This window comes from Drosophila takahashii, chromosome 3R (assembly GCF_030179915.1).
Source record: "Drosophila takahashii strain IR98-3 E-12201 chromosome 3R, DtakHiC1v2, whole genome shotgun sequence".
Classification (NCBI taxonomy): Eukaryota; Metazoa; Arthropoda; class Insecta; order Diptera; family Drosophilidae; genus Drosophila; species Drosophila takahashii.
In genome coordinates, this window is record NC_091681.1 from 2385507 (window position 1) to 2457595 (window position 72089).

General features: G+C 37.3%; 2 protein-coding genes and 1 long non-coding RNA gene across 3 annotated transcripts; 2 read left to right on the forward strand and 1 right to left on the reverse strand.

The window, feature by feature from the left end:
* The first annotated feature begins 1570 nt into the window (after window positions 1-1570).
* LOC138913701 (uncharacterized) lies at window positions 1571-18435 on the forward strand. The gene is made up of 2 exons (XM_070217973.1): window positions 1571-2074; window positions 13078-18435. The coding sequence occupies exons 1-2, from the start codon at window positions 1571-1573 to the stop codon at window positions 18433-18435; spliced, it is 5862 nt and encodes a 1953-aa protein (XP_070074074.1).
* A 10477-nt stretch (window positions 18436-28912) lies between these two features.
* Window positions 28913-29968, forward strand: LOC138913637 (uncharacterized). The gene is made up of 3 exons (XR_011419444.1): window positions 28913-29431; window positions 29481-29593; window positions 29672-29968. It is a non-coding gene; the product is annotated as an uncharacterized lncRNA (long non-coding RNA).
* A 2138-nt stretch (window positions 29969-32106) lies between these two features.
* LOC138913380 (transcription elongation factor 1 homolog) lies at window positions 32107-32672 on the reverse strand. Its single transcript, XM_070216945.1, has 2 exons — window positions 32512-32672; window positions 32107-32370 (listed from the first exon to the last, which is right to left on the reverse strand). The coding sequence occupies exons 1-2, from the start codon at window positions 32625-32627 to the stop codon at window positions 32238-32240; spliced, it is 249 nt and encodes an 82-aa protein (XP_070073046.1). The 5' UTR covers window positions 32628-32672; the 3' UTR covers window positions 32107-32237.
* Between the last annotated feature and the right edge of the window lie 39417 nt (window positions 32673-72089).

Genomic DNA, 72089 nt, shown 5'->3' on the forward strand with positions numbered 1-72089 from the left:
GAATTCCCGCGAAGTACGCGAGCAGATGGTGTCAGGACGTGACCGATCGTGGCGTCACACATGTGTGCACAGGCCTGCCTGCATCAACCAAAATTTGTTTAGGTAGGTGGACATTTAGCAGCGACGACTTCCAATCTTATCAATAACTGGCGGTGGCCTCTGCGGGCTATTTTTTTTTTAGACGAAAACTGTACAATAGCATTTCAAGTTTTTCGGTATCAGATCAGCAGGACATTAACCATTGGTTAACCGAATTTGAGGATGTAGCTATAACCGTTGGTTGGGATAATCTACAAAAGTACATCTACGCAAAACAACTTTTAAGCGGAGCATCTAAGCTTTTTATTAGAAGTTTGACGGGTGTGTATGGTTGGAATATCCTAAAATCTGAGCTTCAAAAGGAATTTGGAAAGCAGTTGTGTTTAGCCCATGTTCGCAAAATGTTAAGGCATAGAGAGAAGAAAGCAACGGAGACATGCTTGGAGTATTTGTATAGTCTGATGGAACTGAGCATGCCTATTAAGTTAGAGGAAGAGAGTTTGGTATTTATCGAAGAAGTCCCTGACAGCAAATCAAACAATGCTGGCTTGTATAGAGCCAAAACAGTAAATGACTTAAAGGCTGAGATTGAAATCTATGAGAAAGTTATAGGCAAGTTATACATAAGAAAGAAAAGAAAGTATATCAGCACAATAACCAAAAGCAAGCAAAGAAGGTTCAGAACAGTTCGACAAAAAAGTGCTATAAGTGCGGAAAGGAGGGTCATTTTGCAAAAGAATGCATCTATTGAAGTTATTTGCTTCAAATGCCACAACACTGGGCACATTTCTAAACAGTGCGGTGAAACTCAGCAGTCCTCTTCAGCCAAAAAGGAAGCGACGAATGTCCCTGAGGATATATCCCCAAAAGCAGGTCTTATTTATAAAAGCTTCAGCGCTCAGAATATATCTTTTACAGCCATGGTAGATTCTGGCAGCGATCTGAGCCTCATGAGAGATGATGTGTTCAGAAAACTCGAAGGTCTTCAGCTTAAGAAAGAAATCAAACATCTCAAAGGCATTGGGAAAGGTGAAATGATTACCATAGGAAGTTTTGACTTAGATGTTTCCGTTGACAATATCAGCTTTACAATAACCATTCACGTAGTCAAACAGGATGAGTTAGAGTATACAGCTATCGTTGGAAACAATATCCTTCAGAAAGTCGACATTTTGTTTTGTTACAAAACAACCGAAGTTGAATTTGCTGAAACTTTCAAGGCGATGCGTTACAGAGATGATTGAGAAACAAGGCGTAGTTGACAGAATTGATTTGAGTCATTTGGATAATCTCAAAAAATCGGAGGTAGAAAAGCTTATCACAGGATACGAACCGAAACAAACAATAAGGTCTCCAGTCGAGATGAAAATAATATTGGAAGATGATTGGAAGATATTTCAACATCCGAGGCGAACATCCTACGAGAATAGGATTCCAATCGAAAAACAAGTTCAGGAATGGCCAGATGAACGGATCGTTATTCCAAGTTGCTCAGAGTACGCATCACCTGTGGTGTTAGTGTTGAAGAAAGATGGATAATCGTTGCGATTATAGAAGGCTCAATCTGAAGATAAAAAGGGACAACTTTCCGATGGCGTTAATCGATGACGTGCTAGATCGTTTGCAGGGTTCCAAAGTTTACACCACCCTAGATTTAGCCAACGGGTTTTTTCACGTGCCAACCGAAGTGGGGTCTAGACAGTATACTTCCTTTGTAACACATAACGGACAATATGAGTTCACGCACGTCCCATTCGGTATAAGCAACTCCCCCGCAGTATTTTGCCGCTATGTAGGTGCTGTGCTTAGAGACTTGATGCAGTCCAACAAAATCGTCGTCTACATGGACGACATCATCATACCAACAGCCGATGAGGAATCAGGACTATCAGTTTTGAAAGAAGTCTTAGAAGTCGCATTTAAAGCAGGGTTACGCATCAAGTGGGAGAAAGGTCAGTTTTTGAAGCGAAAAATCACATTTCTTGGATACCTAATCGAAAACGCAACGATTGCTTCAACAGAGGACAAGGTCAAGGTCACGTGGATAAAATCCAACAAATCATTAACGACACACCTCCCAGAACGACGAAATATTCCATCTTTAAAATCCTTACTGGATTAAATATGCGTAAAAAATATGACGACATCAGAAAGCTCTTCGACGACATGAATTAATGAATTAATGGTGAAAGAGATGAAATAAGAAGAAAAGCTCAAGAAAATATTAAAAAGGTAAAACAGGAGAATAGGAAAACGTTTAATGAAAAAAGAAAGATTGAAACAGATTACAACTTAGGTGATCTCGTAGGTATAAAACGCACTCAATATGGGGTAGGCATGAAGCTTAGACCAAAATTTTTCGGACCCTATAAAGTCACAAAGAAGATGAAACATGGGCGCTACGAAGTACAAAAAGTAGGAAACCAAGATGGCCGAATTTAACAATTACAGAAGCAGAGTTCATGAAAAATTGAGTTTATTCAGGGGCGAAGAAAATATAAGTGTATCACCCTTGCAGCGTAACATTAACAGCGACATCAACGGTTTAGGCCCTGTACCTAATTTTGAATTTGAATTGCTCTCCTATTATAATTTGTTATCCAATACCATAAAATATTAATCGAGTATATTGGAAAGAATATCAAGTCTTTATTCAAAAGCATCGAGGGTAAAAAGGCGACGCTAGAGAATAAGAGTTCAGCGAGTCGAGCAGTGAAAAGGTCGTCCAGTGCGTTTAGAAAAGAACTCAGTTTGTGAAGCTAAATAAGTTAAACCAAGAAACAATTCGTTCATTTAAGTTTTTGTAAAACATTCTGTTACTTTCCCAAATAAACTCAAATTTGTACTATCCCACATAAATGTTACCTCTGGTGTACCTCAAGGAAGTCATTTGGGAGCCTTATTATTTGGCTTGTTGATTAACGACTTACCCTAAGTTATTAAGTCCGCAACTGTTTTAATGTTTGCTGACGACGTTAAACTGTGTTTGTCCATGTCATTACCGGATTCTTGTTCTCGTCTTCAATTAGATCTTGACTATTTACAGACTTGGTGCAAACTCAATAATTTATATCTTAACTATTCTAAATGTAATTTTAGACATTTTATCGTCGTAATGCGTCTATGTATTCATACTCTATTGACAACAATGTCCTTCAACGTATTTTTACTGTACAAGACTTGGGAGTTTTATTTGAGCATAAGCGTTGTCTTAATGATCACATATCACTAAATAGTAATAAAGCTAGGAGCCTTTTAGCCTTTATGAAGCGCTGGTCTAAGGAGTTTTATGACCCTTATACAACCAAGCTTCCATATGTATCTCTTGTTCGGCCATCGTTAGAATATTATTCACCACAGACGGTAACTTGTCAAAATATGTTTCAGTCCGTTCCAAAGGAATTTTTGTTATTTGCTCTAAGAGGTTTTAACTGGGACGCTGGCCGTCGGTTGCCATCTTATAATGCCAGATTGCGTTTACTCGACTTTCCCACCCTGATCAACCGTAGGATTTGTCACGGTGTTATGTTTATACATAAATTAATAAATGGTGATGCCGACTCCTCCTTTCTCCTTAGTTCCCTAAACTGGAATGTACCATGCAGGACAATTCGCCGGTATCGCCCCCTGTCTCTGCCTTGTGCAGGTCAAATTTTGCCCTTAATGACCCTTTCCGTGTTCTTTGTGATAAATATTATAAGTTCAAAATATTGTGATAAATATTATAAGTTCAAAATATAAGTACCGTTAACATTAACATTTGTGAAAATACTTTTGACCACCCCTGTATGTAATTCAAAGTGCCTACCACTCGATGTGAGCAGGGGCATTATAAATGTTTTACAAGCAGTCCATTGCTTAATAAATACAATACAATACAATGGGGTGTGCAGAAATGCACATTATAGCACTGTGTATTACATAAAAACGAGGACGGAAGCTAACTTCGGCAAGCCGAAGCCCTTGCAGATTTTACGAATGAAAACTTGACTAGAATAGCAACATGAATTAAAAAACAACAAAATATTTTATAATTGAAAAAATTAAATTTTAAAATTTTTCACCCGATTGTTCCTATGGGAGCTATAAGATATGGACGTCCGATCGGCACGCGCTTTTACCCTGATCAAGGTATGCGTAAAATAATAAGATTTAGAAAGATTCTTGTCAATAGCTCTCACACTGAGCGAAATATCTTCATTTTGTGAAAGCTATATCCGATTGTTCCTATGGGAGCTATAGAATATAGACGTTCGATCGGGTCGGCTTTCAAACTTGATCTGCGTACACATGTTTTAGGACGACTGTGAAAGTTTGAAGGCGCTAGCTTTTAAACTGAGTTTGCAAACGGTATTGAAAAAGACATAGAGACTGACATACTGACATACTGACAGACGGACAGACGGACAGACGGTCAGACGGTCAGACGGACATGGCTATATCGACTCCCCTATTGATCCTGATCAAGAATATATATACTTTATGGCGTCGGAAACGTCTCCTTCACTGCGTTACAAACTTCTGACCAAAATTATAATGCCCTCTGCAAGGGTATAAAATCCTGTATCTTATCCCTTTTAAATTGTGGCATACAGAAAAAATTTCGTCGAGATCTAAATGTAGCTTTTGAACTATTAAAACGCATTTAATATTATAGCTTTATTATTTTGGCCTTCTGTGCAAAAAAAATGCATTTGTTGTGTCATGCCTTCTTGATGAACTAAAACAAAAAAATTATATATTTTTACGACTTATGAATTCCGAGATATTTGCCCCAGTGACGAAATTGCCCCACTCTCCCCTACTACATACACACACATGTGTACATCATTGCGGTACATAGGCTTAAAGGTGTGTATTGCTGAGCTTTTTGAAGAAGCGTGCGTGTGTGAGTAGTAGCGCGGCACGCGGCTGAACGGATTTCTGTAAGCTTGAGAATTTGTCGAAGTTTAACTAAGTGCGCAACAGACTTGTACAGTTACGTCGCACATAACCTTCATCAGCACAGAGATTAAACATGGCCCCTAGAAAAAACAAGGAAGATGAGTTCCTTTTATCACGTGACGGCTTATTATGTTCCTTCCATCGTAACGGCAATTTTGTGGAGAGCGAGGACGGAAGCTAACTTCGGCAAGCCGAAGGTGTAATACCCTTGCAGATTTCACGAATGAAAACTTGACTAGAATAGCAACATGAATTAATAAACAACAAAATATTCTATAATTGAAAAAAATAAAAATCTAAAATGTTTCACCCTATTGTTCCTATGGGAGCTATATGATATAGACGTCCGATCGGCACGCGCTTTTACCCTGACCAAGGTATGCATAAAATAATACGATTTGGAAAGTTTAATGGGAATAGCTTATATTCTGCGCGAAATATCCTCAAAAAACGTTCAATTTTGACCGATTTCACCCTATTGTTCCTATGGGAGCTATAAGATATAGACGTCCGATCGGCACGTGCTTTTACCCTGATCGAGGTATGCGTAAAAGAATAAGTTTCATGTCAAAAGCTCTTACACTGAGCGAAATATCTTCATTTTGTGAAAGCTATACTCGATTGTTCATATGGGAGCTATAGGATATAGACGTCCGATCGGGTCGGTTTTCAAACTTGATCTGCGTACACGTGTTTTAGGACGACTGTAAAAGTTTTAAGTCGCTAGCTTTTAAACTGAGCTCGCGAACGGTATTGAAACAGACATACAGACGGACAGACGGACATGGCTATATCGACTCCCCTATTGATCCTGATCAAAAATATTTATAGTTTATGGGGTCAGAAACGTCTCCTTCACTGCGTTACAAACTTCTGATTAAAATTATAATACCCTCTGCCGCAGAGTAAGAGGCTCGGCTTAGTCTAGCAGAGTAAGTGTTTGTACCTCACAAGGCCAAATAGAAACGAGTGCGGAAAACGCTCAAGAATATGAGTGTAGACAGGGTTTGAGGATAGCTATTGTCATATCAAGGCCGAGATATTAGGGCACTTGGCGGTAAGGGGGAGACAAACATCGCTGGCGTCTGGATCCGGAGGAAACGGTGCATCAATCATCGGGACATCTGTGGCAAAGTTGCCATCTGTAAAATTGCCAGAATTTTGTGGCAAACATACGGGTTGGACCAGTTGGTCCTTTACCACTTTAAATGTTTCTCATGCATCTTTGGTCGAACTTACTAAATTTGTTCATATAAAATCATGTTTAGGGACCATTCCCTTGCGAACAATTGACTCAGAGTAACAACCGGTAGGTGATACAGCTGCTGAAAGATCGCTTTGAAAACCGAGCTCTGATAGTGCAATCTCATACTGGGGAGATATTCCAAATTCGTCGAGAAAGAGTTGCTGATGCCGATTCCTTACGCAGCCTAGTGGACTCCGTGAACTCCCATCTCACCGCGCACAGGACTTTAGGAAAAGATTCCGAAATTCTCAATGCAGTTATATTTGATTTAGCGCTAGATGAGGAATCTCTAAATAGATCGGAACAAGAATATGACTGCACAAAGCTACCGTCGTGGCCATTGTTATGTAAATTTTTAGATAATCGAGGGGTCAAGCTTTGTTTATCGCTGCAACCTACTCCGCCTCCATAGTACTATGGGTAAAAATCCCAATTTTGGTGATTAAACCTATTTATTTTCATAATTTATTTTAATGAATGGACCATACTAATCAATTCTTGAGATCTTCATTTGAAGAAAACCGCCTTCCAACAATTTTTTGCATGATAGAGAGACCTAGCAATGTCGGAAAATTGAGAGAAAAACAAGAGAGAACGCTATAGTCGGGTTGGTGTCCCGACTATCTAATACCCGTCATTCAGATAAAGGGAGTGCGAGGGAGATAGATATATTAATTTTGATGGCGTATAACTTTTTAATGAATGGTCCGATTTGAAAAATGTCTTCTACATTTCGATAGGTATAAATATACACAACAACATTTATACTTCTCGAAAATCTTTAAAGATGTGGGCGCAGGACCCATTTTAAAATCGTTAGTGGCCGATTGTGGGCGTTAGAAGGGGCGTGGCGCTCGGCTAAAATAAACTTGCGCTGCGTAGGAAGCCAAAGAATATGTGTGGGAAATCTCAACCTTCTAGCTTTTGTAGTTTCTGAGATCTCAGCGTTCATACAGACGGACAGACGGACATGGCTAGATCGTCTCGGCTAGTGCCCCTGATCTAGAATATATATACTTTATGGGGTCGGGAACGCTTCCTTCTAGCTGTTACATACTTTTGCACGAATCTAATATACCCTTTTACTCTACGAGTAACGGGTATAATTAGCTTACTTTTCTAGTTAATTGTGTGGTGTGAAAAAAGACCTTCATAAATCTAAAAATAGAAATTCCTTGCAAAGGTATTTGTTAATGTACATTAGCTTAAATGTTTGCTTTTATGTGTCTTGTTGTCCAACTATGAACTGTCTAATATGTTTATCTTTATGGATTTGAGCTAGCGATTGAGTTTGTGGAGTATAACTTCTTAATGGCACAGAGTTGCAAAGAAGTAAAAACGAGGAATTAACCACAAAAGTGTCCTTTTTGCCATACAATTAACCATTTGTGCTCATTTTTGCTCCTTTTTGGTAAACTTGCGTTTATCTAGCGTTCACCTTGTATAGGACTAATTACTTTTGGTTCTCTATGAAGCCACATCATAATTGAAAAATACACTGTTCCTGTTGACTCCTTAGCAGAAAAGGCATCAGAACCTAGAAACAAACTTTGTTTGTAGCCAGGCGCAGTTTTCTGAATCGTCACTAATAAGGAAGTAAGAAAATTAATTTTAAAAAATCCAAAACAATTCACAAAAACTAGCTGAGTGGCTTATAAATTAAGGACATAAAGTATCTTTGGGTCAAAAAAGCATTGTAGAAGAAAATATTTTTATTTAATTTATAAACGCTATTCACAAATTAAGATTTTTAAATTTTGCTGTGTCTTTCAGACTTTGAATGCTTCCACTTTCTCTTGTGGTTACGTTAGATTACATTTTCAAAAAGGATCATACAGAAAAGACGTGTAACTATTTAATTGCGAAAAGAGTAACAAAATTGGTTGACCACTCTTGAAGATATATCCCAAAGGACGTAGAAAAATGAAGATTTTCTTAAATTAATGATACCGGGAATACCAGAGCTGATGTATCAAAATAAAATGGTGGCAACCCTGTTGGCATCTGTAACTTTTTAACAATTACTTAAGGGGTTATATACAGTTGTGATAGACGAAAAAATCGATTTTTTTATTGCATATTCTTTAAGTATATACTGTTAAGAATACTCTCACAAAAATTCAAAACGATCGGAGCTTTAGAACCGAAGTTGTAGCTATTTATAGCGCACTACCTGCACATCGGCCTTTACAAACTTGAAACTTTAAACGCGATTATCTCAAAATCTCGTTTTTTCGAAATTACCTTTGCGGTGGACACGATTACAAAAAACTATTAATCCGATCGACACAAAATTTTGACCACTTATTTATTATAACAATAGCTAGTCCTTGAACGAAGGATTTTCAATTTTTTTTAGAGCATAAAATCCAAAATTGTATACCTTGAAAAAGTACATTTTTTGTTAAAACCGTCGCCATTTTTTTTTAAATCCAAAATTTTTACAAATCCTTCGTTCAGAGACTAGGCAATACAATATACTAACGAAATTTTTTAAATTGGGGATTTGAGATGATCCGTTCTTGGGATATGATGTCCACCGCAAGTCACTATCGAAAAAGACGATCTTGGAATTTGGCCATAACATTTTTATTATTTTATATTTTATTATGAAAAAATTTTAATAAGTACCCAGAAACATGTACACACAAAAAAATTGCTTGGTAAAATTGGCCAACAAAGATAGTTACGTAACTATTAAAATAGTTACGTGTATTTTGTTTTTGCTTTTGGTTTTTGTCTTTGCTAATGACAATTTGACAATTATTACAGTTGATTTTACCAAGTTTTTTTTTTGTGTGTACTAAAAAACGCCGGCAAAACATTTTTAATAAGTATTTTTTTTTGGTGTCAAGGAAAAATCGGTAAAATTTCTTTTTTTTGGTGGGGTACAACTGTATATAACCCCTTAATACAAAAAAAAATTTTAACTACTACTAGGGGACAAACTTTAAAAAAAAACAAAATTCAAAATTTTGTTTAATTTCAAATAATGCACAAAGAAAATTTCAATATAATATCTTTTAAACTTGAGTTTTTGCACCAAAAACGGGTTTTTTACCCATAGTGCAGTGGCCAAAATCCATCTTTAGGGTACGTCCGAGACAATCAGGTCCATCATTTGTAGACCCAATAATAATTGTAAAACTAAAAACGTACGCGGCAAGGTGGAGCAATTGGGGTATAACGGCGAAACAAAAAAGTTCAACTTCGTTTACAGCTGATATGGTTTCAGTCGCCAGCAGTGACATCACTGCACGAACAGGTGACCAAGTATAATTATGAGATCTTCAAAGAAGCCATGCCACTTAAAAAGCACAAGCAGCTTACAGCTTTTTTTAATCGCTGTGGAGTGGTCCACGTGAAGCTGAGCGAAGGAGGGGAACCTCGATATATTCAAAGCTCGCTCGAGCTTTCTGAGCTGACCAATGATGTGGGTGGCGCGCATTGGAGCTCATTTCGAGAATAATCAGTTTCTCTCAATTTTTTATGGTAACCTTCAATCATAGTCTTTGTATTTGTTAGATTTAAAATCAAGGTAGGTCGCTTTGTTTACTTTATAATCTTTGCAGCTTCTTATCAATGTTTTATTTTATACATAATGCGTGTGCAACTGACAATTTCTCTTAAACATTTAAATATATGTTTGCTAACAATTAATGTGTATAGTAGCACAAAATGATACACTTGGTTTAATATTTAGCACTCTTTATTAATTCTCGACCGTTCTCTTGCCGTTTTTATTCGCAATTAGTCCGAATTTACGTGGCGTCAGGTTTAACATTAGATAATGCGAAGTTGGCTGCGATCAGCATATTTAACATTTGCAGAGTTGCCAGATGGGCAACTATATAACAGCTGATTATTCTAAGTACTAACGACTATTAACCATTTAACCGTTGCATTCAAATACTAGTTACATAATGAAGTTATACAAACTTTTATCCATAACCGTGTATACTCGTACATACTAATATATATATATATAGTCAGTGACTTATCCTACTACAAGTGCAAGTTTATATGTTTTTAGGAACAGATTCCGAAATTCTCAATACAGTTGTATTTCATTTAGCGCTAGATGAGGAATCGCTAGATAAATGGGAACAAGAATATGACTGCACAAAGCTACCGTCGTGGCCATTGTTATGTACATTTTTAGATAACCTAGCAGGACGAGAAGTGAGGAAGTTAGGTAATAGTTAATTCCAGAGTAAAGGAAATTAGTTTAGTGGCGTCCGTACCAAACCCTTGCCCGTGACTTTGTTATATCTGTTCAGGACCTCATCGAGAAAAGGCTTGTCAGGAATACAGATCCCTGACCCCGGTTCAAGGAAATCAAGTCATCAAGTCAAAAGGCATGATTTGTGTTTGCTGTGTCTCAGCAAGCGCCTAAGACCAAACAGTGCAACGCAGCGCGATGTGTGGCTTGTCATAAGCCAGATCATGACCTACTACATAGAGGAGATCCAGAGGCTGATGGTGGAAATGATCTAAAATCCTCCAGTTCGTTGCATAGCGCTCTCTTGGCAAACCGTTTGACAAGCTTCTTAGAGACAGCAGCAGTGCTGGTTCGAGACCGAGATGGCAACTATCAGTCATGCAGATGCATGCTCGATTCGTGTAGTCAACTGAATTTTGTGACAGCCAGTTTTGCGAACAAGCTAAAGCTAGACATCCAAAAGGTAAATCACTCGTTGACAGGGATTGGTAGTGCAGAAACTAAAACTTCGGGCCAAATAAGAGCCATATTTAAATCCCGAGTGACCAATTTTGTTGCAACTGATGAGTTTAGCGTATTGTCAAAATCGCTAAGTATAATCCAGGAACTGCAGCGGATGGGTTTCAAATCCCAGAAGAAATAAAGCTGGCCGACCCATTCTATTACTCAGCAGAGGAAATTCATCTATTCTTAGGGCTACTGAGGTTTTTACAAGTTTTAATCAACAATTTAACTGGTTTTTAAGCACTTTATAGACATAAACAAATAACAGTTAATTTGTTTTCCAGATTTGTGGAAATGCATACACTTTGTGGACAAGAGTAAAAAAAACGTTATTTTTGACGTTTAAAACAAAAAAAAACCCAGTAGCCTTTTTAAAATAAAAATCTCAACAAAGGCCGACAAAATGTGACATGGGTCGGTGTCCAGGCCTGCCATCATTTAATTTCGCTAAATGATGCTTTTCTAAGCATAAGTTGCCACTACGCCAATAGTCCATCAGTTCTGGTATTTGCAGTATTTTTATACCCGTTACTCGTAGAGTAAAAGGGTATATTAGATTCGTGCAAAAGTATGTAACAGCTAGAAGGAAGCGTTTCCGACCCCATAAAGTATATATATTTTTGATCAGGGGCACTAGCCGAGTCGATCTAGCCATGTCCGTCTGTCCGTCTGTATGAACTCTGAGATCTCAGAAACTACAAAAGCTAGAAGGTTGAGATTTTCCACACATATTCTTTGGCTTCCTACGCAGCGCAAGTTTATTTTAGCCGAGCGCCACGCCCCCTCTAACGCCCACAATCGGCCACTAACGATTTTAAAATGGGTCCTGCGCCCACATCTTTAAAGATTTCCGAGAAGTATAAATGTTGTTGTGTATATTTATACCTGTCGAAATGTAGAAGACATTTTTCAAATCGGACCATTCATTAAAAAGTTATACGCAATCAAAATATCTACAAATATCTCTCGCACTCCCTTTAGCTGAGTTACGATTATTAGTCGGGACACCAACCCGCGTTCGCACTCCCCTTAGCTAAGTGACGGGTATTAGATAGTCGGGACACCAACCCGACTATAGCGTTCTCTCTTGTTAATTTTAAAAAATCACAAATTTTCTTCGTCTTCAAGAGTGGTCAACCAATTTTTGTAATCTTTTTGGAATTAGATAGTTACATCTCTTTTTTATATAGTCGTTTTGGAAAATGTAATCTAACTGAACCACAAGAGAAGGTGGGCGCATTCAAAATTTTAAAGTCACAGCAAAGTTTAAAAATCTTGATTTGTGAACAGCGTTTAAAAATTAAATAAAAATATTTTCTTCTACAATGCATTTTTGATCCAAAGACACCTTATGTCCTTCATTTTTAGGACACTCATCAGGTTTTTGTGAATAGTTTTGAAAATTTTAAAATTAATTTTCTTACTTCCTTCACAGTGACGATTCACAAACTGTACCCAAACCTGTCACAATTTTGAATAACATAATTCTAAACGGTCTCAGTAGTTTTGCTTTGAATATAAGCACAGGAGCGTAGCCTACTAATCTTTGGGGGCTGAAATGCCTGAAGTGTTATCCCCCTCCAGCTTTTAACTTACGCCCATGTATAAATATGTTTAAAGCAAGGGTCACTTGTACCCAAAAATAGTTATGAGTTACGGAAAATTGTGACAGGTTCTGTCTGTTCGGTTTGTAAAAAAACGGCCCATACTTGCAAATAAATATGAAATAAACCAAATCCATGCTTCGTCCTTGAATTATTTAACATATAATCTTTAAACTAACCTAAGACAGGAAAAAAGAGATAATGAAATTATAAACGAGAGAATACTACTGTTGATGAACGGATTGCATCCATAATTTGAATTTGATTTTTTGTTGACTGGTCATGTGAAATACCAGCTTCGCCCATTTTTAGTATTTTTAAGTATCTTCTGTGCTGCGTGACACGATGAGATTTTTTGGTTTTCTAAGTTAAGTAATGAGACTACAGCGGAACATGTCGATTCAATAAAGTTTAACTCAAAATATACAGTCCATTCAAATCAGAAATAAACCGTGTTTATTCATCACCATATCTTTGGACCTTCTAGCCAAATTTAGCTATTGATTAACTTGGATCAGTTTAAGCTTCTAAAGGCAGCAAGAAGTCGTGCGAAGGCAAGCATTACGCGTTTGCTAACGGCGTCACAAGATCCACGTGCGGGATCAAACTGGGAATTGGATGAAATCACAGTCTCATTGGAAAGGCTCAACAACGTTTGGAAGGAGTTTGAGACCATTAGCGATCAAATGGCCCTTTATGATGGAGAAGAGGGGTACATCGATCCAGCCACCGACAACGAGAGGTACGAGGATAAGTACATGCAAGCAAGCACCTTGTTTCACACCATTAAACGGCGCTGTCAGTCATCCAATGAGAGCAACAGAGAAGGTAGCAACGGTAGGCAATCTGGCAACCTTGACGATGCCGCATCAAGTTCATCAGGACTGGGAAACGAAAGCCTTGCTCGTTTTCTACAACAACAGCAGGAGCTGAATGAGCGTTTAGCTGAGCAGCAATCAACATTTTTGAGAGCAAACTCCGCAGCAAATGTAATGCACAACGAGCTGCCAAAAATCCACATCAAGGTGTTTTCTGGTGACTACAAAGAGTGGCCAGCCTTTAAAAACATCTTCGAGAGTACGATCCACAGCAAGCAGCATTTGACAGCAATACAAAAGTTCCACTACTTAAAAACGTACATTACTGGGGAAGCAGCGGACTTGATTCGTCATATGCCAATAACGGATGCTGCTTATGAGGCTGCTTGGAGTTGCCTAACTGAGCGCTACAACAGACCACGTCACATTGTCAACACTCTACTGGAAACGTTTGTAAATCTCCCTTCGACATCCAGGGCAGATGTTGCAGTTCTGCGCAAGGTGACCGACGGAGCCACGGAGATTGTACGAGGATTGGATGCAGCAGGGCAAACTAACAGGGACTGCTGGATCATACACTTCATTCTGGCCAAAATCGACGCTGAAACTCGACGCAAATGGATTGAGGGAAGCCGGGAACTTGAATCTCCGTCTGTGGATGATTTACTCAAGTTCTTAGACCGACGCTGCGAGGAATTCGAGCTCAGCAAAAGTGAGTCAGACATAGACTTCAAGGTTGGCGCACCACAACTGAGCAAAGCAAAGCGTTCGACCCATGCCTTAGTATCGATGGAAGATAATGCTTGTGTGAAATGTAACTCTAAGGAGCACAAGATCTACGGTTGCCCAAAGTTTGCTGAAGCATCGATCGACCAGAGACGCACATTTGTAAAGACAAAATCCTTGTGTTTCAACTGTCTTAAGCTTGGGCATGTCTCACGCAAGTGTGAATCCAAATTTACATGCAAGATTTGCCATAATCGCCATCACTCGCTGCTACATGCAGATATTCCTGGATCGCAAGCCGCTGTGACCACGATACAGCCACATACTGATGAAAGGCACGTCTCAAGCGCTCCCGGAGATGCTACGGTGACCATCAGCCATATTGCTCGCGCGCAAGCGGCTCCCACAGCTGAGTCCTTGTGCAACGGATCAACAACGGCTACACAGCCCCAAGGGCTAAGGAAAAGTGCATTGCCAACAGCTCTGGTATTTGTAAAAACCGCAAAAGGATCACACATTACATGTCGGGTACTTTTGGACAGTGGTTCGGAACTGACGTACATCTCAGAGAGGTGCGTACAGGCACTTGGTCTGTCACGCTCGCCCTCACGCATTGTAGTGTCTGGAATTTCATCGATCAAGGCGGAGACAACTAGAGGCTGCAGCACACTGGACATGCAGTCAAGGATCTCAGATCACACAATGAAGGTACGTGCACACGTACTCAGCAAAATTACCTCCACGTTAGCAAGACACGATATCGAGGCCTCAGCACTCAAGGCATTTGCTGGCTTTGAGCTTGCGGATTCTGATTATCAATCGTTGGCGCCAGTCGATATTCTTTTGGGCAGCGATTACGTTTGGACCGTGTTCACCGGTCAAAAGATGTTCGACATCCAGGGCAACATCATCGCCATTTCGACCATTTTTGGATGGGTCATAACATCTATTGTTACTGCCGGCTGTTCATCTACATCAACAATGCACTCGGCTATTGACATTGACTCAACGCTTCGGCGCTTTTGGGAGCTGGAGGATGTCAACCAGGAATTCCATGGGAAACCAGATGACGATGAAGTTGAACACCACTTTATGAAAACACACACTCGGGACTCCAAGGGGCGTTACATAGTCGAACTTCCGTTCAAAAACTCCAACGAACAGTTTTCGGATACTTTGCAAGGAGCACTGGCAAGATTCAGGGGTGTAGAACGCCGCCTAAAGAAGGACCCCGATCTGCACTCACAGTATGTACAATTTATGCGCGAATACCTTCAGTTAGGACACATGCGGGAATTATCGCCAGGAGAGATTGACAAAGGGAAAAGCTTTTACTTGCCTCATCATCCAGTAATTACCCAAAAGCTAAGGGTAGTATTTGACGGCTCATTCAAGGATACGAATGGAAAATCCTTAAACGATGCTCTACACATTGGACCCAGCATTCTCCGAAACCTCTTCTCGATTTGTATGCGTTTCAGAATGTTCAAGTTCGTCTTTTCTGCAGATATTGTCAAAATGTATCGACAAATCTTGGTGGCTGCCAACCATTGTAGCTATCAGCGTATTGTTTGGAGAGAAGATGAAAGTACTCCTATCAAGCACTATGAGCTTTCCACGGTGACATATGGCACATCTAGTGCACCATTCTTGGCAGTAAGAGTCCTGGATCAGTTAGCTAACGACCACCAACACGAGTTTCCCACCGCTGCAAGGATCTTGAAGGAGCAGTTTTATGTGGACGACGTGCTGACGGGAGCACCTACAGAGGAGGAGCTAATTCACAATCAAAAAGAGCTGATCCAATTAATGAAATGTGCAGGCATGGAACTTGGCAAATGGGTTTCAAATTCATCACGTATAGCTGATCGAGCTACTTCTACAACCGAGGTACAAGGCAAAGCTTCCACTTCTACAGCAAAGGTTCTTGGCATTCATTGGGATCCAGAAGAGGATACGTTATCCTACAAAGTTTGCCTTGCACCAAATCCGGACAACACCAAGCGCCAAGTGCTGTCTGACGTGGCACGGATCTTTGACCCGCTGGGTATTTTGTCGCCAGTGGTGGTGCAGTTTAAAATTCTGTTCCAAGAATTGTGGTTACTGGATCTCGGCTGGGACACGGAGCTTCCTCCAAAAATTGCTGACTGGTGGAACAAATGCCGTAACGACCTACACATACTTCGAGAACTACGCCTGCCACGATTTGTCGAAAACAATGGCGATCACATCGAACTGCATGGGTTCTCAGATGCCTCCATCAAGGCATATTCCGCAGTCATCTACAGCAGAGTGGTGCGAGCAGATGGCACCGTGTCGGTTTCACTCATAGCAGGAAAAACCAGAGTTGCTCCACTAAAGCAGCAATCCCTACCGCGCCTCGAGCTGTGTGGCGCTTTGCTACTGAGCAGACTAATCCTATCTGTCAAAGATTCTCTGCAACACAAGGACATCGAAATACATGCATGGTGTGATTCAACCATAGTTTTGGCTTGGCTTTCACATCCACCATCGAAGCTCAAAACATTTGTAGCAAACAGGACTTCAGAAATACTCGACGCGTTGCCGCGTAGTGCATGGCATCATGTAAACACGAAGGAGAATCCGGCAGACTGCGCCACACGAGGGATGCTTGCTGCAGACCTTCTCCATTTCGACTTATGGTGGATGGGACCTTCATGGCTGCAAGATCCAGAAAAGCTTGCGGTAAAGTTGAGCTGCACAAAGTTCTGTTCTTCTCTTTCAGATAACCATGGCAAGGAAGAAGTCAAGTCCACCGCATTAACCACTCAGCAAGGTGACTCATTTTCACCGATCGAAGCGTTGACTCAGCGGGTCTCGTCCTGGACAAAATTGGTCCACGTTGTAGCTTACGTATTACGCTTCATACAAAGGACCAGGACCATTAAACTTGTAGCGCTGACAAATGGGGCCAGGCTCACCTTTGAAGAGATTCAGGCTGCTCGCATACTTTGCCTGCGTGAGGCTCAGAAATGCTTCATGGAGGATCGAAATCTTCTGACGGAAAACAAACCACTTCGCAGCCGCTCCCAGTTGATCAAGCTTTCACCGTTTGTTGGCAAGGATGGCCTCCTTCGAGTTGGAGGACGCTTGGCCAACTCGCAGTTACCAGCTGACGTCAAACACCCCATATTGCTTCCGAAATCTCACCGCATCACAAGGATGATTTTGGAACACGAACATACAGCAAATCTACATCCCGGAGTGTCTGCTCTGTTTGTAATCACGCGTCAAAAGTATTGGGTTTTCGGTGCGCGTAACCTAATAAGGAACCTGGTACACAGCTGCGTAAAGTGCTTCCGCCAACGTAAAATCACCGAGCGCCAATTCATGGCCGATCTACCAGGGATTCGTATAACGGAGGCTCTTCCTTTCCAGCACTCAGGCTGCGACTACGCTGGACCATTCATCCTTAAGGAAAGGAGAGGGCGCAATCCCAGAAAAACTAAAGGCTACATATGTCTCTTCGTCTGTCTTGTAACATCAGCCATTCATTTGGAACTGGCCACCGACCTTAGCACAGACACATTCTTGGCATGTCTTCGGCGTTTCATGTCCCTTCGAGGAAAATGTTCGCAAATCTTCAGCGACAACGGTACGAATTTTGTTGGTGCCAAACGGGCTCTAGATGACATGCAGCAACATATCTCTTCGCAGGAGCATCAACACACCGTAACTCAATCGTTGGCCAATGATGGAATTAAGTGGAGTTTCATACCTCCCCATTCGCCACATTGGGGAGGGAAGTGGGAGTCATCAGTACGATCAGTTAAATTACATCTGAGACGCGTCGTGGGAAAAACTGTTCTAACCTTCGAACAGATGCAAACTCTGATTGTTCAGATCAGTGCGGTGGTGAACTCAAGACCGTTATGCTACACACCTGACACTGACATCACCTACTTGTCTCCGGCCCATTTTTTAATTGGCCGCCCATTCACAACGGTTCCAGAGGGTGATCTGACTCATTTGCCGATCAATCGCTTAGACTACTGGCAGCATTTACAATCAATGTACCAGGGTTTTTGGAAGCGCTGGCACCAGGAATATCTAACATCGCTGCAGCAACGTCAAAAGTGGAACAACAAGGAACGTAACATCGCTGTAGGTAGTGTAGTCCTTGTAAAGGACTCAAATCTCCCTCCAGCATCTTGGATACTAGCCCGCGTATTGGAGGCTCATCAGGGACCAGATGGACTGGTACGCGCTGTAAAACTTAAGACGTCTACTGGAGAGATGACGCGACCTATCACTAAGTTAGCTGTGCTGCCTAATTCAGAAACCATGTTTCAGGGCGGCCCGGGATGTTGATGAACGGATTGCATCCATAATTTGAATTTGATTTTTTGTTGACTGGTCATGTGAAATACCAGCTTCGCCCATTTTTAGTATTTTTAAGTATCTTCTGTGCTGCGTGACACGATGAGATTTTTTGGTTTTCTAAGTTAAGTAATGAGACTACAGCGGAACATGTCGATTCAATAAAGTTTAACTCAAAATATACAGTCCATTCAAATCAGAAATAAACCGTGTTTATTCATCACCAACTACAAGTTTCAGTTCTGTCGTGCGTAGCGTTGACACACCCATTTTTTTTTTTGTTGAAGTGAAACTTCTTTAGGCGCGTTATGCATTTTCGGGGACGGAGTAAAACCAACTCAACTAATCGCGAAGATCTTGTTTTATTCGTCACATCTCGTCATAATATACCTTTTTGGAAAGCTAATTTCCGCGCTAAAACGTGTTTGATTGATTGTCTTTTCTTTTAAGTCGTTCGTGAGTTATAGCGTGGCAATCATGGAGAAAAATAAAGAGAAAATACGGCATATTTTATTTACTATTATTATTTTACTATCGTAGGCAAAAATGCATCTCAAGCCGCCAACAAAATTTGTGCAGTTTATGGAGACGATACATTTTCAATTTCTACCGCACAACGATGGTTTCAACGGTTTCGTTCTGGTGCAGAGGTGGTCAAAGATGGAAGGCCTGTCGTAGAAAATTGCGATAAAACCGGCATAGTAGTAGCCGTAGCATCGGTCAAATGCTTGGCTTAAGTCATCAAGCCGTTATAAACCATTTGAAGAAGCTTTGAGTCACTTAAAAGCTCGATGTAAAAAACAGAATAATATAATATGATAAAAATACCGCAGGACTTTTTTGACAACCTAATATATGAATAAAAAAATTAAACAAAATTTGCTTATATAAAGGCCACATTTTTCTGTTAAATTAATTTGGTTTCATATTTATATCTCTTAACACTAATTTTTTAAAACTCAAAAACGAAAAAATGAGCCTATTCTGCCCGAACAAAGTTATTGGCACACTTGTGTTGTATTTAACTATTTCGCTAAAACTTAACCGATTTGACTCATTTTTTTTGCTAAATCCGCTTTGTTTAAGTTGTCTAGATGGCATAATGCTAAATTTGTATCCTTAAATCGTTAAAATAACTTAATTTTAACTAAAAACGGTTATATAAAAGTATGTTAAATGTTAATACCCATATCTGTGCGAAAAATAATATTTTAAGAGCAGGATCACTGTGCCAAAATGCAAAGCACACAGCCCGACCCATGGCCCATGGGTTTAAGAGGCCAGGGAAGCGAAAAGATCAAGAAAAAGGATAGTGTCAATTCTTAGATTTTAGCAGCACAGATAGAAGTTTGGGATAGGAAGGACTTTTGCAAGGATATTTAACCAACGGCCTTTTTAAAGGCCCTGCAATGTGCTAACTACATTTTTTGAAGCTGATTATAATCATTGGTTTTGAGTTTTATTTTTTTCGATCAGAAATAATGATTATTTTTGAGAAATATTATAAAAATGCCACTACGCCAATAGTCCATCAGTTCTGGTATTTGCAGTATTTTTATACCCGTTACTCGTAGAGTAAAAGGGTATATTAGATTCGTGCAAAAGTATGTAACAGCTAGAAGGAAGCGTTTCCGACCCCATAAAGTATATATATTTTTGATCAGGGGCACTAGCCGAGTCGATCTAGCCATGTCCGTCTGTCCGTCTGTATGAACTCTGAGATCTCAGAAACTACAAAAGCTAGAAGGTTGAGATTTTCCACACATATTCTTTGGCTTCCTACGCAGCGCAAGTTTATTTTAGCCGAGCGCCACGCCCCCTCTAACGCCCACAATCGGCCACTAACGATTTTAAAATGGGTCCTGCGCCCACATCTTTAAAGATTTCCGAGAAGTATAAATGCAATTTTGTTGTGTATATTTATACCTGTCGAAATGTAGAAGACATTTTTCAAATCGGACCATTCATTAAAAAGTTATACGCAATCAAAATATCTACAAATATCTCTCGCACTCCCTTTAGCTGAGTTACGATTATTAGTCGGGACACCAACCCGCGTTCGCACTCCCCTTAGCTAAGTGACTGGTATTAGATAGTCGGGACACCAACCCGACTATAGCGTTCTCTCTTGTTAATTTTAAAAAATCACAAATTTTCTTCGTCTTCAAGAGTGGTCAACCAATTTTTGTAATCTTTTTGGAATTAGATAGTTACATCTCTTTTTTATATGGTCGTTTTGGAAAATGTAATCTAACTGAACCACAAGAGAAGGTGGGCGCATTCAAAATTTTAAAGTCACAGCAAAGTTTAAAAATCTTGATTTGTGAACAGCGTTTAAAAATTAAATAAAAATATTTTCTTCTACAATGCATTTTTGATCCAAAGACACCTTATGTCCTTCATTTTTAGGACACTCATCAGGTTTTTGTGAATAGTTTTGAAAATTTTAAAATTAATTTTCTTACTTCCTTCACAGTGACGATTCACAAACTGTACCCAAACCTGTCACAATTTTGAATAACATAATTCTAAACGGTCTCAGTAGTTTTGCTTTGAATATAAGCACAGGAGCGTAGCCTACTAATCTTTGGGGGCTGAAATGCCTGAAGTGTTATCCCCCTCCAGCTTTTAACTTACGCACAGTGGCGCCTTGGGCCAAAAAACGTGCAATAAATCACTTTTTCGACTTTGTCCTAGAAAGTTGTGACCCATACCAATCGACAGGTAATTGATCCACTATTACAAATATGTAACCCTTTTTCAAATCAAAAAATTTTTGTAAAAGATATGAATTTTCAAAGTTGAACAATTTTTCACTTAAAAAAAACACACCGTTTTTAGGTAATTTTTCGCACTTCCGGGGGGTTTTTCTTAAAAACTAGGTATCGAATCGCTTTGCTTCTTTTTTCCACGGATTGGTGTGTTAGTTAAGAGTAAAAAAAGTAAAACATATTGCAGTTTGCCATGCGCATCTCTTAGTTATGAGTTATTTGCGAAACGTCCATTTTTTCCATATTTTTCAACTTTGATGGAAAATAAAAAAAAACTATTTAATACTATTTTTTTTATACTTCCGTAAAACGTTATTTGGACTTTCTTCTTGATATTACGAAAGTTGTAGCTGCGTCCGCCTGCGTCCGCGGTTTTAAGAGCCAAAAAAGGGAAAAAAGTCATGGTCCCAGAAATTGCATATGGCGCAACCTTGTGAAAGATTTGTCCAAAACATGGTTTTAAAGTCCTGAAAATTTTATATGATGTTCAACAGCTTGATATAAGAAATTTTAGTTCTACCACTTTCGGAAAGACTCGCTAGTTTAGCGGGAAAACAGCTATAAATAGCTAAAATACGGAAGGCCGTAACTTCTAAACTACAGAAGCAACAGACTTGTGCTGTATCTCGTTTGAAAGGTTTTTAAAAAAGCTTTAAGCGCCTCCTAAATGTAGTTTGTGTAAATGTAATATTGAAAAAGATATGCACAAAACAATTTTTTTTTAAATTTTTTTGTTTAGTTTTTTTTATTTTTCTCGAAAACAGCTCTAACGATTTTCTTTAAAACTTTAAACTGTATAGCCCTTGAGATTCCTTAAATTTTGGTATATATCATGTTACTGTAAAAAATCACGTTTAAATGTTATTCAGAAACGAAAATAGCCACTTTTGCCAGCTCAAAACAACTTACGCTGCCTAAGCATTGAATTTAGTATGTGCGAATCCAAACTGTATTCTAGGGTCATGGAATCACAACCTTGTCACAGAGTTAGAATCTAGTAATTATAGTCCAGAAATGTTAAGTCTATTGGATTTACCAAGTTTAACAAATTGTTACCATTATTTCAAAAAACATTAAATATAAAAATTTTTATTTTTAAAAAAAAACTTTAATTTTTTTTTTTTTTGTTTTTTTAGTTTTTAAAAATTAAAACATAAAAAAATAAACTAAACAAAACGTAATTTTTAAAAAAAAAAAATTTTTTTTTTTAAAATTCCAATTTTTTATTTATTTTTTTTTAATATGTTTTAAAAATTACAACATGAAAAAAGAAACTAAAAAAAACAAAAACTTTTTAAAAAAAGTTTTTTTTTGTCGGAAAAAAATGGATTTGTTTTTAAATTCTGACTTTGCCGATTTGTAAGTACGCCTCTGCCACGCCCACTCCCTGTCTCAAGCAATAATTTGAAAGGTGGATCAATTATCTATCATTTGCCGTTTACAAAATTCAATTATCTTCACTGGTTCAAAAGTTATGATTTATTACCAAAAAAAAGTCAAAAGGCGCCACTGTGTTACGCCCATGTATAAATATGTTTAAAGCAAGGGTCACTTGTACCCAAAAATAGTTATGAGTTACGTAAAATTGTGACAGGTTCTGTCTGTTCGGTTTGTAAAAAAACGGCCCATACTGGCAAATAAATATGAAATAAACCAAATCCATGCTTCGTCCTTGAATTATTTAACATATAATCTTTAAACTAACCTAAGACAGGAAAAAAGAGATAATGAAATTATAAACGAGAGAATACTACAAGTTTCAGTTCTGTCGTGCGTAGCGTTGACACACCCATTTTTTTTTTGTTGAAGTGAAACTTCTTTAGGCGCGTTATGCATTTTCGGGGACGGAGTAAAACCAACTCAACTAATCGCGAAGATCTTGTTTTATTCGTCACATCTCGTCATAATATACCTTTTTGGAAAGCTAATTTCCGGGCTAAAACGTGTTTGATTGATTGTCTTTTCTTTTAAGTCGTTCGTGAGTTATAGCGTGGCAATCATGGAGAAAAATAAAGAGAAAATACGGCATATTTTATTTACTATTATTATTTTACTATCGTAGGCAAAAATGCATCTCAAGCCGCCAACAAAATTTGTGCAGTTTATGGAGACGATACATTTTCAATTTCTACCGCACAACGATGGTTTCAACGGTTTCGTTCTGGTGCAGAGGTGGTCAAAGATGGAAGGCCTGTCGTAGAAAATTGCGATAAAACCGGCATAGTAGTAGCCGCAGCATCGGTCAAATGCTTGGCTTAAGTCATCAAGCCGTTATAAACCATTTGAAGAAGCTTTGAGTCACTTAAAAGCTCGATGTAAAAAACAGAATAATATAATATGATAAAAATACCGCAGGACTTTTTTGACAACCTAATATATGAATAAAAAAATTAAACAAAATTTGCTTATATAAAGGCCACATTTTTCTGTTAAATTAATTTGGTTTCATATTTATATCTCTTAACACTAATTTTTTAAAACTCAAAAACGAAAAAATGAGCCTATTCTGCCCGAACAAAGTTATTGGCACACTTGTGTTGTATTTAACTATTTCGCTAAAACTTAACCGATTTGACTCATTTTTTTTGCTAAATCCGCTTTGTTTAAGTTGTCTAGATGGCATAATGCTAAATTTGTATCCTTAAATCGTTAAAATAACTTAATTTTAACTAAAAACGGTTATATAAAAGTATGTTAAATGTTAATACCCATATCTGTGCGAAAAATAATATTTTAAGAGCAGGATCACTGTGCCAAAATGCAAAGCACACAGCCCGACCCATGGCCCATGGGTTTAAGAGGCCAGGGAAGCGAAAAGATCAAGAAAAAGGATAGTGTCAATTCTTAGATTTTAGCAGCACAGATAGAAGTTTGGGATAGGAAGGACTTTTGCAAGGATATTTAACCAACGGCCTTTTTAAAGGCCCTGCAATGTGCTAACTACATTTTTTGAAGCTGATTATAATCATTGGTTTTGAGTTTTATTTTTTTCGATCAGAAATAATGATTATTTTTGAGAAATATTATAAAAATCTTAAAAATAACGAGAATGGTCAGTAGCAAATTCCACCCAGAACGGATTGACCTAAAAATCTAGAAAAATCAAATTAATTCGGAAATAATTAAGCGCAGAGTGTGGCGTAGAGATTAAAACAAACAAGAAAGGAAGCTAGCTTCGGCAAGCCCAAGCTTATATACCCTTGCAGATTATTCCTATTAATTTACAAATCGCAAAAATGTTAAATTTCCTATTATTTTACATTAATTTTTTGATCGTTTCTATGGCAGTTATATGATATAGTAGTTCGATCTTTTTAAAAATAAAAATCGAAATTCGGAAATATTTAAAAATAGTCATATCCCAGAGTAGAAGAGAATGTAATAAAAATCAACAAAGATATAATTTGTTTTCCTATTAATTTCCATTTAATTTTTCGACCGTTCCTATGGCAGCTATATGATATAGTGATCCGATTTTTAAAATATTTAATTCGAAATTCAGAAATATATAAAAAATAATATTCCTAAGAGTAGAAGGTAATTCTTGAAAAAAACACCGAAGCTAGAATTGTTTAACTTTTTTTTCCGATCGTTCCTATGGGAGCTATAAGATATAGTTGTCCGATCCGGTCGGTTCCAACATATATACTACCTGCAATAGAAAGAACACTTTCATCCCGATAGCTCAAAAACTGAGAGACTAGTTTGCGTAGAAACAGACAGACGGACGGACGGACGGACAGACGGACATGGCTAGATCGACTCGTCTTGTGATGCTGATCAAGAATATATATACTTTATGGGGTCGGAAACGTCTCCTTCAATGCGTTGCAAACTTCTGACTGAAATCATAATACCCTCTGCAAGGGTATAAAAACGACCCCAAAGTGCCCCAAAAATCGATTTGTTTTTTTTTTAATTTTTTATTTTGCCATTTCTCTGTTATAAGTGTTGTTAAAATGGTTTTAAAATGTGATGTTCATAATCTTATGGCATACCCGCAAATAACTGCATTTAAATTTTTTGGAGATTCAGCATCCTTAATCAAGTCCCCAATATTTTCAAATTTGGCTAACCTGATGTGACGTCACGGCCTACCCATATGTTTGTATGTATGTTCTGCTGGCGCATGTATGCTTGTATGTATGTCCTCTTGTCGCACTTTAAGTGTGACCGCGCATGGGGAAAATGAAAATACCACAGCCAACAGTTTTAAAACGAAACTACCACACTCATAATACGTTTAAAATTCGCGGTTAAAAAATCGATTATATCGCAAATATTTTCTTTTGCGCCTTTTTCTTAAGTAAACGTTAAATTTTAAAATATCGGTAGACCTTACAGAAATCCCATTAAGCTGAATTTTACAGGCGAAATTTTCCTTAAAATTGCTTTTGTTTTGTAAAATGCAAAAGCCCGATCAGCAAACTATTTATTAGTTTTCAAGTGTTGACTTATCGACAAGCTTTGGATCTGTAAAAAACAAAAACAAACAATGATTTGCTCTGTTATGTACACACACACGCACAAAACAAATATATGCAAAAAATTACATACATCAGTACATATATGGGCGGTTCTTTTACAAACCGAACACCTTTTATTGGCTCACATTTTTGATTTGCCTGAAACTTTTTTTACACGTACTATTCGGAAAATAAGTAAACACGTGTATCAGGATTTGACCGAAAAAAAATTATTTTCCTAGTTAGAATTTTTTTAAGTGTGCCAAAAATTGTCAAATTTGAAAAAGTACCCTCTCATTGAAAATCTGTATCTCCGGTTATATGAATCCAATTGACTTCATGTCTTTTGCATTAATTCCTCTGAAACCTCTCCTTTCAAAATAAAATTTCTTAAAAAAAAAATTTTTTTAATTTCTTAAAAATAAAAACAAAATAAGATTTAAAAAAATTTTTTAACTATTGCCCCCACAAAAAAAAAAAAATTTTTATTTTAATACTTGCGTCATATTGTTAGTTACAATCGGTTTTTGTAAAAAGTTGGAGCCACTTTTAGTTTTTAAAATATCGAATTTGTTTTAGCAAGGCCTCGGCTTTTTTCTATGAAAAAACGTCGCAGCAAGTAGATCTACTCTCTCACTCTTATCGGATCCTAATGGAATTTATGTTTTCTCATTGTTTACTAGTCCTTTAACAATTGTTAATGATTAAAAGTTAAGTTTTAAGTTTTTTGACAATTTCTGAATGACAAAAAGTAAAAAGTCATTTTTTAATCAATTAAAAACTTACAACTATTTATTTAACCGTCTATTTAATAAACAATAATTTTAAATTTATTTTATTTATTATTTTTTTATATTATGTAATTTATTAAACATTTTTAAATATTTATTTTTAAATTTTAAAAAAAAATTAATTAAATTTTATAATTTTTTATTTTTATTAAATAAATTTTTTTAAAAACTTAAAAAAAAAGGAATTAATGCAAAAGACATGAAGTCAATTGGATTCATATAACCGGAGATACAGATTTTCAATGAGAGGGTACTTTTTCAAATTTGACAATTTTTGGCACACTTAAAAAAATTCTAACTAGGAAAATAATTTTTTTTCGGTCAAATCCTGATACACGTGTTTACTTATTTTCCGAATAGTACGTGTAAAAAAAGTTTCAGGCAAATCAAAAATGTGAAATTTTTTTTTTGGCCAAATCTGTTCGGTTTGTAAAAGAACGGCCCATATGATCGTCGACGAAACCATGTGAGCAGCTTTAAAGGATGACATTAACAATAAGTTCAAAATTAACTCTGATGAGGTATATCATTACTTAGATAATTTGATATTCATGTCCATTTATCGCTATCCAAATCTGAAGAGCTACTGGGGACAAAATGCGCTCGGACCTATACAAGCCTGCATGGCCCGAAGCAGATTCGAGCACTCAAAAAGTTCTTGGCGCTACGCGATGAGCGCGAACGGATCAAAAAGGGTGAACAAGGCTACGACCCTTTGTTTCGTACTCAAAAATTTGTAGACTGTCTCAACAAGAGGTTTGACTTGGTGCCAAAGTATGCCCGCCTTTGAAGCACCACCTGCGTCAGTACATGCCAAATAGGCCGCACAAGTGGGGCATTAAACTATTTGTATTGTGCGAATCATTTGGATACGCATACGAGTGTTGGGTTGATCATGAGTGAGTAAACAAAAAAGAGTTGCTCACTGAACAGAGTGAGTGAACATGTTCCTTCGAACTTGCTCTTTTTTGTTCACTTGTTCATTTTTGGTCACTTGCTCCTTTTTGTTCACTTGCTCTTTTTTGCTCACTTGTTCAGTTTTGCTCACTTGCTCTTTTTTGTTCACTTGCTCAGTTTTGCTCTTTTTGTTCACTTGTTCACTTTCTCTCTGGTGTTTTTGGCATTTTGCATACGGTCATACAGTAAATCAGCTGTTTTCTCAGAGCGCGCAAACCTGTTCATTCTTCCGTTTATTGTTTCAAATACTCAATAAGACGTCCGCTAGAAAATATAGCGAAATTTGGAGCCATTTTGAGGATTTGGGAGACCTGCAGGCCAAGTGCAAATATTGCAAGACAACACTGAGCTGCAAGTCGCAAAGCAATTTAAGCAGACACCTTAAGAACAGGCATCCGGCCGCACTCGAGCCCGTAGTTCGGAAAAACGAAGAGGAGCAGGATGCTGTAAAAAGTGCGCAGCCAAAAATAACCTTATTTGCTCAGAGGCCTTTTTCGCAAAACAAAATGCAGTGCATTGATACGCAGGGGGTTCGCATGATTGCCAAAGGTCAACACGCTTTGCGATTGGTGGATGAGCCGGATTTCAAAAAATTAATTTCGGATGTTTCCAATTGCCCGGGCTATAGCCTTCCAACCAGGAACCAATGTGTTAATTCCAAAACTACGCGATGAAGTAATGAAAAAAAATTTTGGAAAAGCTTCGTGAGGCAACAGCGGTTTGCCTGACCACAGATGGATGGACATCCCTAACAATTGAATGCTATATGGCCGTCACTGTGCATTTAATTGACAAAGAGTCAACAAGCCTTTGCTCATACATGATAGCTTGTCGATCATTCCCACTAAGACACACTTCGGAAAATCTTTGCGGATTTTTGTAAATCATCCTGGAATGGAATTTAAAAAATAAAGTGGTGGCGATAGCTTGAGACAATGCAGCAAACATTGTTAAAGCCATTCATAATGGCAATTGGAATCATATTGGATGCTTTGCTCACACCCTAAATTTAATCGTCCAGAAAGCTCTAGAGGAAATTGGCATTGTGCGGACAAAAGCAAAAGCAATCGCCCAATACTTTAACCGTAGCTCAGCTGGTCTTAAGAGGTTGGAGGAGATGCAGGTATTGCTTCAATTGCCACAGCTTAAAATTAAGCAAGACGTCCCAACACGCTGGAACTCTACTTTCGAAATGTTCGAGCGTCTGTTACTTTTAAAAGACGCAGTTATGGCCACGCTATCGACTCTGAGAATAGACTTGCTTCTTTCTTCAGAGGATTGGGAAGTTATTGAAAGAGTGCTTCCAGTACTGAAGCCTTTTTTCCAAATAACTACGGAAATCTCCTCTGAATCAATCGTGACACTGTCGAAAGTTATTGTGCTATCTGGCATTTTGAAAGATAAGATTGCGAGCATGATGACATTAGCCACAAACAAAGAAATTGTGAGTTTCTTTGAGTGCATTTAACATGAAACAAATTCTTGCTTTCATGATTATGAATCGAATGAATTGTACGCTGAAAGCACTATATTGGACCCCAGATTCAAAGTACGAGTGTTTGAATCAGAAGACGAGTACAAAAAGGCACTAGATGGTTTAAAAAATAAATTAATGCCAATGGGGTTGGCCACTGCTCAGTCAGAATCTGTCGTAACAGATAGTGCCTGCCAGACCAAGCACAATGAAGACGATGACATTTGGAATGATTTTGACAACAGCTTCCAAAAAGTCAAGACGCAGTCATTAGAGAATTGGACAAATACCTAGCCGAGGAATATGTTATGCGAAAGGATGATCCTTTGGTTTGGTGGCATCTGCGTAAATTGCAATAACCTCTCTTATACTCGTATATGCTGAGTAGGCTTTGCGTAGTCGCCACATCTGTGCCATGTGAGCGTATATTTTCAGGAGCAGGAGAAACAGTTCGCAGAAGGCGTACACTTCTAAAACCCTCAAATGTGGAAAATCTTTTGTTTTTGCACAGCAATTTGTAAATACAATGTACGTATACTTATATTTTCTTAAATTGTGTATTAACAGCGTGTTATAGCGCTCATTAAACCAGCAAAGAAGGATTTCATTTACTTTTGTTCTGGAAAGAATGCACAATGAATGTTGCAATTTTAGTTTCAACTGATGTTGAACACTACTGCGAAGATGTCGGTAAGTTTAAAAACTAAAAAAGTTAGACATGATTATTAAATATTATTAAGCTCGTGCTATATTTCATGTCGTCTGCAGCATAAATGGCGGACTCCTGCCGAGATTGGCCTGTCCATGAAGTCATAGGGTACAGTTTCTGAACTAGCTATGGCATAGAACTGAAGATGCTGATGAAGCAAAAGTGCAACTCTACTCCTTATGCATCAAAAATAAACGGAAGAATTGTTCAGCATGAATAAATTTTCTTTGAGAACAAGTCCCAACGGTCGCAAGCGTTCTGAAGGGGACGAAGGAATTCGTGATTAAATATTATTTTAATTTTGTTATTTTGGTTTAATCGTAATGAAACTAATTTTTTTATATGTTATAAGAATTTTTTATTATGTTATAAGTAATAAAAAATAGTATATGAAATAATACATATATGGGACGCTCCATGTCAACCCGGCCACCCCCCTTTTTTATTTTTTTTGTATGTGGACAGTACCACATTGATTGCAAAGCCACTTGCTTCCAATAGTTTACCTCATACCTATTTTGTCAATGTTACCACTCTTTCGCCGTATAATCGCGTTGAAAAGAAAACACAAAATCATTTTTATCCTGCGAACGGAAGATACAATTGGCATAGATCAAAAGCAGAAAAATCTGACTTTCCATAGCCGATTACGAGAAAAAAAATAGATTTTATTAGACCGTAGATGACCAAGCGATAGCGTTTTTAAAGTCTAAAAGTAGGATTTCGTTCAAAGGGCCAGTCTGCAAAAATTCCATTATATTTTTCTCAGAAAGCCCCATATTTAACGGATTTTATGCCACTGGTTTCAAAGTGGGATCTCTCTTGAGGAAGATTTTAGCTATAAAATCTATTTTTTTCCCGTAATCGGCTATGGAAAGACAGATTTTTCTGCTTTTGAACCATGCCAATTGTATCTTCCGTTCGCAGGATAAAAATGATTTTGTGTTTTCTTTTCAACGCGATTATACGGCGAAAGAGTGGTAACATTGACAAAATAGGTATGAGGTAAACTATTGGAAGCAAGTGGCTTTGCAACTCATATATATGCATATACATATTTAAAGGTTTTGCAGGTATGTATGGTTGGGGAATAAGCGGTTTGAAATGCAGGGCTCAATATAATCTTACCATTAATTAAGCAATAAGCAGTGAGAAAGTTAAGGACAGAACAAGAGTGCAAGTGAAAAAGAACAACTGAACAAGAACAAGTGAACAAGAACAAGTGAGCAAACTGAGTGAGTTGACTCATTAGGAAAAAAAGAACAAGTGAACATGTTCACCCAAATGAGCAGTTTTTACCCAACACTAACGCATACCGCTTTCGTTAAGATATACATATAAAAACATGAGAGAATGCTATAGTCGGGTTGTTGTCCCGACTATCTAATACCCGTCACTCGGCTAAAGGGAGTGCGGGGGAGATGGATATATAACATTTTTTTGATTGCTTTTATTGAATGGTCCGATTTGAAAAATGTCTTCTACATTTCGATAGGTATAAGTATACACAACAAAATTGCATTTATACTTCTCAGAAATCTTTAAAGGTGTGGGCGCCAGACGCATTTAAAAATTGTTAGTAGGTGATTGTGGGCGTTAGAGGGGGCGTGGCGCTTGGCTGAAATAAACTTGCGCTGCGTAGGAAGCCCAAGAATATGTGTGGAAAATCTCAACCTTCTAGCTTTTGTAGTTTCCGAGATCTCAGAGTTCATACGGACGGACAGACGGACATGGCTATATCGACTCGGCTAGTGACCCTGATCAAGAATATATATACTTTATAGGTTCGGAAACGCTTCCTTCTCCCTGTTACATACTATTGCAGGAATACAATATACCCTTTTACTCTACGAGTAACGGGTAAGACTTTCGCACGCGACACCAATAGAAGTGACTTTTTTGACTTCCTGCTTAAATTTCGATTGTAACGAAACGTGAAGGAATATTTTAATGCAGTTAATTTCATAGTGTTGCTTGTTCTTTCTTTTAGTGTTTGGTTTGTTTACAAAATATTGAGTGGTAGTAGTTTTATTGGTCATCCTCAAACATGTGAACGCAGATCAAGTTTGAAAATCGACCCGATCGGACGTCTATATCCTATAGCTCCCATAGGAACAATAGGGTGAAAAATTTCAAAAATTTTTTTGAATTATGAAATGTTTTGATTATTGATTCATGTTGCAATTGTAGTCAAATTTTAATTCGTGAAATCTGCAAGGGGATTAAAACTTCGGCTTCCGTCCTCGTTGTCCATATTATAGGTATTGTCCTGGAAAATTGTTCAAGATAGCTCATATAGAAATATGTTTTTATCAAGATTCAAGCTTTTTGGATTGGTTGACATCCCCAGAGAATTGCCCATATACTAGTTTAAAGAATTCTGTTATGCGCCGTTTTAGCGAAGTGATTTTTCATTTTCTTGTTTTACTTTATTAGAGCAAGAAGCTCGTCAATTTCCTTTCTCCAATTGCCGAGCGTACTTAAATTAAAACCATTTGTGATTTACTTACGGAACACCTTATTAGGCGTTTCTACAGATTTTAGATTAATTAATCGCCTTTATTATAATTGAAGCGCTTATCTACGAAACACTAAAAGTAATTAATTTAAAAATAATATTTATATTTAATTGGCTGTTTCACAGGCGTCCACCCAGTCATTGTAAACATCTATAGGTTCCGAAAGAAAGTTAATTCCGGTTTGAAAGTCTTCCAAGCACACTCTACAAGTTATTTTGGCTGTGTTCCTGCCTTTATCCCTGAAATGTTTAATAGGTATTAAGTTAATAAGAAATTGACAAATTTTCGAAGACTTTTTCATATACATTTAACACATCTGTAACATATGTAGCAAACAAGTTTCTATTAAAATTATGTTAAATATATTATAAGATTTGTACATTTTAACTTCACACGACTTTTCATGGTTGCAGAACGGGCAATTAAATTGTTGATCAAGTGGTTCAATGTTTTTTCTTTTCGGTGGCGGTTTTCTTTTAGACTTTCTTCTCCCCATTGTTTGAAGTAATTATTAAGTGATGGCTAATAAATAGAAAACAAATTTCTTTATGTCAAGATAACAACAACATTTTATAGTCAAGTTCTCAATACCACGTTTTATACTTTAATAACCATTTCTCACCGAATCCATAGATGAAAATCAATTGAAATACCTCACAAATAAAATATCCTGTTCACACAGAGGAGGTCTTCGCTGAAGAGACCAAATTTGGCTCCCGGAACTTTACCTTTCATCTAAATTAATACAATAAGACCTAAAAAACGGTCAGTAGCAAATTTCACCCAGAACGAATTGACAAACAAATTTAAATAAATCACATTAATTCCTAAAATAATTAGTAGCCGCGTGTGAGGTACAAATTAGCACAATAAACGACCCCAAAGTGCCCCAAAGTTCGATTTGTTTTTTTTTGCCATTTCTATGTTATAAATGCTGTTAAAATGGTTTAAAAATGTAATGTTCATAATCGTATTGCGTACCCGAAAGTAACTGCATTTAAATTTTTTGGAAATTCAGCTTTTTTTACCAAGTCCTCAATATTTTAAAATTTTGTTGTGGTTGTTGTTGTATGTATTGTATATTCTTCTGGCACACTTTGCATAAAATCGTACATGTATGTATGTCTGTCCTGCTGTCTCACTTTAGGGTGCAAAGGAAAAATTAAAATACCACAGTCATAACACATATAAAATGCGTGGTTAAAAAGTCGATTATATCGAAAATCTTTTCTATTGCTTTTATTTTAAAAATGCGAAAACCCGATCAGTAACCTATTTATTAATGTTTTATATTAAACGCTAATCGATTTGAAATTGAATTACGAACTTAACGCGGCGTGATAATCCATATTTTGGCAGTTTGTTGTTTTCAAACGTTGAGTTATTCATCAATTGTGGATTTGTAAAAAAAAAACGTTAATTCGTTTACCACTGGTGAAGATTAAAAACATTTCAAGTGACACTGAAATGCACAATTTGTGTTGAAGATAGCATCCGGAGGCTTATGTTTATTAATGACAAAAAATCTGTGGTACTAACCTTTGTAACGCTGAATTAAAGATTATTAAAAGACAACATTTATCACTCACCTTTTTATTGTTATACCCTTGCAGAGGGTATTATAATTTCAGTCAGATGTTTGCAACGCAGTGAAGGAGACGTTTCCGACCACATAAAGTATATATATTCTTAATCAGCATCAATAGCCGAGTCCATCTAGCCATGTCCGTCTGTCAGTCTGTCCGTCTGTCCGTTTCTATGCGAACTAGTCCCTCAGTTTTATAGCTATCGCGATGAAACTTTCCCAAAAGTCTTCTTTCTATTGCAGGTAGTACATATGTCGGAACGAGCTGGATCGCACCACTATATGTTATGGCTCCCATAGGAATAATCAATAAAATAATAGAAAAACTATTGTAACTTTGTAGAAAGTAGGCGTTTCGATTTTTGACAATGTAAAAACAACATTTTAAGTAGGTATACCTGCAAGGGTATATAAACTTCGGCTGGCCGAAGTTAACTTCCTTTCTTGTTTTTAGATTAAAATCAACTATTTTCACTTTTTCCAACAAATTTTAAATTGATGTGACCCTGCATCATATATTTGATAATACCATACCAAAGAAAGATAAAAATTTGTCAAAATTTCGTTGCAAGTTAAGGTCATACTTTGCCCGCGAATAAATATTTCGTTTGAATAATATTTTTCAGTGACCGTTATCATTAAAGGTTACGTATAATATAAGTATACTAGGCATTTTTCGCCAATTCGATTTCATGTTAAGTGTTATCAATACTACTAAGACGAATTTTATTTTTTAACAACACTTAAAAACGGCTTACGCCACGATCTGACGATCTAAATATTTAATTTCACAGAAAACGTTTAAAAATGTAAAAAACAATAATAGTTTTCTATGTAAGTTAATGGCAACCTTGATAAATGTGATCAAATATTTTAATCTTCTTACCGTGGCTTTTCTCTATAATTTTGTTGTATCCCTCAATCATTCTTAAATTTATTTGTTATTGTTTTTTTGAGTTAAATAAATTAAAATCATCAATAAATATTATGATTATAGACATTTTGATTATAGTTATTTAGTTTAATTTATTTGATTAAAAATTATTAATATTGTTTTTACGTATTTTAAAAATACTAATAAGTAAAGATAAATGTGAGTGCAAGATTTTTGGTTTTGGTGTAAGTCTTAGGATTTCAGAATGTTAAGTTGGTGATTTTTTGCTATAAAATATTATAATCAGGGTATTACAGAAATCACACAGCGCACAAGTGGCCTGATATTGATGCTATTCGGAAACCCACCCCCAATTAACGCTCAGAAATTATCTATCCCCACACCGCCGCCTGCAAAAAGGAACAGGATTTCAAGAACACTAAAAGCCAACTTCTTACTTTCCCGCTGGGTATTTTTTTACAAAAAATCACCAACTTATAATATTAAAAAATCCTATGATTTACACCAAAACCAAAAATCTTGTTCTCACATTTATCTTAAATTTTTAGTAATTTTAATATTCGTAGAAAAAATATTAATAATTTTTAATCAAATAAATTAATTTAAATAATTATAATCAAAATGGGTATAATCATAATATTTATTGATGATTTTAATTTATTTGTCTCAAAATGTTTACAAATAATAATAAGAATGAATGTGGGATTCAAAAAAAAATTATAAAGAAAAGCCACGGTAAGACGATTAAAAAATTTGATCACATTTATCAAGGATTGCCATTAAATTACAAAGAAAACTATTATTGTTTTATACATTTTTAAATATTTTCTGTGAAATATAATAATTTGATCGTCAGATCGTGGTCTAAGCCATTTTTAAGTGTTGTGAAAAAATAAAAATTCGTGTTGGTAGTATTAATAACACGAAAAATGCCCAAAATACCTTTAATATACGTAACCTTTAATGATTACGGTCCCTGAAAAGTATTGTTTGAACGAAATACTAATTCGGCGCCAGAGTGTGACCGAACTTTACAACGAAATTTACTCCAAATGTATCTGGTATTTCTTTTGGTATTATCAAGAATATAATGCAGGGTCACATCATTTTTAAATTTGTTGGAAAAAATGAAAAAAAGTGAAAATAGTTAATTTTAATCTAAAAAACAATAAAAAGGTGAGTGATAAAATAAATTTTGTCTTTTTATAATCTTTATTTCAGCGTTACAAAGGTTAGTATCACAGATATTTTCGCCATTAATAAATATACGCCTCCGGATGCTATCTTCAACACAAATTCTGCATTTCAGTGACACTTGAAATGTTTTTAGTCTTTACCAGTGGTAAATGGTGTCATTAAATGGTTGTATAAATAGTACTTCAGTACTAACTTAGTTGTTTAACTTAATCAAAAAATTTCATTCATTTCAGCCAGGCCGACTGAGACTTCTCGGGACCAGAAGTGTTGCGCCTGCGTTTGTCATATTTTATTTTTTCTTCTCATAGTTTTTGATATAGATACCCGACATAAAACAGCTGAACAGAGGGTAAATGATCGGCCATGGCAAACCAGATCCTTTAATTTTGTGCGGATCATAGTTTTTGATATAGATACCCGACATAAAACAGCTGAACAGAGGGTAAATGATCGGCCATGGCAAACCAGATCCTTTAATTTTGTGCGGAGACGTAATAATGGTAATTACTCTTATTATTATTCCTGGTCTTACATTCATATCTTAATTATTTTTGATATTTTCAGAAGACAGACAAGACATGGATACCTAAGAACTGCATTCGGCCAAGCAAAACCCGGGAATGCTTCAGGCATTAAAGATTTTTAATTTCAATGCTTCGATTGTAAATATTATTAATAAATACACAAACAAATATTACAAAAAACATGATTTTTATTGTGGAAAATCAGATACTGCAAAGCAGTGCAAAACCAAAACTGCGAGGGTCTGGAAAAACCAAAACTGAGAGGGTGCGGAAAAGCAGACACTGCAAGTAGAGGAAGACCATAACTGGGTACGTGTGGAAAATCTATAATGCGGGAAGTCGAAAAACCAGTGGATTTTGTCCTGCATTCTTCTGCCAGAGATCCAGATAGAAACCTCATTTCCCCCTTACTTTTTGTGTCACCCCCGTGTATTTTGAAACCAGAGATGGAAGAAATGTAAGGGGTGAATGAGGTTTTGTCCCTTCCGCTTGTATGGAGAAACCTCTTGAAAATATGTTATGTTGCAGAGGAATTTTCCCGGTGGGTAAGGAAGTGAGATTCGCTTAAAGTCAAATTCATGATAATGCAGATATCCTTTTGCTAAAAGAATATTTCATTTACATTTTCACAACAGATTTAAGACAATTTCTTATAGATTTTTGTGTTTTAAAATATTAAAAGAACACTAAATATTCAAATCAATTGATTTTCTGGCTCTTTCCTACACGTGCTTGGGCATTGTTTAAACAAATGAAAATGTTTAATCTACAGTGGCTCACAGCTTATTTTGTGCAGAGGTAAACTTAAAATTCAAACTCGTATAGCTAATAAACTATACGATAATTTACCAAAATTTAAATGCAGTTATGTTAGGTAGTATTCTGGCCCTTATTAACCTACTTCTTTATTTTTAGATTCCATAGAATAACACTTAAAATTAAAAAAACTAAAATCATTGACTTTTTTAATGTTACAGCTTATTTTGTGCAAAACTTTAAAATTATTATTATTTGTAAATTATGGCTAAAAATGTGTTTTTTTAATTTCTACATTGAAGCGCCTATTATTAAAATTTTTTTTTTGAAATTTTAATTATGCCAAATACACTAAAAAAAAAGTTACATGCAAAAAAAATAAAATAATCAATTTAAAAGTTTTATATTTTCGTATTAAAAATGTTGAAAAATGTATCCCAAATTTGCAGAATTTATTGAGTAAGGACCCAGCTCTCAACTATTCATGATCAAACGCTTCTTACGAAGGAATTAAGTGGTGCCAAGAAGCCCAAAATGCATCATGTACAATAGTATCTGAACCGGAACAGACTTAAAATTATTAAAAATGTATAGTAAATTAAACAGTACGGGCTTCAAAGTTGTCTGTAATTGTTCGCAACGAAATGGTCTAATAATGTTTAGAACAAAATTTCCGCCTCTTACAGCGAGATCACAACATTATTAGCCAATCAAGCCAAAATAAAGTATTTATTACCTACAAGTACATGCTCAGCAGATGAAAAATAGCCAGGAAGCTCGATATTCGTCAAATTTTCATCTGGAATGATTTTATATTTGCTTTTAAGCCCTCACTGACTGAATATTTGTTTACTTGTATGCACCATGTATGATCCTGACGGAGTTCCGAGGACCTCACAAACGCTCAAAATCTACGCTTAAGCAAAGTGGCGGGTTGTGATAGGGTTTGGGCATGTCAGATGTCTTTAGGGACTTCAAATTAAGTTAAGAGACAAGTTCGGATAGAAACGGATAGACAGACATGGCTAGATGGACTCGGCTATTGATGCTGATCAAGAATATATATACTTTATGTGGTCGGAAACGTCACCTTCACAGCGTTGCAAACAACTGACTGAAAATATAATACCCTCTGCAAGGGTATAAAAACGAAGTAGTCAAATCAATTGATTCTCTTGTTCTTCCTTCTTACACGTGCCTCATATAGCTTAAGCAATTTGACTCACGGCATCCCCTTCCACTTGCCTTCCTGATTATTAATATTATTCTAATCAAGGTGAAAAATTATGGAAAACAAAAATACTGAAACAAAGTATCAATGTTAAAATGCAGTAATATCGAATTGCCTTTCTTGATGTCTTTTCTTAAATTAGTCAAATACATAAAGCAAAACAAGGAGTTGTGGGCGTAAGAGGGGGCGTGGCGCTCGGATGAAATAAACTTGCGCTGCGTAGAGATCTCAGCGTTCATCCAGACAGACAGACCGACAGACAGACGGACATGGCTAGATCGACTCGGCTAGTGACCCTGATCAAGAATATATATACTTTATGGGGTAGGAAACGCTTACTTCTAGCTGTTACATACTTTTGCACGAATACAATATACCCTTTTACTCTACGAGTAACGGGTATAACTACCAGGGACCGTAAATAATGATGGTTGATCAATTTTTTGAACCAAAAATTAAGCACTTAGGATCGACGTACGCAAAAAAGAAAAACACCATAGTAATCCTCTTGGGTTAATCTATCTATTTTCACCATGACTTTTATTTTTAAGATTTTTATAATATTCCTCAAAAATAATGATCAATGAATCAAAATAATCATTATTTCTGATCGAAAAAAAAAACTCAAATATAATGACTATTGCTGATTTTTATTATTTTTGATCAAAAATAAAACTTACTTGGACGCCACGGGTTCTCTATACCGATTTTGGGCGTTCTTTTTACATAGGCCAATGAAACGAATGCAGACGTAGCATCTCTGACAAAAAGAAGCTTGAACTTGGCCTCTGCATCCCTTTAAATGGTATTTTAATTTTAGTCAGTAAAGGAGAGACTTCCAGCCTTGGTTTTTGTTTAAGTATTAAAACATGGATTTCAGTCAAAATTCTCTTTATATATATTATTTATATCTCTTCACTCGGAGCGCGCTCGCACATGGTGCAAATACATATATACACATAAATATAAAAATAAATATAAATATAAACATAAATATATATAAAACATATACATATATATATATATATATGGGCACTTCCAAAATGTCGCTCGGGACATTTGCACACACCTTTAAAGTTGAAAAAAAATTGTAAAACAATGGATTTTAATTTTAATTATGGGCTCTTCTTTTCACTCTTCCCAAGCTATATTTTTTGTAAAAATCTTGATTTTGTACCACTTTTTGTTTTTAAGATATCGGTAAAAAACTGCCGTATTCGCTCGGGACAAAAATAGAAGTGGATTTCCGGGAAGTTCATACAACACCAGAAATTAGCGAGTTCTGATGAAATATTTGAATGCGATTTTTTTAGAATGTTGTTCAAACATGTCGCTGTGAAATGCTTTTGGTTTTACTCAAAAATTCTTAGCCGTTTTTTTTTTATGCAGTTTCAACCACATTCGCTCGGGACATGTCGCTCGGGACATTTTTTCCGACTGTTTTGTAAAGCGGATTTCTTTACCTCTATCTCTCAATTGCTGGATGTTTTGCTTTTAACTTAATAGTTTAGCATGTGAATGAAGCATTTAGTACAGAAAAATGTCACATATTAGCATTCCTATAGGATAAATTAACAACAGAACACAGGTCCAAAAAATAACAAAAAAATAGCCAAAAACTGATTTTTGCGTATATTGGTGGGGTTTGTCATAAAAATAATCAAACTATACTCCAAATTTGTAGTTAAGCTCAGTATCCAACTAATTAGAAACTAATATCGGGGCAAAATCATGTGGAAATATGTTTTATTCAAGTTTCAAGGTTTTTCGCTTGGTGGACTTCTTTTTGGAAGTGCCCATATATATATATCTTCTTTCCTGTCTTCGCTCTGAGCGCGCAGAGCGCAGAGAGGAAAGAAGAGTACAAAGAAAACGTTTGTCAGCGGTGATAGGGAAGAAGATTTTCGTGACGGTCACGAATTGGTTTTACTCCGTCCCTGAAAATGCATAACGCGCCTAAAAAAGTTTCACTTCAATAATATCTGATCGAGGCAGTTGTTTTACGTCAAAGGAATTTTAAAACAATGTAAGACATGTTAAAGTAGCAACAGCTTCGTTACAAGCAAACGGACAGGTATAAAATATCAATAGAGATTGAGGTCCAATAAGTTAACAGACGTTAACAGACCATGGCACAAAGTTTTAGACAAAGTAGAGTTCACAATGAATAACACAAAAAATCGTAGTTTGAATCAATACCCAAGTGTAATGTTGTTTGGGGTTAGGCAGAAGTGAAAGGGATTCCTGTAATAAGGAAAACAACCTTCACGTTTGAGTTCTGTATAAAAACTGATTTTATTTCATTAAGTCTTTGCTTACGTAACTAACATGAAATTCTTACAATATACTTATCTATGGCGTACGCAGAGACCACATCTGTTTTCCTGAGCGGGAGCCTTATTAACGGTCTCCTGCAAGGCGACCCTCTGTGCTTAAGTCGCCTGGACGTAAGATTACAAGTGTGAGCACTGCACCCTTGTAGGGTTTGAGTTACAGATCGTTATTTACGGCTCTAGATCAATTAACATATTGACATGTACTGAACTCGTAAACTTTATATTTGCATTGTTAACGAAAAGAATTTATGTAATTGATAACCCCTACACCGCATCTTGCTCGCCCTTGGCAGAATGTTCAAGAAGAACACTTTTTATAATAAATCTAATACTTATTAGATCTAATACTTGCTTTTAAACTTACATTTTAGACACCTTGCAACGGTCTTGAATTTTATATTTTTAATTTTAAATCTTTAATTTTAACATGATACCTTTTCATGTATTCTTTTTCATTCTTTAACCGTTTAACATTTACTGTATAATTAAACAGACATAGTTTTAATGGGCACCAAATCATTCTTAAATAGAAACTGCTTTGCTTCACAAATTTATAATTATATAACTTGGCCCGAAAGTATGCGTTGCATATCCTAACTGTCACAGGACTTCCATTTATGAATTCTTTGTCAATTGACTCTTCTTCTACTAAATGAACGGTTGTAAGAACGTCATTTACTTCAAGTAACACGGATGGTGAACTAAAAAAAACCTCACCCTCAAAGTGAGGTCCTGCCGGCGAAATATTAAGGCAATGTATTTCTTCATCATCTATTTCTTTAGAAACAGGACTTCCATTTATTAATTCTTTGTCAATTGACTCTTCTTCAACTAAATGAACGGTTGTAAGAACGTCATTTACTTCAAGTAACACGGATGGTGAACTAAAAAAAACCTCACCCTCAAAGTGAGGTCCTTCCGGCGGAATATCAGGGCTATGTATTTCTTCATCTTCTATTGCTTTAGAAATCGTTAAGATACCTAACTATTTCTCTTTTAATGGACTTGATACTACAGCTTGTGAATCTATTTTATTTGATTCTAAACTATTCTCTTTATGTTTGAATTCATTACAACAAATTAATTCATCGAGATAATTTTAAAACTGTTTCTCTGGCAAGGTAAGAAACTCTTCTGCCTTAACAACCCAAGGACAATATCCTTTAATACGGAATCTTTTCTCTATGACCTTTACTATATGTTGAACATCGAATTCTAATTCACTAATAATGCGTTCAAATTCTTTGATTTCAAAATAACATCTAGCCTGTTCCACCACATTAAAAAAATTTGTAGCTAAATAGTTAATCTTATTTCTTCTTATGTTAAGAGAATCCTTGCAGCCACTCAAATAATTCACTGTCTCATCGAGATATTTGCTTAATTTCTCGACTTTCTCTAAGAAAGCGACCTTTGCACTAAAATAACTAATATCGGACAACATCGTGCTTTTTATATTACAATTGTAACGAACTGTTTTCAACCGTTTCGTGCGTTTCTCGGCGGCGCTTCTCGACGGCGTTGATGCTCTCGTCTCTCTTCGTGGTGCTTGTTGACTCCTGCGGCGTCGTTCTCCAACGGCGTCTCTCCAGTTCCACCCGGCTTGTAGGACTCAAAAGTCTGTACAACCTTCCTTTCGGGTCCGACCAAAATGAACCTGGGATCACCTGTTCCGTCGTGTTTCCTGGGGTCGGTCTGGCTCTAGCCTGAGAAACAAATGTCCCGACAGGTCAAATCCGAGGATTCAGCCTTATCGTCAGTCCTTCGTAACCCCGACGCCTGGCACAAACTCTTGATCCGCGCTTACCTTGCCGGTAGCTCGTCCTTCTCTCGACTCTGCTCCTGTCCTGCACTCGTCTCCACTCTAATCTCTGTGTCCTGCAGATCTCACCGTTGCAGTCTCAGCCTTGGCCTAGCGTCTTGACTCTGGTATCTTGATCTGGGCGTTGAGCACTCGGTTTCTACGGTATTCTCACGGCCACGCGTTCGATTGAATCCTCGGACTTGTATTCTTGATCTCATGCTCACTTGTTGCACTTGTACTTTCGCTCGCGTATCTTGGTTGTCTGTCTCAAGCTGCGCCTGCGCCGTCGTTTTATAGGCTGCGGCGTGGTCCCGTTATTTCCCTTTTTGCACACGGCTCGCTAGGGTCCAATGTCCAAGTGTGTCCCGTTAGTTCCCTTTGCACACGGCACGCAGCGGGTCCAAGGTCCATCTCCCTCGCACTTCCTTTAGCCGAGTGACGGGTATTAGATAGTCGGGACACCAACCCGACTATAGCGTTCTCTCTTGTTTTTAAAGCTATTTAACCATATTTTTCTGTATATATTTCAAAATCTACAAAAGCAGAAATTTAGCTGCTGTATCAGCTAGCTTGAAATACATAAACAAAAATCCGGCTGCTGTTTCAGCTAGCTGGCAATCTAAAAATCCAGCATTTTGCCTGTTCGGGCTTTGCTTTTACTGTTGGCTGTAAGCTTATCAAAAAGCCAAATCCGAAGTAAATTATTTTTGTAAGGCTTTAAAATAGTCAAAGCACCCCAAAGCTAAAATTTCACAGATTTTGCTGCTTATATCTCAGCATTTCAAACACTGGTTGTGATTCATCTTCAGAAAGAGTTTGTATAAGCATTTCGAAATCTTAAATCTTTTCACCATACAGAGAAGTTTTTAGTTAACTCGAGGTCATGCCGGCTTAGACTTCAAGAAGTCCAAGACGTCGGTATTGTCGTCGCAAGTTGCGGTTAGCAAACGCCCTGGTTTATCCAGGGTACGAATAAGCGTGGATATTGGCACGGCCCAGCCACTGCTAGGCCCCAATACGAAGCGCAAATAAGTAGCCCCGGACAGTCAGCGGGTATCTGCGCCGTAGCAGTGCCGACGTCGCGCTTGTGCTGCCGCCTCAGTCAAAAAGCTCACACACACCCCCTCCCTACACACAAGTCTACCTCTTCCCTATTCCCCTAACATTCATCTCACCTCCAGCTGGACAAAGGTGTCACTCAAACCGTGCCGAGAGTCAATCTGGCTGGGAGCCCGAGGATCAGAAATCCAAGGAGGACTACTTGAAGATCCAGGTGGACATAGCCTGGGCTAAGGCGGTAATTCCAGATTTCGACCCCGCAAAGATACCAAGCGATAGCAACAAGCGGGAGAGGTCGATCGAAGTGGCTCAACCAGCGAGCAAGAAGGCCAAGATAATCAGCCGCGGCACGTGGTCTAGGTCCTTTGCCGAAGTGGTGAAGGATCGGAAGATCATCGGCGTCATCGACCAGAACGATGAAGGCGGCAGGATCCCAAGGAACCAGTGGGGTCAGGTTAGGCGGGCACTTGCGACGGTGGCCTTAAAAAAGCTGGACGAAAACCCAGGACCGCCCCCTGACTGCACAGATGCAGAGTGGTAACAGGGCAACGTTACGTGTCGACTGATTCAGAGCTCACTGAGAATCCCATGACACGGCCCGACCGGGGCGTAGTGTGCTCCAGGACATAGTGGTGACATACCTCCTCACCAAACGGGCAAAATAGACCTAGGACCTGCATTCTCACTAAAACACACTTTAACACATTTCTAATCCCACAGCTTACCACGGTCAGGCTGGAGCTAGACTCACACACACATCACATCATATCATCGCTTACCTGGCTCATGACCAAGAGGGGCAATTACCAAACATCATAACACAGCATCTCATACACACACACTCATCTAAGGAACTCATCCTGGGTGGAGACGCCAATTCACACCACACACAATGGGGAAGTACAAATACGAACGAAAGGGGTAAGTTACTTTATGACTATCTCCTTCAATCCAACTTATTCATTTGCAACAAAGGTAATGACCCTACTTTCATCACTAGAAATAGGAGGGAAGTTTTAGACATTACCCTGATATCCGACACCCTACTCAACCATCTTGAAGAGTGGAAAGTGGGAGCCAAACACTCCTTCTCCGACCACCGATATGTAGAATTTACAATATCTCTAGAATGCCCTCCCCCCGAGAGCATAAGAAATCTAAGACGCACTAACTGGGGGTACTACAAAAAACTCCTCGATAGAAACCTAAATACTCCACCGACTCATGTACTCGACAGTCATGAATTAGAAAACCTAGTCAATACTTTCAATGATATCTGTGGTGAGGCCAATAAAAGGCCTGCCCAAGCAGAACGGTCAAAACAAAACACAAACTGCCTTGGTGGAACACTACCCTGGCGGCCCTTAAAAGCGACTGCAGAAGTCATTTTAACAGAGCCAAATATAGCAACAGCGAGGCTTCCTGGAACACGTACCATACGAAGCTAAGCCATTACAAAAAGGATATTAGAATATCAATGCGAAGAGAATGGGCCAACTTCTGCAGTAGCATAGAATCTACAGCGGAAGCTTTCAGGCTCAGAAGAATTTTAGCAAAATCAATGAAGACACCTGGACGGGAAACAGCCAGGAAACTTTAGAACTCCTGCTAGACACCCAATTCCCTAATAACACGCAAGCAGTAGAGGACCTCCATTTAGTGGAGAACCTCGACGAGCAGAGCATAGACAACATTTCAAACCCTGAACGCATAAAATGGGCGATTAACTCCTTTAAGCCCTTCAAATCACCTGGCCCTGACGGCTTTTTCCCGGCCCAAATACAACGGACAATAGATACTACCCTTCCATGGCTGTCGGTCATATTCCACGGCTGTCTGGCACTGAATTACATACCATCCAGATGGCTGGACATTAAAGTAATATTTATACCAAAGGCCGGTAAGCCCTCTCACACCTCCCCAAAGGACTTCTCCTCCTTCTTATTAAAGACCCTGGAAAGGCTAATTGACACACACATCAGACTAACTACCAACCATAGTTTACTCTCCAATGCACAACATGCGTACCCTTAAGGCAGATCAACAGATACTGCCCTACACTCCCTAGTATAGAGAGATGGTTCCCTAACAAGGAATACTGCCTGGCAGCCTTCCTAGACATAGAAGGCGCTTTCAACAATGTCACCCCAACGCACAGTGGTCCGGCTTGTACGGAGCCGCGGCCATAAATACTTCTAGATGTGCTATCGCTATGAAATTTTTACCAAAAATCTAAATAAATTTTCTAAATATATGTAACAAAAATTGGCCAGATCGTACCACTATATCCTATAGCTTCCATAGGAACGATTTTCTGAGTAGTTTCGTTTACATGAGAAGGCAATTAAAAATTCAATTTATGTAATATTAACAAGCTGGTTTGTTTACTGTACGTATTTACAAACTTAGAACTGCAATATAAAAATGTGAGAGTAATTACTAAACTCCACCCGCACCAAAAAAATTATAAAAACAAAACGAACAATGATACGATTTAATATCATTTTTTGGCCGAAGGACTTCAGTTTCATGTGCCGTTTTTTTTTTTAAATTAATTTTAGTATTGTATACTAGCTTTAATATGACAAAATAAAAAAAAAACAAGAGAGAACGCTATAGTCGGGTTGGTGTCCCGACTATCTAATACCCGTTACTCAGCTAAAGGGAATGCGAACGCTGTACTCGGGTTGGTGGCCCGACTAATAATCGTAACTCAGCTAAAGGGAGTGCGAGGGAGATAGATACATACATTTTGATTGCGTATAACTTTTTAATGAATGGTCCGATTTGAAAAATGTCTTCTACATTTCGATAGGTATACACAACAAAATTACATTTATACTTCTCGGAAATCTTTAAAGATGTGGGCGCAGGACCCATTTTAAAATTGTTTGTGGGCGATTGTGGGCGTTAGAGGAGGCGTGGCGCTCTTCTAAAATAAACTTGCGCTGCGTAGGAAGCCAAAGAATATGTGTGGGAAATCTCAACCTTCTAGCTTTTGCAGTTTCTGAGATCTCAGCGGTCATACAGACGGACAGACGGACATGGCTAGATCGACTCGACTAGTGCCCCTGATCAAGAATATATACTTTTTATGGGGTCGGAAACGCTTCCTTCTAGCTGTTACATACTTTTGCGCGAATACAATATACCCTTTTACTCTACGAGTAACGGATATAAAAAAATATAATCTATTAGTAATTCAATATTTAGTGTTGGAAAACTATTCACAATCACGAAAGACGAAGACAAAGGAACAGCACAACAAGTAAAAAGCGGCAAAAAATTTGTTTTTCGGCCAGTTCTGCCCTTGAAAAATTTATGAAGGTGTTAGTATTTTTACGATTGTGGGCACATCTGCAAATTTCTGCAGTCAATTTTAACACACATGTTACCTGAAACCCAGACGAAAAAATTGGCATACCAACAAATTGTAGAATTTTGTGGGATCATCGCTAAAACCTTAGCTAAACATAAAAAAGACGTTCACAAAATAGACACAAAACATGTATTATTTCAAATTGATGTAACGAAAACAATTTAACAAGTACGATTATTATACACATCTCGACTTATAGATAATACCTTCAACTTAAAAATCCATATCACAGAATATTAATTTGGACACGAAATATAAGAAATACACGGTTTCAAAGTTTAATGTTGCTGCGAAAAATTAGTGATGCGCCCAGTTTTGCTTTGCTACTTAACACGTGCTCACGACTTTAGGTCGATTTTTAGAAGGTACTGATATTTTTCCAGAAATGTCTGGTATGCCACGAAAAAGCTTGGGCATTTTAGAGAAAAGTTGCATACCCTTGGCCCATTTTAGGTGCCGTCGATTTTTTGAATTTTGGCCTATGGGCGCCACCACTGTGCAACGGCTATTACTGGCGCTATGACGGAACTAGACACTGAGCGTCCTATAGTGGTACTCATTCACACCATACTCACCAGTAGGGTAGTGTACTCCACTATGGGATCAGCACAATCGACTAGGAACGTTAGTAGTGGAACACCGCAAGGCGGAGTACTTTCCCCTCTGCTATGGGTTATAGTTGTTAATAAACTTCTATCACTTCTAGAGGAAGTGGGAACAAAAGTGGTGGCCTATGCGGACGACGTGGTTATCCTAATGCAAGGAACATTTCCTCAGACGCTATGCAGCCTGATGGAGACAGCCCTATCCACACTATCAAGGTGGTCAGCGCGCTGCGGACTGGGTGCAACCTAAAGAATCTGCACAAGATCCACTACCAGATCACTGTTGTGTCTACCAAGCGGAAGTGATGGCAATCCAAGAAGCCATGTCTTACTTGCATACAACAAAACACTGCAACACAGACATCTTCATCTTTTCGGATAGTCAAGCAGCCCTCAGCGCTCTCGACTCTTTTCCAACTAACTCATACTATCTCTGAATGCCGCAAATCTCGGAACGAGATGGCCACTCATCTCAGAATCAGCCTCATTTGGCTGCCTGGACACCGTAACATTGAAGGCAACTGAATAGCGGACGAACTAGCAAGACAAGGGACAACCAACGACATCCTTCGCAATAAGGACACGGTGGGCATGCCCATAGCTACCTGTAAGCTTCTCCTCAAACAAAGATTGTATACCCTCTACAACAACCGGTGGAATACGATCTTAACATGCAACACCTCCAAGCTCACCTGGGGTAATTATAACCCGAAAATAACCAAAACCCTGTTACAATGTAACAGGGCAGACATTTCAACTCTAATTAATGCCCTCACGGGCCACTGTCTTTTAGGGACACACGCGCGCAGGCTAGGACTCAGCAGCTACGACTACTGTCGCAGCTTTAAACAGGTAGAAGAAGAGGAGAAAATTGAACACCTCCTGTGCTTCTGCTTCTGCCTCAACCTCAACCTCAAACGATTTCAAACACTAGGAAGCTACACGCTTCCAAACCGTGCAGCCATACAAGGCATACCCAAACTCCTTTGTTTTCTAAAAAGAACCAATTGGTTCGAGAAACCCAATAACCCATGAGCTAGGGAAATGGATCTTTTCTGAGATCATATGGTATCACAAGGGGCCCTTGGCGGCCTAAGTGAGGGGATTAGTCTATAATCCCCAACCATACTCACCTAACCTAACCTAACCTAACCTACAAGGTACACTTGGAGCAAAAAGGGTGTCACTCTCAAACGGCCAAGTACCAAAAACTGTTGATAAAGATTTCATTTATACGTGTATATATTTATTTGATTTTATTTTAAACACACTCTTCAGCAGTCCAATGTTTCCAGTTATACTTTTACCTGATGTAAAATATGGAAAACCGCGAATTCTTTAGAAGATGATGGAAGATGAAGATGGTTTCCAAAAATCGGGTTTTGAAGGACTGAAAAAATGTATTTTCAGTCGAGAATGGTCAACCGAAAACCGAAACAAAGGGTTTCGCTCAGACCGAAAGCAAATTTTTAACTTTTTTTCGGTTTCGTTCAGACCGAGAAAGCAAACGAAAAAACAATCAACTGTTTTTTACATACTCTGTGCAGAACCAGCTAGCCTTGCAACGGCTCGGAGCTCAGAAAATTATTTCATCGTGATAAGAGTTATTGGAATGCTTTTTTTTATGGAATGGCCAACACCCAGCGTATGCCCTTCTTGACAAGACCTAAAAACTGTTGCACCAAAACATTATACCCGTTTTTATTGGGTTTAAAATCTTGCAGGTGCATTCATCTCTCAAAAATTGCCAAACGTCAAAACGTTATAATTATAAATAATTTGTTGCAATTCTCGTGGCGTCATCGTTGCTGCACAAATGGTTTTCCCTACTCTTGCCCGGATGAAATTCTTATTCTTGGAAAATTTGCTATTAACTACACACACACAGCCATGAAAGAGACAACAACACTTTGCATTGTGAGCTCAGACAAAACAAGAAAGGAAGTTAACTTCGGCCAGCCGAAGTTTATATACCCTTGCAGGTATGCCTACTTAAAATGTTGTTTTTGCATTGTCAAAAATCAAAACGCCTATTTTCTGCAAAGTTTTTCTATTATTTTTTTTGATTATTCCTATGGGAGCCATAAGATATAGTGGTCCGATCCGTCTCGTTCCGACATATGTACAACGTGCAATAGAAAGAAGACCTTTGGGAAAGTTTCATCGCGATAGCTTTAAAACTGAGGGACTAGTTCGCATAGCGATATGAATTTGAGCGATATGTATTTGAATGATCAAAGATGACAATTTGTTTGTATCGTGAGTGATATTTATATATTTTCATCATAGTCGGCTTGCTTTTGAGGGATATTTAAAATGAGTGATGCTTACGAACCCTGCTATTATCAAACAATTTTGACGCGCAAATAGTTTTTATATGGAAAACCTTTGTCCGTCCAACGACAAATTCAAATTGCGAAAAACCTTTGTCCGATCCCCAATTTTTTTTTGCTATTGCTATTTATTTTTTGGAAAAATTTTTAAAAAAATTCTAATATGTTTTTATGAAGAGCCAATACAATTCTAGATCGATTAGCTAAAACATCATAAAAATATCTTTCACCGTTTCAAAAATATACAAAAAAGAGTGATTGCACCTTTTTTGAAAAAGCGCTAAAAATGCTCTTTGCTGATCCCTATAACTCCGTTGAATCTCAAAATTTCTCAAAACCGTTCAAATTAAGTTTGTTTTTGTCGTTGTGAACCGGAATAACAAACAAGTTTGACGAAAATCGGACTTTCTAATCGGGGGTGGAGCACTTGGGAGATTTTGACTCAGAAGAGAGTTTTGAATCATTTTAAGTTAAAATGCAACTTAATTTTTGTTCTATCTTTAGTCCTTTTCGTTCTCAAACTAAGAACATTTTGAGATATTGTGGTTTTTGAGAGCAAAATTGATTTGATTTAAGAACCATGTGCTAAAATGATAACTTTTCGTTCTTCTGTGAAGAACATTCTAAGCTCAACTTGATTTTAAGAGCTAATTCAACTTAATTCTGGCAAAATAAGAACATTTTGAACTTAAACAAGAGAGAACTCTATAGTCGTGTTGGTGTCCCGACTATGTAATACACCATTTAGCTGAGTGACGGCTAAATGGTGTGCCGTTCATACGGACGGACATACAGACGGAAAGACGGACATGGCTAGACTAACTCGGCTAGTAATCCTGATCAAGAATATATATACTTTTTGGAGTCCGAAACACTTTTGCACGAATACATAATCATAACAAGGGAGAACGACTATCCCGACTATCTAATACCCGTCACTCGGCTAAAGGGAGTGCGAGGGAGATGGATATGTAACGTTTTTTTGATTGCGCATAACTATTTATTGAATGGTCCGATTTAAAAAAATGTCTTCTACATTTCGATAGGTATGTATATATAATATATATATATGCTCTTGTATTATCTCTTTCTCTTTTCCGCTCTATTATAACTGTAATTTCGCTCTCTCGGAACCTGCCAAACTTCTTGGGTGCTTTTCTCATAGTCTCTCTCTCGCTTGCTTTACATTGTAACTGTTCGTGCGTTTAGTTGTTGGTGCCCCACAAGCCACGCTCAGTCGATTGAAGATTTTTCTCTCGCTCTCTCTAGCTTCCGATTTAATTCGCGATCTCGCGCTCCTATACTTTCGTATTTTGTGTGCCAAGTGCCAGTGCCAAATTTACTCGAAAAATACCTCATTTTTATATTTTTACTCTTTTAAATTATCTTGTTTCTTATAATGGCTCTTTCGACTACACCTAAAGACCCTTTTATTTTCTGTTGGCTTTGCGAAGGGATGATGCACGTTAAATGTGCAGGTTTTACCGGACATGTGAGTGGACTTGTGAGTCCTGCAGGGAATTGGCAGCTGAGATGGGCAGCTTTATGGTGCAGACTGGATACGGCCTATTTAACCTTTCACCAGTTTTTAAACATCTCAATGACGGGTTCAATTCCGTTTGCAACCAATTTAATAATAAAAAAACTTTTAACCGAATCGCCAAGTGCATAAAAGCTAGCTTAACGACAGTAAATGCGAATGTAGAATCCACCTTAAATCTTAACTTTGCAGCTGCAGCAGTTTCTGCTGACACAGGGGTAAGTGAAGCACCTGTGCCAATAGACACAGTTATATCCGGTGTAGTTCCTGTATCTGAAAGTCAGGCTCCAATAAAATCCTCAGAGCCGGCGAAGTCAACCAATTCGGCTCCGACCATACCCACAGGTTCAGTAGGTGCCGTTTCTGTCTTTCAATCGAGTTACGTTCAGACTGCTGTTTTGGGGCGTAAGAAACTCCCAGTTGTACCCAAACGAGCCGTTTCTGGCTCACAGCTGGGTAATATTCACACTGCTGCTGGGGGCGTAAGATACTCTCAGTTGTTCCACATAGGAAGCAATTGTTTGTTTCAAGATTTACACTGATACCACAGCTGAGGATGTTTTGGAATTTATTCAAAAAAATTCCCATCCGAGAATATTGTGGTTGAATAATTTAGGTTTTCATACGCCCGTAGGATATCGTTTTTCAAAATTTTTGCTCCGCCTGATGTGTTTAATATACTACTTTCTGAAAGCTTTTGGCTTAATGATGATCTGGTAATCAAAGAATTTGTTCCTAATGAACCGAGAGCAAATAACAATGCTTCCAAGGGGCCAAAAAACTGAAAAGTTTATTTTTGGCTTGCCAAAATGTTAGAGGATTTAACCTGAAGCTAACCAAGCTGTATGTTGACTCCTCGGCATTTACGGAAGATATGTTGGCTTTTACAGAAACTTGGCTGAAGTCAGAGATAACCGACTCTGAAGTTCTGTCAAACAACTTTAATACCTACAGAACCGATCGCCTTTTTAATTGCCGTCTGAGAGAATTCACTCTCATGTCTCTTATGACATTGAATTTGTTTGTGTGAACGTTTCCCTGCAATCCTTGTCTATTTTTATTACATGTTCGTATATTTCGCCTGGCTCTGACCTAATAACACTAGTTTACAAAATAATATTCTTGGAGTGCTCCACAGCAATTGATTGCAAATTCTGTTAGTGCTGGAGCCCTAGATCACGAAAATATCCAAATTTTTTTTTTCGTTTGCACAGTTTTTTTTTAAGTTTAAAATGTTAAATGTTGGACTTTTTTCGAATTTCTTCCTATATTCCGGCTCATATCCTACCGTCACCACTAATTTTTGTTTACATGTCGCCGCCTATGATAAATCTTAAATTTCGACTCTGTCAACCAAAAAAAGTTGAAAAATCCGAACTTTAAAAATCCACCATAAATCCAATTTTTCATTGATTTGGGCCATATCCGGCTTGTTTTATTCGGTAGGATGTAAACTTTAAGTTTGTACTAATTATTTTTCAACGGATTTATTTTGAGTTTTTACGATATATACAGCCGACTTACAGTCGACCAAAGAACACATTTGTTATCTTTGTCGAGCTACTGGGCTGCCATCACTTATCCAGTCATAATGATCTGTATGGTAACCCTAAGCTCTGATCCATTGACTTTAAAATGAAATGAAAACTGGCGCAATTGGGTGGATATGAGCCGGGATATAGAAAAAAATTGGAAAAAAGTCAGAAATTTAACAAATTTAACTTAAAAAAATCATTAAAAAAACTGTGCAATCAAAAAACAAAATAGAGGTATTTTCGTGATCTAGGGACCCAACACTAACAGAATTTGCAATCAATTGCTGTGGAGCATTTTGGCTGTAAGCTAGTGTAATTCAGGAGCAACGGGTATCTAAATCTATTCTGTCCTTTCTTTCCAATAGGGACCTTTTCATTGTTTTGGGATATTTCTTGGTTTCCCCCTTCTGACTTTACCTTTATCCACCCATGATTTTGTGGATGGCCTTTTAGAATTATCGTTACAGCAAGTTAGCTTTATACAAAATTCATTAAATAGACAACTAGATCTTGTGTTTGATTCAGAGCCGTCAGAAGTCACAGTATCTAGAATTTACGCTCTTGTGGTAGCAGAAAACCGATACCACCCAACTATGGAATTGACAGCATGCCTCCCCTACCGTGATACCCTCTCTCCTTTAGTTTCCCCAACTAAAATGAGATGCTTTTGGAAATGTGACTATAATACACTTAACTCAATGATTTCTCAATATAATTGGACTGATTTTTATAATTGTATGGATATCGAAAGTAGAGCTGACAAAAGATCGACTGAAGTCGACTACAAGTCGATAGTATGCTTTGCGATTGTTCAGTCGATTTTCAGTCGACTACTATCGACTTTTTTTTTAATCAAGTACCGTTTGTAGCTCATTTCTATAGTTTAACTCTAATGTTTCTTTATAAAATCAAAAGAATCTTTTGAAATTATTTTCATTTAAAATGGAGAAGTTTTTAGCTGTTTCCAAAGAAAATGGTAAGTATAACTAAATTATTTAATCAGCATAATCTATTAATTTGGTTACGAGTAGACTCTCAAGAAAAAGGGAAACCGAGAGCTTCCGATGTATGAAAGAGGTTCCAAAAAATCGACAAGACGACCGCAAAATGTCTTTTGTGCAACAAGCAATATAAGACCAGCAACAACACCTCAAACCTAAGGGATCATCTCAGAAGGAAGCATGCTTACTGCGAAGATCAGTCTTTGCTTGAGCCGGAAATAAGCGAGAGTACTACACCCTCGCACTATGAGCAGGACTCTCCCCGGAAGATTGAAATTGACAACGCTGTGATGAACTTAATTGTATCAGACATGCAACCTTTTCGGATTGTAGAAGAAACCGGATTTAATCGAAAAAGGAACGCTTGAGGTATCTTCTAGCAATTTCTCATCGCCTCAGTCACCATCTCTCTTAGGAAAACGTGATATATTTCGATTCCTTAAAAGAGCAGTACTTTAAAAATCCATACAAGTTGAGGAAGGGCACATCCTAGAACAATATTTCAGGCAAATAAATATTTCTACAGCGAAGAATCCAATACAATATTGGGAGGTAATATCTGCCCATATTTTTGTATTAATAATTTATATTGTGAGTTTGCTCTTTTTGTAGATGTCGGAGTCAAAATATAAAACTTTGAAATGCTGCGCTAGGAAATATTTACATATCCCAGCAACCTCAACTGAATCTGAGCGAATGTTCAGCAAAGCGGGTTACATTGCTTCAGATCGAAGATCTGCTCTAAAGCCCAGAAATATTAACATGTTACTTTTTTTAAACAAGAACCAATGGGTCCTTAGTAATTAAAAATTTGACTTTTATGTATATTTAAATTTACATACAGACTGATTAAAAAAAAACATACAATACTATTTAAGGCTTTATTTATTATTTACTTGGAATAGAATTGATAAAAACTTTTCTTCTAATGTCAAATAACGACTAGTCGATAATATCGAAACAGTCGACTGAAATGCTGTCAAACAGTCGACTGACTACACTATCGATAGTTTTGCAGCTCTAATCGAAAGTGCCACTGAACTTTTCTATAGCGTTCTATACGCTTTTTTAATGAATGCATTCCTGATAGACTTTCTGGTTTACAAATGCACTTCAAAGACTTAAAAATCTTAAATCAAACACTTATAAGAAGTATAAAAAATCGGGTAAGCCATCCGATTTTTCGAAGTATGTGGCTCGACCTGATTTTAACGTTCTTAACAGTCATTGCTATTCGATGTATTTAAATCGTTGTAAGTTTGAATTTTCAAATGATCCGAATCAGTTTTATAACTTTTTCAACGCTAAGCGTAAGTTATCGGCTTTGCCTTTATCGGTTCGTTTAAACTAAATGGAAGCATCGACAGATTCTGAAATTACTGATTTATTCGCCGACTTTTTCCAAACCACTTATTGCTCGTCTTCTCGGTCAAGTTCTAACTACCCTTATCCCTTAAAAGGGGAAATTGTATTTTTTCCCCCGTAATTACCGAAAGTTCTCTCCTAAGAGATTTAACAATAACTACTCCAACTTATTCTCCCGGTCCTGATGGACTTCCTGGGTGTGTTCTGTCTATTTCATCATCAGTTTTTCCAACTATCTGGAAGGACTCTTTTATTATTCCACTTCACAAAAAGGGCGCGAAAGCGGATGACCAGAATTACAGAGGTATTTTTAAATTGTCGGCAATTCCAAAAGCCTTTGAACGTATTATCACTTCTCATTTGCAACATTCATGTTCCTCGCTAATATTACCGTGCCAGCATGGATTCGCTTGGCGAAGATCGACTACCATAACCTACTTGAATTGTCATCTATTCTAATAAATGGATTTATCAATAAAATGCAGACTGACGTTATATATACAGATTTTAGTAAAGCCATTGACTCTGTTAACCACTCTCTTTTTTTATTCAAACTAGATTTGCTTGGGTTTCCATATAATCTTTTAACTTGGATTTCAAGTTATTTGAATGGGGAGACTCAGAGGGTTATATTTAAAAACGCTGTTTCTAAAATGATCCACGTGACATCTGGAGTGCCCCAGGGTAGTCATACCCACTTCAGCTCCCAAACAACACCTCACTCCGGGCCGGACTACTGTGTAATTCGGACCGTGCCAAGAGTGAGCCTGGCTGGGGCCCAGATCAAAAACTAGCCCAATCTAAAACGGTGGGCTCAGGGAGATAGCGGTCCCCTGTTCTATCTACCGCCTTACCAGGGTGTGACCAACTATAGAAACAACAATTAAAAATAACAAAAAACTAGAGACGGGTACTCTCATCAAACCCAACACTGCAATGACGAGCGCTGGCTCCGTTGCAAGCACCAGTAGGGCTCAGGGATGTCGAGGGACAGAAAGACTGTCGCAAACGCTTCCGCTATGCACGCATCTGCGCCGAAACCAGCGCTAGGCGCAGCAATGTCGATCAGGTCACCCGCTGGTGTCAAGAAACTTACGTACGCAGAAAGACGGACTGCCGCCCAAACTCTGCGCTCACACGCCAGGAGCAACGTCGCAACGCCTTCGCCCGAATGGCTAATGAAGGTAGAGTGGGCAAGGACGGTGTTCCCACACTATGGGCAGGAGAAGCCCCAACAAAAAGGTTCTCAGGCAAAGAGACAACTCTCTATAGAGCTACCCGGACCGTCGGCGAAGAGATCGAAGTTCCAGCCGTCGGTATCCTTTGCTGAGTTCACTAAAGATCGGGTCCGAATTGGACTCATTGACAGGGGTAATCAGGAGAACAGGATCCCTAGAAATAAATAGAAGGCGATTGAGTCCCAGCTGTCCCTAATATGCCTGCGTATGGTACGCGAGAAGCCCGGTTCATCGCCTTGCTGTATGGACGCGAGCTGATACGAGGGCAGTGTAAAAGTGGTGGCCTGCGATAATCAGCGATCAGCTGATTTATACAAGCAGGCGGCAGCACAGCTCGGAGCAGTTTACGAAGGGGAGATCATAGTCGCACTAGATTGGTGTGACGTCCCCAGTAGACCCCGAGCTAGAATTTGGCTCCCAGCAGCAATCAAATCAACGGATAACATTCTATACATGCTGCAAGAATGCAACCCACATCTCCCCACAAAAGACTGGAAAAACGTTAAGGTGGAGGAGCATACTGCTGATGTAAACCAAGTGATCGTGGTTCTGAACAAGGAGTCGGTCGCTCCCATAGAGGCTGCTCGGGGAGTGCTCAACTACGGCTTCAGCGCAGTACCTATAAAAGTTTATAAAGGGGACTCTAATTCCACGGGAAGCCCTGCTGGCAACCCAGCTGAGCAGGTGCTTACGGAAGAAGTGGAGACGCCTGGTGTGACGGCTACTCAACCGACTCGTCGCTGAGCAGAGATGCGAGCGCTGGGACCGGCAATCGATGAAGTGGGCCTGAGCGATATGGAGGCCGACGTTACTGTGGTGGAGGTTGCAGCTGAGGATGTCGCTAAGACTCCTGCAGATCACCACAGTAAAGCGTCCGCTGGCCTATTGCTTCGAACTCTAAATTTGAACTTATTTTTTTGCAATAGGGGCAATACCCCTTTATAACAAAAACGTGACAAACGATCATAGATCTATCCTTGGTATCAGATTCACTCATAAGCACAGTTACAAACTGGGCTGTCTCCGATGAGCACTCTTTCTCAGATCACAGGTTGATTGATACAACTTTGTCCCTAGAGTCACCTGCGCCGGTCAGCTTCGTCAACCCCAGGCGGGCAATCTGGAATAAGTACAAAGAAATTCTGTCGATCTTCCTCCTCATGGAGCCGCCAGAAAACAACTTTTGCCTTCAGGAGCCAGATAATATAGTACATGAATTCACAGAAGCATGCGACGCGGCATTCACAGCTGCATGCCCTTTGGGAAAACCAAGAGAAAAGAAAAAACCTCCTTGGTGGACCCAGCAATTATCAATCCTCAGAACCAAATGCAGAAGCCTGTTCAACAGAGCGAAAGCTACAAGGACATAAACTGGCAAAGCTACAAAAAGGAACTAGCCACATACAAAAAGGGCATCAGGAAGGAGAAGAGAACTGCTTGGCAGAACTTCTGCTCAGATATTGAAAAAAGAACTGATGCCGCAAGGCTCAGAAAAATACTTTCTAAGACACCGTATCCTTGAGCTATTTTCAAAAGGCTGACGGATCATGGTCGGACTCTACTGAAGAGTCCCTAAACCTACTCCTAGACGCTCACTTCCCATGGAGCCTGCAAACAGGAAATTCCCCAAGAAGACACACTGGAGAAGGAATAAACTTAAATCTCCTACTATTAGACCGTAATATAAACTGGTCCATTCATAGTTTCAAACCATACAAATCGCCGGGACCGGAAAATATAACACCGGCACATTTTCAGCCAGCAGGACAGCTATCTATAAACTGTCTCACAGTGGGTCGAAAAAGCCAAAAGTCTGCCTTAAATCAGCGGAGCCCTATAGCGAATATTTTTTGATGGGGGATTCTTAAAGGCAATTAAATATGTAAAAAAACATCAAAAGGTAAATTTTTTTAGTAAAAATTTTTTGTTGTAGGAAATTTTTAAGAAAAAAAAAATTGTTTTTCTAAGAAAACAAATACAAAAAAATTACTTACAGGGTTCTAAGTTTCGCAATTTTTTTTTAAATTTAATTTGATTTTTGAAAAAAAAAATTATTTAAATCGGTCAACTATTTTTATAGCTGCCATATAAACGCTTATTGCAAAGGGGAATATCTCGGTTCTTTTTCAATATTGGTTAATATAAATCGGGATTAAGTCATTATTTATCATTTTAACTCTATGCTTAACTTTTTTTTATTAAATTGGTCAATGAAATACAGCATATTTTCAAAAAAAATCTGGTAGAAATCGGTATTTATTTCATATCTATATTTTTAGTAAAATAACATCATTTTAATTTTAAAACCGAAATTTGTGTATTAATTTATCATTATCTTCATCAATACCTTCACATAAGTAAAATATCTTTATGATGTTAGGACGCGCGGATGAACCAGGGCTGACGATATTTCAAATTATGAACATTTCTTGCTAACTTAAACTGCGGTTTCTTTTAAAAAAGAATTAAACGGGGATCTAGGGTGTAACACTACTTTACGTCCAAGAATAGGCAAAAAAAACCCCACTTTTTTGGACCACTTTAAAAAAAATAAAAAAAATAGTAATTATGCACTTAAAATTTATATCTTTTTTTTAATATTCTAAGAATTGGTTGCTCTTAAAATTTTAATCGTTACATATACAACTTAGGCCCTGAGGCGCTTTCAGGAAAATTTCGAAAATGTATAAACCAGGGACCGTAATCATTATAAGTGAAAAAATAAAAATCTCCATTTAATAATTATTTTGTAAGCGAAAAAAATATCGCTCAGAAATAATGATTATTATGTGAGCGATATTATTTCGCTTAAAAATATCACTCAAAGTGCGATTACAGCCGTTCTGTACAGTATTTTACAAACTTTTAAATTTCTGCTTGTAGGTAGAACCACGGAGCACACATCGAGTTAATAAAAGAAGGTGATTTCTTTGTATAAACTTTTTAAAACGCGGTTTTTAGTTGACATGAGGTATGCTTAAATACAACAAGTTGTATCAACCTTAGAACTTTATGTCATTTATTTATTAGTAAAACGACTTAACAAGATGTTATGAACTATTCCACTTAGATCCAACCCGACATGTGTGCTGGGTGTTAGTGTGTTGGTCCACCGAGCTGTAAGCACGAGTTCGATTCCCACAGAAAGTGTTTTTATACAAAAAGATTTTTTTTTGTTTTTTTAAGCGGTTTATACAAAGAAAATTTATTTTTTTCTTAACGGAATATGTGCTCCGTGGTTCTACCTACAAGAGCACATTTAAATCTTTGTAAAATTCCGCGTAGGACGGATGCAATCCCACTTTGAGTGATATTTTTGAGCGAAATATATCGCTCACAAAATAATCATTGTTTCTGAGCGATATTTTTTTTTGCTTACAAAATAATCATTAAATGGAGATTTTTATTTTTTACTCAAAAAAAATAATCATTATTTTCGGTCCCTGGTATAAACATACTTTTTTTCTTATTGGCTACAATTCTATTTCGAAAAATCAACTTTAAAAATCTTTAGTGGGAGAACCATTCATGACAGATCACATTTTCTTTTTGATTTGTATAGAGAATTCAATTGTTTTAAAAGTTGCATTGAAACATTTTGGAAAATCTTAAAAAAAAAAAACATTTTGGCAGCCTTTTTTTTCTAGACGCCCCACAGTGTGTCTAAGAGAAATTTTCCAGTCTATTCTTGCAGTAGGAGAACTACCAACAGCGTAGAGGGAAACGAAAGTCGTTGTCATCCCCAAGGCAGGGAAGGCCACCCATACTACAGCGAAGGATTTTAGACCGATAAGTCTGACATCATTCCTGCTAATGATCTTAGAAAGACTGATAGGTCTACACATTAGAGACATAATTGACCCGACGCAGATATCAGAGGCGCAACACGCATACACCAAAGGTAAGTCGACTTAATCGGCGCTACTCTTGGTAGTAAGCAACATCGAGAAATCACTCAATATACAGGAATACACTTTGACCTTTCTTGACATAGAAGGAGCCTTCAACAACGTGCTTCCCACGACAATAACAGAATCACTCACAGAACTAGGGGTTGAGCCACCGTTGATGGGGCTGATCCACAAATTGCTGATAAGAAGACTGGTCACCGCCACACTAGGGACCTCAACCCAGACTAGACTAGTGAACAGAGGCACTCCGCAAGGAGGTGTACCGCGATCAGTGTTGGGACATACCTAGATACTTTTACCTAGGTACGTACCTAGGTACAATTTAGTGGTACCTTTTACGTTACCTAGGTATAAAAATAATTGGGTACCTTTTACCTTACCTAGCTACAAATTTTTATATACCTTTGGAATTATTAAGGTACTTACATAGGTATTAAACATTGCTCTGATTTAAACTAGCCACATCTGACTGCGACACTGAAATACGTCATTGTATCATTTCGTTTCGAAATTGTAATAGTCGGAACGCAGCATTAAAAGTCATTGGAAATTAGCCGTTCTCATGTTTGTTTTGTAAAGTTACCTTTGCATTGCAATTTTCTCAAATGCACAAAACAATTTGACTTTGCGCGACAGACATGGCCGAAAAAGAAAATTTAAATGAGAAAGTGTTGCCAACAATATTAAATGGCAAATTTTTTAACCCGGACGGCAAGTGCGTGTTGTGTGTTAATAAAACAATAAAATTCGATGATAAATCGACAGGAAATCTGCACACACAGCCCATGCCTTTTTTATGTGTGAGATATGTAGGGGAGAGGTCTGTAGGTTGAGACACCTTTTGTTTTTAGTCTCCCATTTAGACATTCGCTTTTGAAACTTCACGTGTTAGGTACCGATCGAAAGCTTAGTCTTTTAGCTGTAAAATAAAGCAAAAAAAATTTTTTTTTTCCCTTGGGAAAACTAAAAAATAATTTTTTTGAAAAGTGCCAAGAAATGACAATTTAAAAAAGAGGTCTGTAGGTTGAGACACTTTTTAAAGTCAATAATACTCACACAAAAAGTACTCCAAATTATAAGGAACTATTTATTTATGTTAATTTAATCAATTTTAGCTCGCCCTAAATCATTTCCCATCCATTTTTTAAGAACTTAGACCAAATAACAATCAAAATCAAAAGGCTCTTTGAACATTCACTTTTCCCCTAATATCAAAGAAATGTACTAGGCAGAAAGCGACCTCTGTTGGCCTCAGGCCTTTTTGTATGAAAAACGGGTGTCTCAACTTACACGCTCAAAGTGTCTCAACTTACACAAAATGGGATGTTTCGGAAAAAATTAATAACTTTTGTTCTGACTGTCACATTAAGCTGATTCTTTTTTTAATTAGTTAACAGTTAATTTACTAATGTTTTAAATCTCTTGCCAAGTTAATTTAAGGACGTTATTAATTTTAAATAAAATTTTGAAAAAAGTAGACAAAAACTTTTTTGGTGAAAAATGGTACACGACTCTCACAGCTTAAATCTGGCTAGAGCCTGGCTTATAATGTTTTCCCCAAAAGTTTTGTCACTAAAAAGAACTACAAAAAAAAAAATAAAAAAAATTTTTTTAGTGGAAAAGTTTTGAGAAAATTGAGTGTCTCAACTTACAGACTGTCTCAACCTACAGACCTCTCCCCTACATATACACATTACTTACATATGTACATATTTGAGAATGAAAACTAATCGCGGTTTTATTTTATATAATTTTGTGCACGAATGTATGTTCCCATCACTACGTCAATTTATTTATGAAACCAAAGTGTATTTGGCGCGCAAAAATGCCGTATGTACGTAAAAAAACGGCATATACATATGCACAATATACATATAGTCAATGTTTCTACATACGGAATTTTTGCGCGCCAAATATGTACATGAGGGTTTCATAAATATATTAATAAAGTGATACGTGCATACAATTATTCATGCCGCGTGTTTTAAAAATATATACACAAAATTATTTAAGCTTATATTTATAAATAATTGGATTTAATTTCAACAACTTTTGAGGGTTCATCCAAGCAGTTACACGGACTACGAGGCCATGAAAGCTAAGAAAGCTAAGACAATTCTGGAACTTTGTAAGGAAAATTAAAAATCGTTTTTTGGTTCCTTGAGCTCAGCTTTTATAAAAAATAAAAATAAAATAAAAATTGAAGTACCTTTACCTTACCTAGGTATTTATTTTTGCCCTAGGTACAAAAACACAGTACCTTTCCCAACACTGACCGCGATATTCCACAAGAGGCGAATAAATAAATTACAAATAAATTACTGCGGATTCTTGAAGGAGGAGGCTGCTAATAGTGGCATACGCAGACAATGTCGGTATCACTTTAATAGTAAGTATCCACAAACGCTATGCGATTTTATGACCGCAAAACTAAAAACAAGATACTTGGGGTTAGTATTAGATAAGCGTCTTAATAGGGGCTTAAACAACTAAGAGAGAACCAAGAAAGCGACCATTGCACTATATTCTTATAAAAAAGCAATCGGGCTAAGATGGGGTATGTCCCCAAAAATCGTCAATTGGATATACACAGCGGTGGTCAAGCCAATCCTACTATATGGGGTGGCTCTGTGGTGGACCACTTTGCACAAACAATGTATATTGACTTCCCTTTAATAAAATACAGCGCAAGGCGGCTTTATGTATTAGTGGAGCCCTTCGAACTACCCCAAACGAAGCACTGAACGCGATCTTGAACCTCCAGAGCCTGGACTTAGCAGGCATGGAAAGGGCCAAATCGGCAGCCATTCGACAGAGGGATACGGGGCAATGGAAAGACCAAATCTATGGTCACGCTAAGATTCTTCAGCATGACAAATCGATCCCGCCAAAAACGGATCTATGTAAAACCCGTGAATACAGTCACACACCCTTCAAAGGTCTGATCCCAGGCAGGGAAGAATGGGATCGGGCCGACCGGGGTCAATAGACGCAATCTGTTTATATACAGACGGCTCCAAACTAGACGGACTCGTAGGTGGAGGCATATACTCCGAACAATTAGAGATCAGACAGTCATTTAGACTTCCTGACCACTGCTGTGTCTTCCAAGCAGTGATAGCCAATCGGATATTAAATCAATCTACTCGACTAATACAAACGTTTGCTTTCACTCGCCGGCCGCTTTTTACGTTAACGAGCAGCTTTCGAGAGATAATTTCATTATCTTTAAAGAAGCCATGCGCTTAAAGAAGAAGAAATCTCTTGCTGCTGTATTTACGCGCCGTGGGATTGTGCACGTCCACATCCACATTATCCAGGAGCTTGATGAGCTCAGCGTTCTCTGCTGCTGAGTCAGCTCTCTCCCTCTCGGGATCAGGTGCCCTGCTTGCCGAAGGTACCTCTCATGATCAAAATAGCTTTCGTCAATAACATCTCCTATGCAGTTGAACTCGTTAAGAGTATAGTTTTTAAGAGTAATTCTATCTTTCTATTTGTAATCTCTCTTTATCTAAATCTAGCTTGTGCCTTCTCAATTCATATGCGCGTTTCCCAATTTTCCGTATATCTTAATATTAATGCAGGTCAACACAAATAATGCAACAGCGAGCAGTCTGCTTAAAATTCTCTGTAAACAGGAAGTGTGGTTGACAGTTGTTCACCTAAATGCTCAAAGCCTGGTCAGAAAAATGGATGAGTTTAGGGAACTATTTGTTGGTTCAAATGTTGATGTGGTCTGTGTTTCAGAAACATGGTTTGTCAGTGGCTGTAGTGATGTCCCTTTTGAATGTGATGGTTATGTATTGTACAGATCCGACAGAGTAAACCACGCAGGTGGTGTAGCCATTTATGTAAGCAACAAATATACTTCGAAACTTATTCAATCAAATCCCATTGACAGCAGAGTGATGTTTTTAGATGTCGTACATAGTCGTTTTAAATCAAAAATCCTAATCTGTTGTATTTATAGACCCCATCGAACAACTGAATATAATGAGCTCACACAGGCTGTATCTAATATATCTGTTGGGTACGAAAACGTTATCCTGGCTGGAGATCTTAATAGCAACATAATCAAAGAACGAAATGGGCAGAATGATTTTAGATCTCTTGGACTAAACTTGGTTAATTCCAACTTACCTACCCATTTCACTAGTACCTGCATCTCTTTGTTAGATGTTTTCTTTGTTAGTGATCCGTCCAAAATCTTTCTCTAAGCATGACTTCATTTTTTTGACATATGATCTTATTTCTGATAATTCACCCCGACTTTTTAGTTATAGAGACTATAAATCAATCAATTGCAACAACCTACAAACCGAATTTGACAATTATGACTGGACCAGTATTTATAACTTGACTTCGGCACAGGACCAACTCCTATTATTTAACTCCAACATTCGACAGTTATTTGAACACTGTGTCCCTTTAAAAACAAAAATACATAAGGCAGCCAATCAGCCTTAGTTTAACTTGAAAATTAAAAAACAAATTAACCTGCGGGATAATGCCTATAAACGCTGGAAAAGATACAAAACCGAGAGTCTGCACATTATTTTCAAACAACTGAGAAATTTAGTCACAAACCATTCCTCCTCTTCTAAAAGTAGATTTTATATTTTATCGCCAGTGCAGAGACCCCTAGTCAAGTTTGGAAGGATTTGAGGAGCCTGGGGATAGGTAAACAAAAAGCAGTGGCTAAATCAGACATTGATGTAGATGCCCTTAATAAGCAGTTTTCTGAGGTCCCTTGTCTCATTCCAACACAAAATTTGTACCTGAACTCAACGACATCCTGTGATAATATTTTTAGCTTTATGTGTGTACGTCCATGTAATGTTCTTGAATATATTGTAATATGCATGTATTGTGTATCGAATACCCACTGTACCAATACTAACATTGTGCAACAGTGTACTAAAATATATAAAAAGTCCCGGCCATCAAACTCAAGTGGCCAGCCGAAATATGATCATGCCTCAGAGCTTAACATGGGAAATGCAAGTGTCAGCATATTCCCACTGCCTGAGTGCACATATATACAGTACATGTGTATACAACTTCTCTCGCGCTCTTAGCCTTATGTGTGAGCATAGATATTCATATATATTGTTCTTATATACATGTAGCCGCTGCTGACCGCTGCCGGCGTAAGCCGACAGCTCAGCCGCAAAATACTTATTGTAAGCGAGCACTCTCAATCTGAAACTCAAATAATAAAGAACAATATTGGCCTGTTGGGCATCGGATATATTTTGTGTTCATTTATACTTAAAACAACTAACTGAAATATCTCGTGGCAACTTCAGATCGTACATGGCGACCGTGACAGCTGCAGTGAGCTGCAAATACACTAATATACTAATTTGACCTGCCATTTAATAATTTAATGGCTTCTTCGAGTGCGTTTGCTGACAGCGAAAACAAAGATTCGCGGAATCCGCCGATTACGGCAGCAACAAAGTTTTAAGCGAGTGGTGTTCGCATAATTTACATCTAAAAACCAACAAAAATGAACTTATAAAAAAAAAAAAAAAAACACAAACATCAAATGAGAAAGAAACCATCAATATAAAAAAAAAAGTGTGGGAGGTATGGCAAAGCCGCCTACACCTACGTGGGAAAAAGAAGACGCTGAACTACAAGACGCTGCTCCTGTCGAGCAAAGGGACGCACCAAGCCTAAAAGAAGCTCTAGAGGTGTGTCCAACCGATGGACCACGCCCCCTCACAATAGCTGAGTACAGGGCACGGCAGCAGAAGAAAATTAAAACAAAGAAGAAGAGGAGCGGCAGGAGACACAATCTATTGCGCCAACGGAGATTGGCTAAGGATTTAATAAAGACGGCAGCGACAACCGAGGAAGAAAAACAACACGAAGAGCAACTAAGGAAAATCGAGGACCAACTTCGCACTGGTGCGAAGTAACGTAACAAAGGCTGCATTAATTGCCAATGCCTAAGTTACCTTTAATTTAAAAACACTTCTAATCAAGCCGATGCGTGAAAACGCTGCTTGAAAATTACTAACCTCTGTTAGGCTTTCATACTAAAATCATATGGCAGATATTTTAATTATATAGAGCGACACTTTGTAAATCTGCCATGTGAAAATTTAACACAAACAATTTTTTTTTTCTTCACTTTTTCAAATTCCAATATATCTTTTTTTTTTTTTTATCAAAAAAAAATTTTTTTTCATGAAAAATAACATCAGTAAAGTATACAAAATTGAAAGTAATAATCAGCCATATATACTTGGCATAAAATATAGAACATTGGAAAATATTCACACGATGGGTATTGTAGACACGAAAGTAGTTGACTCTACAGCGAACGTCGTCAACAAAGTAGAATCCGAAAAAGTTGATGTAGAAACTATAACAATACTTTTGATAATAATAGTAATCATAATGTCAGCAAGTGTTTTTCTCAAACTTTATAAATTACACAATAGGTGTTTAAAACAGAGATTCCAGAGTCAAGCAAATGACCTGGACAAAATATAAACAAAAACTTGCCTAGTTATAATTTCGATTATTATTGAAAGAATATCTAAAAAAAAAAAAAATTGCTTTTTAAATTCTTAATATTAAATAAACAATTTTAAATAAACAAAATAAAATGAATATAGTAGAGGCAGTAATTGAAACATACATGAGAGATCCTAATTTTAGTGAAAGAATAATAGCCCTGGTCTCAACGACCCCCAAAACCATCTATCAGTTAGAATACTTATATATGTCTATATACAATTTAGAGACCTCACCATTAATACATTGCTCTACTAAACAAAAAGCAATGATATTGAGCACCATCCCAGGTGTACATGTGAGAACAATTATAGAAGATAACGACCTATTAGGCAGAGCTCTAATTCCTGTAGTTTACAGAAACTAATTCATGTTTATAATATAATGGAATGGCATGAAATATATAAGGAATTAAATACATTCAAAACTGATTTTGACAAATCGTATAAGTCGTTAACACAAAAGCGACCAATACAGAAAAATACAATAAGCAAGCATACAGAAATATTAGTAACCAGCTTTAACAAGGCGCGTATACTAATATATGAGCACAAAGATCGATTAAATAGAAATCATTGGTCTAAGGTATCAAGGTTTCTGACTAGACTACGACTAAATTTAATAACCATAAAGGAAAGGTACAATTTAAATATTGCAATACCAAATATCCTAAACACACCCTTAACAGTAGAAACTGGAGAAGAATCAGACCCACCAGCAGTCGACTCAGTACAAGTAGAAGACTCTGACTCTGATAGCCCAGAAATAGAAGAAAAAGATTTAAATAATCTTACTATCCCAGCTGTACTCTATCGACCTGAAATATCAGATCAGGAAACAGCAGATTCCGATAGCGAATTAGAACAAAAGCCAACAATAATAATGGCAGACGAAACCGTTGCCCAACGGGCATACATCAAGGATATAGTAAACGCTATACCTGAATTTAACGGACAAAAAATTCAACTTCACAGATTTATCACAGCCCTGAAATTGGTAAACCTAACAAAAGGGACATTTGAAGCGATAGCTGTTGAAGTAATAAAATCAAAAATAGTAGGATCAACCCTGTACAAAGTACAAAATGAATCCACCATAAACGCCATTATAAAAAAATTGCAAGACACTATTATCGGAGAAACATCCGACGTAGTTAAGGCAAAAATGTCAAAAACTACCCAAAAGGGTAAAACGGCAGAAAAATTTACAACTGAAATTGACAATTTACGAAAGCTACTCGAAGCATCGTATATTGACGAAGGACTACCAGCCGAACATGCGGATAAATTTAGCACAAAGGAAGCTATAAACACAATGGTAAAAAATTGTGAGCATAACCGCATAAAAACCATTCTCGAAGCAGGAAATTTTTCAACAATGAATGAAGCAGTCACGAAGTATTTACAATGTAGTACTGAAATGACTGGCAGTACAAATACTGTTTTCTATACCCGAGGAGGACATTCAAATCGCAATAATAAATTCAGAGGAAATTATCGCGGTAGAGGAAATGGCCGTGGCAACTACCACAATAATGGCTATAACCAAAACAACGGATACTACCAATCCAATGGTTATAATCAAAGCTATAATAACTACACCAATAGAGGTCGTGGGAGTTATAGAGGTAATAACCGTGGTGGATCCAACAATAATATTTATAACAATAATAACAATAATAACAATGCCAACAACAACACTAATAACAATACAAATAATAACTCAAACAGACAGAACACTAACGTTCGTCAAATACAAACTAATTCGGAAAACCAATAAAAACCCTTAAGATAGAAAATACAATAAAAAATACGGTTCATACTCTTAATTTAAATTTCAACCTATTTGTCTCTTTAAAAAATGAAAAATCACGTAAATCATATACATTACTAGTAGATACAGGTGCAGACATATCATTATTAAAAGAAAATACAGATTCATTTCATGATATAGATTGCACAGAAATTTCACAAATATCTGGTATTGGAGAGGGAACAACAAACTCAAAAGGATTAGTATCAATAGAACTTCTTTCAAATAATTACGCTATACCACACAATTTTCATTTAGTAGATGCACAATTGCCGATTCCATGTGATGGAATAATAGGAATAGATTTTATGTAAAAATATAATTGTCAAATAGACCTCACACCAGAAAGCGATTGGCTTATCTTGAGACCAAGCAATATTTGTAATACTATCAACATTCAAATACTTCATACACTTGAAAACAATTTAACAATTTTACCAGCTAGATCCGAAGTTGTCCGAAAAATTAATTTACAATCAGCAACCGGGTATATATTCATACCAAACCAAGAAATAGAAAATGGAATTTTTATTGGAAACTCCATCGCAGATTCTAAAAATACATTTATCCGAATTCTTAATACAACTAATAAAGACACAATAATTAAATTAGATGCAATAAAAATTGAACAGCTAGATAATTACAATATAATAATTCCAGAGACAAATCCCAACCACATAGAAACCCTAACCAAACTGAAGAAAAACTTTCCATCTCAGTTTTAATCAGTACTCACAGAATTATGCACCAAATATACAGATATTTTCGGAGTAGAATCAGAATCAATAACTACTAACAATTTTTACAAACAAAAAATACGAATGAAAGATGAGGAACCAGTATATATTAAAAATTACAGAATTCCACACAGTCAAAAACAAGAAGTAGAAAAACAAGTCGAAAAACTTATTAAAGATAAAATAGTAGAACCATCAGTCTCAGAGTATAATAGCCCACTATTAATTGTACCAAAGAAATCTCTACCAGATTCAAATGATAAAAGATGGCGTTTAGTAATCGACTATCGCCAAATAAATAAAAAAATTTTATCCGATAAATTTCCACTCCCAAGAATAGACGATATTCTTGACCAATTGGGTAGAGCTAAATACTTTTCATGTTTAGATCTGATGTCAGGATTTCATCAAATAGAACTCGAAGAAAATTCTAGAAATATAACGTCCTTTTCCACCAGTAATGGCTCTTATCGTTTCACTAGATTACCTTACGGTTTAAAAATAGCACCTAACTCTTTTCAAAGGATGATGACAATCGCATTTTCAGGCATTGAACCTTCTCAAGCATTCTTGTACATGGATGACCTAATTGTCATCGGATGTTCTGAAAAACACATGATTAAAAACCTTACAAACGTTTTTGATTTATGTAGAAAGCACAACCTTAAATTACACCCCGAAAAGTGTTCATTTTTCAGGCATGAAGTAACCTTCCTAGGTCACAAGTGCACTGACAAAGGTATTCTACCAGACAGTAAAAAATACAGCGTTATAGAAAAATACCCAGTCCCAACCGACGCAGACAGCGCTAGAAGATTCGTAGCATTTTGTAATTACTACAGGCGTTTTATTAAAAATTTCTCCGACTACTCACGTCATATAACAAGACTGTGCAAAAAGAATGTAAAATTCGAATGGACAGATGAATGTCAAAAGGCATTTGATTATCTGAAAGTCCAACTGATGAAACCCACATTACTACAATACCCCGATTTTGATAAAGAATTTTGTATAACAACCGATGCAAGCAAAAAAGCATGCGGAGCGGTTTTAAGTCAAAACTATAATGAAACACCACTACCAGTTGCATACGCATCAAGATCATTCACAAAGGGAGAAAGTAATAAAAACACAACAGAACAAGAATTAGCAGCTATTCACTGGGCAATAAACCATTTTCGTCCATATATTTATGGCAAACATTTCACAGTTAAAACAGATCATAGACCACTAACATATTTGTTCTCAATGACTAACCCAAGTTCAAAATTAACTCGCATGAGACTCGATTTGGAAGAATACGACTTTACCGTAGAATATCTTAAGGGGAAAGACAATCACGTAGCGGATGCATTATCCCGCATAAATATAGACGAACTAAAAGAAATAAATAGAAACATATTGATGGTACAAACTAGATCATCAAAAAGACAGGAAAACATCTGGCCAGATGAAAACAAAAAATTGCATACAAATATAAAGGAACCTTATCAAATGATAAAGGAGCCCAATAAAAATATAAAAGAGCCCAATGTCTATGAAGTCGTTAGTAATAACGATGTAAAGAAATTCGTGAAACTAAAAATAAATCATTCCAAATGTTTATTTAAACAAGGAAAAATAATTATTTCACAATTTCCAATTAATGATTTGTATTCTAATGAGAATCTTGACCTAGCTCAATTTTTAACAAAATATGTAAAAACATGTATGAAATGCCAAAAAGCAAAAACAACAACACATACAAAAGCACCAATGATTTTAACAAACACCCCTGACAAAGCTTTTGACACTGTTCTTATAGACACCATTGGACCATTACCTCGTACGAAAAATGGCAATGAATACGCAGTCACTATAATCTGTGACCTCACCAAATATCTTGTTACTGTACCAGTTGCAGATAAAAGCGCAAAAACAGTTGCTAAAGCAATATTTGAATCCTTTGTACTCAAGTACGGTCCTATGAAGACGTTTATAACGGATAAAGGTACTGAATACAAAAATGAAATAATACAAGACTTATGCAAGTATATGAAAATAAGTAATATACAATCCACAGCTTATCACCACCAGACTTTAGGAACAATAGAACGAAGCCATCGAACATTCAATGAATACATTCGTTCGTATATTTCAATTGATAAAAATGATTGGGATATATGGTTGAATTATTTTACCTATTGTTTCAATACTACACCTTCGACAGTCCATGAATACTGTCCTTACGAACTAGTTTATGGAAAAATGCCAAAACAATTCCAAGAATTTGACAAATCAACTGTAGTCGAACCAGTCTATAATATAGATGACTATGCAAAAGAATTTAAATTCAGATTGCAAATGGCACAAAACAGAGCCAAACAGTTAATAGAAAAAGAAAAAGTAAAAAGAAAATCTGAATATGACAAACAAATTAATGATATACAATTAGAAATAGGAGATTTAGTTATGCTAAAAAATGAAACAGCTCATAAGCTAGAAAATCACTATGGACGGCAGTCCATGTAGTGACGAAGCGCACCAGGAGAGTGTGCGAAGGCGACTACTATTATATAGCCGCAAAATTGAAAATCTGCTGTGA

Coding starts and splice junctions, on each gene's coding strand:
- LOC138913701 (XM_070217973.1), top strand. CDS start 1,571: ATGGATAATCGTTGCGATTATAGAAGGCTCAATCTGAAGATAAAAAGG. Junction 2,075..13,077: donor CAACAGAGGACAAGGTCAAG/GTCACGTGGATA, acceptor AACTTGGATCAG/TTTAAGCTTCTAAAGGCAGC.
- LOC138913380 (XM_070216945.1), bottom strand. CDS start 32,627: ATGGGGAGAAGAAAGTCTAAAAGAAAACCGCCACCGAAAAGAAAAAAC. Junction 32,371..32,511: donor AAGTCGTGTGAAGTTAAAAT/GTACAAATCTTA, acceptor TAAACATTTCAG/GGATAAAGGCAGGAACACAG.